Here is a 72,089-nt window from a genome sequence, read left to right as displayed (position 1 = left end):
GCATGGGTTAGCAAGGGCAATGCATGAATTGCCTGCCATAGAAATAAATGCCCATATTATCTTTTAGGGTAGAAATACCAAATTTTTCATAAGGATAAAATAGACTTCTCATAATTAATTAGATTTGCAAAATAACTCACGAATCCTGAAAAAGAGTTGCAAATAGGAAGCGAAACCCTAAGAATAAGGTGGGATTTTAAAAGAGAAACCCTAGATTTGGGTGGGGTTCCTTCCTATGCTATAAACACTTGCTTCTGTTTCTTTTTTATTTGTACACACATTTATGGTTACATAGGAAAGATTGATTGTGCTTCCAAGAGGTCCATCTGATTGTAAATATATAATCAGGATAATAATGGGAAAGATTGTGCTATGCCTCCCCCACGGCTAGAAAGGGAGAACTCATTGTAAATAACTTTGTGAAATAATAAATAAATATATTTTGCCGAAAGTCTATTTTCTATGTCTTTGTGTTGTGCCGTAAAATTACATGAAGGAATATATGATAATGAATTAGTTAACAAAGGTGCTTTTATATGCCATAACTTAATGTGATAGGTAATTAGAAAACTAAAGAAAACCACTTGTGGAAAGCAGGTAGGCAAGATCCCTGAGAGATTCGTCCTATGGATGGGTGGTCCCGGTAAGCTGGGAGTTTCTCTCAAGAGATTGAACGAAATGTTAGTTAGGCAAAATTTGTTGAGATATCGAGCTCCACTCGTGATACGCCAGTGTGACCGTTGTGTATTTATGTCACCGACTTGTCAGTTGCAGATGCGGTTGGTACACCGCCCCTGAATAATAGCTACATGATAGCTATCCTTATCTACTCTAGTTCGTGGCTCAGTTAGTATGCCACCTTAGTTAGTTGAGTTTGGTTTGAGACCCATATATAGGGTTCTTCTATTTCTTTGTACTTGAGTTCTTTTGGCTTACACAACTAAGAAGAGAAAAACTGTTTTCAGCCTCCACCCTTATGTGTCTTCCCCCATTGTGCAAGCAAGAAAGCTTCAAGCGAGACTTCTTCCTTCTCTCCCACAATCTTGACATGGTATCAGAGCCTTGTTCGTGGTAAGGAGCTCAAGAAAGCAAGCCAAGCTCGCGGTGTTCTGGTAAGAGGAGCAGTGTTGCTTTCATTTTCTGTTTCGGGAGCAGATCTCTGTAGGTAGCACAGCCGGAAAGTGCAGGAGTGCATTGTCTCAGGTTGAGACGCCCTTCGCAGTGAAGCAAGAGGGCAGTATATGCTGCGGGCATGGGCTTTAGCCCTCGGCGACCTTGTTTTTTTGATTTGAGGCCATTTCGGGGCCTGTTTTGAAGGCGGAAGTTTTCTGCACGCACTCAGGAAAAGGCCCAGTTTTATGCTGTGCAGCCACTGTTCTACAGGTCGGTGAATAGTTACTCTAAAAATTGCATTGTATGCTTGTGCGCAGAGACATTGGGAGTTACAGAATCATCCCTGTTGCCTGTTGATGCAAAATCGTCACTAGGAAGTGACTGTGTGGTCAAATACCACTTTCGCCAGTTTTGCAGATTTTCCCTTGTGAGGGTGAAGCTGTGGTTTTTGCAGTGATAGAATTTTTTGCAGTCTTCTGTAATGGCATCTGATTCTCTTTCACAGATTGTCACTGAAAAGCTTGACAAGAACAACTTCCAAGCATGGAAGTTTAGAATGACGAATTTCCTTATGGGAAAAGGATATTGGGAATTTGTTGCAGGAAATGAAGAAGAACCAGTTCTTCCTGATGTTCCCAATCAACAGCAAATGCAGGCATTTAAAGCATGGCATGAGAGAGCCAGGAAAGTTATGTATTGGCTGTCTATCAGCATTTCAGACTCTATGATTGTGCATATTCAAGATGCAAGTATGCCAAAGGAGGCATGGGATACTTTGTCAAAAATGTATAGCACAAATACGCAAGCCAGGAAAATGCAGCTCAAGCAAGAGTTGCACAATGTGCAAAGAGAAAATATGAGCATCAACGACTACCACATGAAGGTGAAGAAGATTGCAGATGCACTTGCTTCCATTGGGTCACCAGTGGAAGATGATGATTTAGTTTCTGTGACCTTGAATGGTCTAGGAAAGGATTATGCACAGTTTCGGACATCCATTTCAGTTCGTGAAAGATTTCCTGATTTTGAGGAGTTGATTGCTCTTCTAATTTCTGAGGAACAGAGAAATGGTGGTGCATCTTCTTCAGGAGGAACTTCAAAAGAAGCTGTCTTCTACTCAAATGCTGGAAGAGGTAGAGGCAGAGGTAGAGGAGGCCGATTTGGAGGCCGTGGTAGAAATCAGAATATGCAGCAAACTCAAGAAAACCAGTCCTATGGAGGAGGACATGGTAACTCTAGAGGCAGGGGGAGCCAAAGAGGTCGTGGTGGATGGCAAAGAGGCCAAAATGCAAACAGTAATGTTGAATGCTACTATTGTGGTAAAATGGGTCATATGGCTAAAGACTGCTATAAAAAGCAGAATGACATCATGAATGGAAAACTGCAACAAGGAAATTATGCATCCTCTAGTAGACAGGGTGATGACAGAAATGAGCATCTGTTTATGGTGCAGCACATGAACAATTCTGTGACAAGTGCAGAAGAAAGCAACGATGTATGGTATGTTGACTCAGGTGCATCAAACCACATGACAGGTCATGCAGAATGGATGGAAAATGCAAGGAAAATGGAAAAACCAGGATTTGTGGAGACTGGTGATGATACTGCACATCCTATTGTGCAGATTGGAAAAATTCCCTTGTCTATGCAGGATGGGAAAAAGAAATACCTGTCCGATGTATTTCATGTCCCGAATATCACCAAGAATCTGGTTTCTGTTGGTCAAATGGTTGAACAGGGCTTGCAGGTCAGATTTAATCCTCATGGATGCTTTGTTGAGGATATGAAAAATAAAGGTCGCTTGATAGCAAAAGGAAAGAAGAAGGGCAGAATGTTTACATTGGATGCAGACATGTCTGAATTGAGTGCAGCAATGTTTGCACATGGGACCGGTGTAGTTGCAGATATTGATATCTGGCATAAACGCATTGGTCATGTTAATGTACAACGACTTAAATCAATGCAGGCCCAAAATATTGTTGCAGGATTGCCAAAATTCAAGGTTGCAGAAATGCATAAGGTATGTGAAGCCTGTCAGTTTGGAAAACAGGCAAGGAAACCATTTCCTAGACATGTTCAAGAGAGTAAGAAGCCATTGGAATTAATCCACTCTGATGTGTGGACAACTAAAGCTGCATGTCTTGGAGGTTGTCATTATTTTGTCAGTTTTATTGATGACTATAGCAGAAAAGTTTGGGTGTATTTTATGAAAAAGAAAAGTGAAGTTTTTGGGCATTTCAAAACTCTTAAAGCGATGGTTGAAAAAGAAACAGGCCTGCAGATAAAATGCCTAAGGTCAGATGGAGGGGGAGAGTACCTCTCAAATGAGTTTGCAAGGTTCCTACAGGAGCATGGCATAAAGCAGCAATACTCATGCAGTAATACCCCACAACAAAATGGAATTGCAGAAAGGAAAAACAGGCATATTGGAGAGGTATCTCGTGCCATGCTCAATGAAAAAGACTTGCCAGATTTTTATTGGGCTGAAGCAGTTGCTACAGCAGTCTACATAATGAACAGGACTCCCACTGCAGCAATACATGGAATGACTCCAGAGGAGAGGTATACTGGTAGGAAACCAGATATTTCTCATTTGAAAATTTTTGGTTGCATTGCCTATGTACATGTGCCAGATGAGCTGAGATCCAAGTTGGATCCAAAAGCTGAGAAGTGCATCTTTATTGGTTACTCTCTGCAGCAAAAAGGGTATAGATGCTATAACCCTTCTACTCGTAAGTTTACAGTGAGCAGAGATGTTGTTTTTGATGAGATGAGTAGCTGGTATAAACCAGTAAATGTGATTGATGATGTAGATGCACAAAATGGTAATGCTGCACAGAATTCACAGCAGCAGTCACAAAATATTAGTGGACCTGGAGCGTCCTCTAGCAGTGGTTCACATTCTTCGCCATGGACAGGCAGATTGAGATCAGGAGAATCTTCTCAAAGTAATGTAGATAGTGGTATGCATGTATCACGAAAAGGAAAAGAGAAGGTTGATCAGCCCATGTTTGATGTGAATGTAGGTCACTCTTATGTGGATGGTGAATCCAGTGGCTCAGAACAGAGCATTGATGATGAGTTGGGTATTCCTTCTATTGTTACACCTGGAGTAAGGAAGACTAGGGATGTTTTGAGAGCACCTGGGAGTGAACCTACTTTGCGCAGGTTTACGAGAGTTAGGTATCCTGTGGATAGGCTGAAATATGATGGATTTACAGCCATTCACTATGCATATATGGTCAAAGTGATACAGGAACCAGAACCCACTTCTTTTGAGGAAGCCATGGGAAAAGAAAAATGGGAGAAAGCCATGGATGAAGAAATGGATGCCTTGGAAGCTAATGCTACATGGGAATTGGTACCTTTGCGTAAAGGTAAAAATGCAATTGGCTGTAAGTGGGTTTATAAGGTGAAGCACAATGCAGATGGTTTTGTGAACAGATACAAGGCAAGATTAGTAGTCAAGGGGTATGCACAAACATATAGTATTGACTATGAAGAAACATTCAGTCCTGTTGCAAGGATGGCAACCGTAAGAGCGATCATTGCTATGGCTGCATCAAAGGGATGGTCTTTACATCAGATGGATGTAAAGAATGCCTTCTTGCATGGTGATTTGCAAGAAGAGGTCTATATGGAGCAGCCACCAGGTTATGTGCATGCTGTTCATCCTGAGTTTGTTTGCAGGTTGAAGAAAGCCTTGTATGGCTTGAAGCAAGCACCTAGAGCATGGTCTGACAAGATAGGACAGTATCTTGTCACTATTGGCTTTCAAATTTCCAAGGCAGATTTCTCACTTTATGTGAGAAAAACAGAGAAAGGTATTATGCTACTTGTCATTTATGTTGATGATTTGATTATGACAGGTGACAGTGATGAAGATATCCTTCATGTGAAAATGCTATTGAAGCAGAAGTTTGAGATGAAGGATTTGGGAGAGCTGCGTTATTTCTTGGGCATTGAGGTGATTAGATCACCAACTGGGATACAGCTCTTGCAGAGGCAGTATGGATTGGACATGCTGTCCAAATATGGGATGACAGGCTGTAAGCCTATTTCAGTTCCTTTGGAGGAGAATGTGAAGCTGAGCACAGATGCAAGTGAGCTTCTAGAAGACCCTACTATGTACAGACGCATAGTAGGAAGTTTGATTTATATGACTATTACCAGGCCAGATTTGAGCTATGCTGTTGGATTGGTAAGTCAGTTTATGCAGGCTCCAAGGAAACCACATTTGGATGCGGCTAGACGCATACTCAGGTATGTGAAGTCCACATTGCAGTATGGACTATTTTATAAGACTGGGGTTCAGATACAGTTGCATGGATACACTGATGCTGATTGGGCTGGTAGTATTTCTGATAGAAGATCTACCAGTGGATATGTGTTCTCTTTTGGGAGTGCTGCAGTCACTTGGAGCAGCAAGAAACAGCCTACAGTTGCCTTGTCGAGCACAGAGGCTGAGTACAGGGGTGCAGCAATGGCTGCATGTGAGGTAGCTTGGTTGCATAAGCTACTTTATGATATGCATCAGTCTACAGATGGGCCAGTTGTCATTTATTGTGACAACATGAGTAGTATACACTTGGCAAATAACCCAGTCTATCATGCTAGAACAAAGCACATTGAGGTGCATTATCACTATGTGCGAGAGAGGGTTTTACTAGGTCTTATTGATCTAGTTTATGTCAGCACAGAGGATCAGGTAGCTGACATATTCACGAAGGCATTGGGCGCAGAGAAGCTGCGCAAGTTCAGAGACCTGCTTGGTGTGCAGGAATTGGGATTGAGCTCGAGGGGGAGTGTTGAGATATCGAGCTCCACTCGTGATACGCCAGGGTGACCGTTGTGTATTTATGTCACTGACTTGTCAGTTGCAGATGCGGTTGGTACACCGCCCCTGAATAATAGCTACATGATAGCTATCCTTATCTACTCTAGTTCGTGGCTCAGTTAGTATGCCACCTTAGTTAGTTGAGTTTGGTTTGAGTCCCATATATAGGGTTCTTCTATTTCTTTGTACTTGAGTTCTTTTGGCTTACACAACTAAGAAGAGAAAAACTATTTTCAGCCTCCACCCTTGTGTGTCTTCCCCCATTGTGCAAGCAAGAAAGCTTCAAGCGAGACTCCTTCCTTCTCTCCCACAAACTTGACAAAATTAGGCAGAGCCAAGTGTTGAATTGCCTAGGGCCATGTCTGAAAACCGTGATCACAAATCATCTTAGGGTAAAGGTGCGGTGGTTGTGCCACAACACTGTTAAGGTTCCCTAAATCCTAACCAATTATATTGGAAAAAAGCATTGCACTCCATGAACCAAGGGTAACTATTACGATCGCTCCAATCGGAGGAGAATCCCTCGGGTAAGTTACTCATGAATATATGTGTGCATTATGTGGGTTCAAAATAAGGTATTTTTAAAAATACCATTTTCATGCATTTTTTACATATAGAAGGGTGTATATAAATTGATTATTTACAGATTGAAGAAAAAATGGTTATGTTTTATTCAGGAAAAATTCACAAATGAGGATATTTATAAATAGGCCTTGAATGCACATGATGTAGAGGATATACATATAGTAACCTCCCCAAGAAGAAGCCCTTGTGGGACACCTCTCTGATGGAGCTAGGTGATGTATAGAGACGTCCATTGTCAAATTTGGACCTGGAGGTTGTAGGTTGATCCTTGTGGGGATGTCTGGTATGTTGCATTACGGGTGGACTTTGGGAAACCTAGAACATAGACCTCATGCATTCTCACGAGTGCTAGGAAAAGCCATCTGGGATAGTTCCATGATGAACCACTAAAACATGCTGTCAGAGAATTGTTGGGAGGCACATGACATGTTGATATGGTTTGTTATCGCTTGATGGTGACATGCGTGCACTATGAGTCCCACATGAGTCACTAGCAAGAGAGAGGGCTCCATCTTAGTAGTGGAGTACCCTCCTACTACTTGGTGGTGACCCTCATGGGTGGTGAGGGTAAGAACCACAAGTGCCAAGTGTGATGTGATGTTGCAGGTGGCTATACATGGTGATCTCTAGGCTTTTAAAAATGTCAACGTTGACTATAGTATCTTGAGGAATTATGTTGAGGAGGTAACCATCATGTTGATATAACCCATTATCTCTAACTAGTGACCTTCCTATGCTATGAATCCCACATGGGTCACTGCTAAGCAAGAGAGCTCCATTAGAATAGTGGAATTCCCTTCTACCACTTGGTGGTAACCCTCATGGGTGGTGAGGGTGAGAACCGCAAGTTCCAAGTGTGATATGATGTTACATGTGGTGATAGGTAGTGATCTATGGGATTTTAAAAATATCAATGTTGACTATGGTATCTTGAAAAATTATGTTAAGGAGGTCACCATGGTGTGTGGAGGGCTCCGAATGGATCACCACTATGCAAAGAAGGCACCTTTTAGGGGAGTTATGGCCCATTATTACTTAGTGGTGTCATGCATGTGGTGTGAACCTTGCATGGGCCACCACCAAGTGAGAGAGCCCCATCCAACTGGTGGAGTTCCGTCCTATCACTTGGCTATGACCCTGCTGGGTGGCTATTGTGAACCTTGCATGGGCCACCACAAGGTGAGAGAGACCCATCACAGTGGCAGAGTTCCCTCCTATCACTTGGCTATGACCATACTGGGTGGCTAGTGTGAGAATGATAGAATGCCTAGTATGGTTATAACAATATTCTATCCTGGTATTAGGCAATAGCCCTCTGTTATAAAACCCAACATAGCTTTGGTACTATATTCTAAAACTGAATATCTATTACAAGATCAAGAAGAGTGCACAAGGCAAATAGGATCCAATGTCTAGGTGTTAAATAAAAAGAAGGTGATGAAAGGAGATTTAAAAACCCCATATGTATTATATCAATGATAGCATTGCTACACTAGTTATAGTTTGCAAGCATGGGACTTGTTACAATGGCCATGAGGGTGTTTCCTCCCTACCTCAGAAAAGAACTCCTTCAGTATCACCATCTAGGTTATCAACTACATCCTTGGCTATCCCTATGTTCGTTCTTACTCCCTTAGCAGTCTGTTCACAGACCTCTGACTCTACAGTCTTGTCCACCAACTTTTTGCTATCAAAACCCTTGCCCTCCATAGCATATTTTGCCTTCTTGTTAGCCCCCCTACTTCCCCTTTTCCGCCCATCAACAGCCCCCTTCCCACTTTTGGTATCAATAGCATCCGGATCCCCCTCGACCCCAAACACATGTAGCATCGCCTTATCAATCCAAAAGTCTTTCTCGACCCTAGTGTGCTCCACATCTTGCATGTCATCCTCAATGTTCTTAGGTTCAGTAGCAGCACTAACACTTGGGTTAAGGTTCCATGGAACATCTCTCACCTTCTCTGTACTGTATGACTCCCCAAATATGGGATTGGGAGGAGATTTTACCGGCCCTAGCCTGTCATATTTCACATATCCTATAATCTTTCCAAATTTGATGACCTCAGCTACATGTTCATTGTCTACATAGTAGTAACCATAGGCAATCCCAAACACATAAACATACCAAATTAGCATTGTAATCTACATGTAAAATAACCATGATGGATAATTGTGCCAACTTACTCTTCACACTGTAGTGCCTAGTGATCCATGCCTTTACTATCACAAGTTCTTCAACATTGCACCCTTCTTTCACACAAAACCCATCTCTATGTAGAATTGCACTGAAGCAAATGAGGTGGTATTAATGTTGACATTCGAGCATGAAGCTACCCATGACATGTGCCAAATCCAATGACTCATCACATGTAGCACAATTGTCAAACACATAGATGGTCTTATGTGTCTACAATATGTGGCCCAAGGAAGAGGGTGAACCTCTTCCCCTTCTTCATCATCTAATAGACAAAGTCCATGTGGACCTACCCTTCCTTGCAAGAGGCCTGTAGCTTGTCATAATATGACTATCAAGTGAAAGAAATAAATAAGATTAAACTTACAAAAACAAGACCATTGATGATGAACCACCTAGCTAGATGGGTCCGCACGTCTATACTTAGAACATTGGTGGTCATTATAATCCTCACATGGCCACTGACTTATCACTTATTATATTTAGTTTTTTGCATCTACCTCTACAGCTAGCATAGTTGTAGCGCCAATTAATTAGTATAGTCAGTTATACACTGGTTGACTTAGTAGGCCACTTTTCTTTATGTTAGATCTTATATATACTTTGTGTACCTTGTATTTTGTGTGGAAGAAGAAGAAGAAACCAGCAAGAAATGATTTTTGTTCTCTATCTCTCTTCTTGTGTTCTTGGGTGAGCACCCTCTTTTGTGTATGGTGTATGTTTGGCACAACAACCCAAGTAAGTCCCCCTACCATGTGAATTCTTGAGATCGTATTAGAGTGGTGTCACTGAGAGAGGCTGGTTTTGAAGGCTGAAGTGAAGAAGAAGAAGAAAGGAGTCAAACAAGCAAGCAATAGGTAAGAAGCTCTCCCATTCTTCCACTCTTTCTCTTGGATAGTGCCTGTGAAGGCACCAGAAGCAGGGTAGAGTAAAAGTATCAAATTTCTTTGAGATTCGGTGTGCAAGCAGAGCACTATACATTTTGCAAATGAACCCTTTAGGGCTTTTCCACAAATTTTTAGCCATCTAAGGCCATTTTCAGGCCTCATTTTAGACACTCAAGATTGTGGATAACAGTTTCAGGACATACTAGAATTTCAGCTATGTTGACCAAAAGTGGGTGCACATGTTACAAATTTTAAAAGTATAAGTTTGAGGTGGTTTCAAGAAGAAAACATAAGTTTTATCTATAAACAAGTTGCAGATTACATGTACTATTGAGGAGTCAATGAAAAAGGTTGGTGGGTGTATTGTTGTGTACTTATTGTGAAAGGTTGTTGAAGACTTGTTTACTTTTTTGTATCATTTTTGTGTGATAATAGCAGATAACAATGGAAATCCCATCATTGAGAAGCTAGATGACAAAAACTATCCATCATGGAAATTTTGTGTGACAAACTTCCTTATTGGAAAAGGCCTTTATTAGTTCGTTTCACATGAAGAAAAGGAGCGAGAGAACAGAGTAACCCTACGAGACTATAGATGAATTAAAGATGTGGAAATAATGAAATGCAAAGGACAAAAAGTGATGTATTGGCTATCTCCAAGTCATTAATAATACTATGCTGGGGCATATTAGGAATGTAGAAACTTCACATGTAGCTTGGATAATTTTTGATAGCATGTTTTCAGTAAATACAAATGCACGAAAGAATCAACTAGAGTGAGAGTTGAATAATTTAAAGAAAGGAAAAATGTATGTTAATGAGTATGTTTTGAAGGTGAGGAGCATTGCAGATGCTTTGGAAGAGATTGATGGAATCTTGATGATGATGATTTCATTTCATCTACTTTGGGTGGCCTTAATAATGAGAAGGCTTAAAAATCATTTGTCACTTCTATATATGTACGGAAGCCATTTTCAGATTTTGATGAGTTGGCCTTTCTCATGATTACCAAAAAAATCAATATGCATGGTGACTCATTGAAAGAAATGGTGAACATGTCCAAGAATTTTAATCAAGTTCAAGAAGGGGAGGTAACAGATCCTTTTCAAAAGGCCGTGGTATGGGACATACTGGTGATAACTGGTAACACAGGTTAAATCAACAATTCGATGAAATATAGTTTTCAAGAGACCATGGAAACTTTAGAGGCTAGGGGAGCTCCAAAGGAAGAATTGGATGATGGCAAAACTTGCTTTTGGAAATTCTACTATTTTTTGCCATTATTATGGCAAAACAAGTCATATTATAGCCCATTGTTATGCTAAGAAGGATGATATGCGCAGTAATAAATTGCAACAAGGAAACTATGCATTGTTTTCACAATAGAATGAAGAGAAAAATGAGTATATGTTTGTAATGCAGCATATGATGTGAGTGCTGTTAAAGGAAAGGGGACACATGATGATGTATATTATGTTGATTCAAGTGCATCTAATCATATGACTAGTCATATTGAATGGTTTGGACAGATGTAGGATTTACGAAATATAGGTTATGTGCATATGGTTGATGATTCATGCCACCCAATTTCACACATTGGAAAGGTTCCCTTATCCTTGCATGATGGCTAGACAAAGAGTCTATAAGATGTATTACATGTACTATCAATCCCAAAAATTTAGTTCTATCGACCAAATGGTAGAGCAAGGGTTACAGGTTTAATTATGTATTGAAAAATGTTATTTTGTAGAAGAAATTAATGATAAGTGTAGATTGGTCATAAAAGGAATTAGAGTTGGTCGCATGTTCACTTTAGATAATGGAATTCCTACTATGAATGCTGCTATGTCTATGTATGCGAAAGGGAAAGGAGTGATCACAAACATTGAGATATGACATAAACCTATTGGACATGCAAATGTGCAAAAGCTGAAATTAATGTAGTTTAAAGGATTGGTTACAGGGTTTCTTGCTTTTAGAGTCGCAAAATTTCATAAAGTGTGTGAAGCATATCAGTTTGGTAAGCAAGCAAGAAAACCTTTTTTTTCATGATAGAGATGTGAGAAAAAATAAACTTGATGTTATGCATATAGATGTGTGGGGGCCTACATGGAATGTATCTCTTGGTGGAAATAAATACTTTGTTACGTTTATTGATGATTATTCAAGGAAGTTGTGGGTATATTTCATGAAGGAAAAGAGTAATATATTTGAGGACTTCAAAACTTTCAAGGTTACTATTGAAACAAAACATGCATGAAAGTTAAGTGCTTGAGATCGGATGGAGGGGGAGAGTACCTCTCTAATGATTTTAGTGGCTTCTTTAGGTCTCATGGGATAAAGAGACAATTTACTTGTAGGTATACCCCACAGCAAAATGGGGTCGTAGAACCAACAATAGGCATATTGCAGAAGTTGCATGGGCACTGATGGGAAAAGAATATGGAAAAATATTTTTGGTCTGAAGCAGTTCATATTACTGTCTATATTATGAATAGAACTCCCATAGCTAGAGTTAATGAGATGACCCTCAAAGAATGCTTTACAAGCAAGAAGGCCGATGTGTCACACTTGAAAGTGTTTGGTTGTATCATATATGTTCATATTCTAGATGAGCTGCGAAAGAAGCTTCCAGTCCAAGATTTCTTGCCTTCCACCTCTCTTGCACTGCCACTTCCAAGCTTAGGGAAAAAATTTGACTCTCAATCTTGGGACAAATAATTTAATTGCCATAATTGCATCGGTACCATAAGTCAATTTAAAGAGGGCTTGGCCACTCGCGGTTTTGAAAGCTATGCAATAGGCCCAAAGTGCTACCATCAACTTATTGTCCCAATCACTTTAAGAGGTGGAGACGGTTTTAGTCTCAAGACATTAATCAAGATTCTGTTTGTAGCTTTAGCATGAGTGCTTGCTTTTGTGGGTGATATGGGGAGGATTTTTTTTGTATGATCATGAATGTGGACAAAAGTGTGAAATTGCTTCATTAATGAATTGCGTATCTTGATTGCTCATGATTTTATGGGGTAATTGAATTGTGATATTACTTGCTCCCATAAGAACTTTGCTATCATTTTTGCATCATTTTTCCTTCTAGCCCTAACCTTAATAGTGCAACAAGCCCAAACAATAGTGCAACAAGCCCAAGTCTATCATTTCAAACTCAGAGCTCAAAGCCTTTCGAGTCTGATGGATCATATCTTCATAGTCACCAGTAATAAGAAGGTCGTCCACATATAGGACAATACCTATAGACATTTTACCATCCCTATAAACATACAAGTTAGCATCTAAGGCACATCTTTTGAAATTCAAGCCTAAAAAGAGTTTATCTATCTGATGGTACCATGCTCTAGGGGCTTGTTTCAGACCATACAATGTCTTCTTTAGCCTACAAACTTTGTTCTTAGAATGGGGCCTCAAACCCTGGTGGGCTGAGCCATGTTCATTGCCTCCTTGATGTCACCATTTAGGAACATTGATCTAAAATCCATTTTGTAAATTGGACACTTCTTCTGAGTGGCCACTGCAAGTATTGTGCGAATAGTGGTCATTCTAGCAATTGGACCAAATGATTCTTAAAAATCCCTTCCTTCAACTTGTGAAAATCCTTGTGCAACTAATTTGGATTTGTACTTTTCTAAGCTACCACTTTACCTTCCAGACCCACTTGGTGTGAATAATCTTCATTTTTTCTAGCCAATCCACTAGCTCCCAAGTGTCATTCTTCATTATGTTGTCATACTTAGCTTGCATAACTACTCTCCATGTTGGATCGGCAGGTGCTTCTTCCAAGTTTGCTGGCTCCTTTACTTCTCTCCTAATCTTAGCCATCAAGGCCATATTGATTAGGTGAGCAGAAGTCTTTCTTTTCTCCTCTATTCTCACAGACCTCCTTGGTCTATCTACCTTTACTTCAACTGTAATAGGCACACGCTTACTATGATCATAGGCTTGCTTCACCCATCGTGGCAATGGATTTTTCGGTGACATGATTGCAGGTTGGTGGACTTTGTCCTCGTTATCTGAGGAAGATGTTTTCTCCTCCTTGAGAGTAGGAATAACTCTTGGGATAGGTTCATAGTGGACTACTTCTTCACTGGATGATAAAGGGGAATAAATAATATTCTCCTCCACTGTATGTCGCTACTTCTTGAACACCACATCATGCCTCACTATGATCTTTCTTTGCCTCTTGGTCATACAATTTGTAAGCCTTTTGTTCATCACTATAATCCAAGAAGATGAATTTTGTGCCTTTTGGATTTAACTTATTTCTCTTATCCTTTGGAACATGTGCATAACATTCACATCCAAAAGTTCTAAAATGTGAGATAGATGGTTTCTTACTAGAATAGGCCTCATGAGGAGTTTTGCTCTTAAGAGCCTTTGTATAACTTCGATTGAGAAAGTAGAGTGTAGTATTAACAACTTTTGCCCAAAATTGGTTAGGTAATCCCTTGCCCTTAAGCATGCACCCCCTTTCCATTTCCACAATGGTGTGATTTTGGTGTTCAACAATGCCATTCTGCTAAGGTGTATAAGGCATTGTCAATTGATGCTTAATCCCTTGCTCTTGCAAAAGTCTTCAAACTTCTTTGAGTTGAACTCACCACCACCATATGTTATAAACTTCTTCACACTTTACTCTATTTCATTCTCAACAAGTTTAGCCATTCTTTAAACTAGTAACAAAATCTTGAGCCTTATCACAAAGGAAGTACGCCCACATCTTCCTACTATAGTCGTTGACAATCAAAATAAAATAAGAAGATCCTCCTAAGGCTTTTGTAGGCATTTTATTGCACAAGTCAACATATACCAACTATAGAGGAGTCTTCACTCTATTCTTGCTTTCTTATGGAAATGCCTTTCTTTCTTACTTGCCCGTCATACAAGTTCACATGGTTCCTTCATTTCAATTATTGTAGATAGGTGAGTAACCATGCCCTACTTATGTACCTCGTTTTAACAATGTAAAACCAATGTGACCAAATCATTCATGCCAATGTTTACTTGTGCCCACACCAGCAATGGTTATAAGAGCACTTAGCTCACGCAAGTTATTCCTCCTTTCTCCCATTTCAAACAACTTTGTCAGCATTGTCAATAATTTCTACATGGTATGAGAGCCCAAGGGGCTTTGAAGAGTGAAGACTACATGAGAGGAAAGGGATTCAATAGCGAAGAGAAGACATATCGTATGCTGCATCAAGTAGCGGCGTTGGCACATTAGGTAGTGGTGTTTTTGTACCAACAATTTAAACACTAAGGATTCATCCACCAACCTTCAGCAAAGTTAAGTTAGATGATACAAACTATACTTTGTGGAAGTTTAAAATCACAACTATCCTTGATTCTTATGAGCTTCTAGAGATGGTGCAAGGGACTGACCTAGAACCACAACCCACCCCCAACCCATCAAATTTGAGTATTTAGATTCCTCCAAATTTAGATCTTCTGCTAGCTTGGAAACAAAGAAACACAGATGCACTCTGTGCCTTAGTTACAAGCTATTCTAATAGCATTTTGACTATGATTTAGCATATAACCAAGGAATCAGAGGATTGGAATGTACTAAGGAGTCAGTACAAAACATGAAATAAAACAAGGATTTAGAACTTAAAGAATAAACTAGTAGCAGAGAAGTTTGCTAAAGGAGAGATAGCTGATAGCTGAATCATTCATCACCAGGATCAAGATTCTATGCAACCAAACAGTTGGTGCTAGGATTCAAAAGACTAGTGAGAAGTTAGCTTGCAGGTGTCTTCGTATTTGTCCACCAAATTTTGATGGATTGGTAATTGTCTTAAACACTTTGGTATCCAATTATAGAAATCTTCCTCCATTTGACCTAGGATTGAAACCTAGTCTCAACACATTGTCATTGTACCAATAGTGAGCTAGTTTTTCTTTAGCAAATGTGGATTGCATTTCCAACACCAAGGTCCTCATGCAACTTCTCTTTAATAAGTCTAGGATCTTCATCAAGACCAACTTCCTTGTAGGCACATTGTAGGATGACATGCCAGAGGCTACCTTAGCATATGGTGCCATAATGCAAATCAGAACTGAAGGTAGTGTTTGATCTAAGTCATTCTTCATTTCTCCTTGTTTCTCCACACTACTAGTTGTATCAACTACTTCCTTATAATCATCCTCATCATCCAAGAAGGCAAAATCAATTGTTGCAAGGATATGTATCCAATGCTCTCATTGTCAGGACAAGGGATGTACTTCTTAAGCATTAGTGTGGATTTGGTATCACCCTTCAGCAAGGTGGCAAAGATGGCATCAAGGTCAATAGATGAGGTCTTCCAAGTGTCCAAATCTCAATCCCAACAGTTTTTGTGCAATTTTCAAATAATATAAGCCTGTTTTCCTAATCCTTAATCACTCGAGCACTTCTCATCCATGGCCAACCCAATAGAATGTCATGGTCGACTCCCTTCATAACAATAAATTTTACTAAAAATATGACATCTGCAGTTTTTATAGACCAGTCCTTCAACACATCAAATGGCCTGACCTTTATTCCATTGGTGAATGTAATGTCAAATCGTGTGGTTATTACAGGTGGGGTGCCCAAGCTTGCAGTACTGCATGGCTAAGGATGCCAACTCCCACTCATGCATCTACAATTCCCTTTCTCGCAGATTCTCCCATGTGATAATAGGAAGTACTATGTGCATCTCTATTTCTACCTAGAAGGCATTTACTTGTAGGTTTCCTATTATGGAATTTAAAGTTAGATTAGGTATGTGTATGCCAACAATGTTACCTTGGGTGAATGATGTTTTTGACTCCTTTGGTCAATCAATCCACTTTTCTAATGCATTCCAAAGTGAAGGGCTTTGCTTCATTATCAGTCGTCCTGACTATAGGGACACTGGTGTTAATACCATATTAGAGAATTTGGGAAACTCAAAAGTTCTACTTTCAAATACGAAGTAAAGATTTGGCCAAGTGGCTACATCCTAAACACATATTTGAGAGTGGGACTTGGAGAGAGTGCTTATGTAGTATCTAGGGATAATATTTGACCATATGTCCAAATATAATCACATTAGGAATTCCCAAAATTTATGAAAGTTTCCAAATTCTTGAATATGTGTTTTGTTGATGTCAAATAAGCTAGCATCTAATCTCTCATGCGCACATTTGTTGACGTCTTGCTTCTAGTGGTCATTCTACGATTGACATTGAACCTTGATCCTACTTGCATGGGAGGAGTTGCATCGGGGTTGTGGTTTTCCTCTATTCCTATGTAGGTAGGAGAAATGAGTGGACTCATTGTCGACATGTTGTGTGCCCTTCGTTCAGGATGGGCTCAATGCCCTAGAGGTGCACTTAAGCCTCTTTCACCTAGCTTGTCACTTTATCAATAGCATCCAATTGCCGCTTGTAAAAATTACAGGGCGCAACGAATAGAATCTGAGAAAGAGATAGAGAGTACACAATAGATAAGAGGAAAAATAAAAAATTATTTAGCTCCAAACAACTGATACAAAGATGGCTCTATTCACCCATATGCTTCCACTATGAAGCTTATATGGCGATCTAGACAGAAGATAGGTGAAGAGCTTAAGGCTAGATGGAACAAATCTGACTGGGTTAAAGATAGATGATAGATATTTGTGAAGGGGGGCAATGGTGATGCAACTCTAATTGTCACATCTCAGCACAGTCGGTTCTTCATACTGCACTCCCATATGCCATAGGATCCTTCTCAACCATATTGCTTCACATACACCAAAATACTCTTCCTTGTACTCTGCTTCGATAGAAGACAATGCCACTGTTGGTTGCTTCTTACTAATCCAAGAGAAATTTCTTGAACCCAAAGAAAAATAATAACCAAAAATTGACTTCCTGGAATCATTATCTCCTGCCCAATCCGAGTCACAGTTTTCCACAAGAGAAGTTCCAAAACTATATATGATACCATAGTTAAGAGTTTCCTTCAAGTATCTAAGCACCCGCATCCCACCTTTCCAATAACCCTCATGAGGTTTGTTTGAGAACCTGCTCAAAACACCAACAACAAAAATGATATATGTGGTCTAGTGTTACACAAGTAGATCACAAACTACTGACCAACCTCCTGTACCTCCTAATGTCTACTAGTGCTCATGTATCCTCAACAGATAACTTTGCATTCACCTCCATAGGTGTAGCTATCTCCTTGCCCTCAGTCATACCAAATGCCTTCAAGATCTCCCATGCATACTTTGTAGAGACGAGATCTCACACTCAACTCCCAAGACCCACGGACCGCCTATTGTTTAAGCATTTCAAGCGAGCACTAATGGCTACCTCTCACATAGCCAATGCGCTATCCCTCTCTACGAGTGTAGTGATCTTACCTCGATGCTTGAATGAGTTGCCTCCTCCCCCAAGCACATTGGTAGCTCCATGATTCTTGATGCAAGCTCAAGCATCTTCAAGCCTCCACATCCAAGCTCCATCCTCCATAGCTGCATGGCACGACACAAGAGAAGAGAAGAGAAGAGAAGAAGAAGAGAGGAGATGGTGGAGAGCTTCACCTCCTCGATCCCTCACCCTCACACACTCACTCCCTCAAACTGTCACACTCCCTCTCTGAAACACACACAAGAAAAAAAGAGGAGAGAAGAAGAAAATAGAAGAGTTTCTTGTTGCCACACAGCAAAGAATAAGCTTTCATTAACTTTTTGAACTTTATATACATGCCCTAAAATCCCATGGACGGTCATCCCCTTTTTACATGACCAGCCATAGTGGCATGTCCCTCTTTTCCATTCCCTTCTACTTGGCCTATTTCTTTAGCCTATGCCCATCTACTCTTTTTTATAATTTACACAAGAGCAAGCCTTGTACTCTTTTACAAAAATTTTGAGGTGCCTTTCACTTAAAAATGAACTTTTTCTTTTAGCTTAATTTTAGAGGCCATCCTTGCACCTTTGCTTGTTCTCCAACTTGCTTCTTCCGTCTCGAGCTGGGGTTAACATTATCCCCCTCCTAGTTTAGTGCAATCCCATGGCACTGATGTGGAGTGGTTGGTAGGAGGGATATGTGTAAGCGGGTGGCTTTTTTTGAGTTAGTATACAAGCCCTTGCGAGGGTGGACCGGTCCTTGAAATTGGAGATGAAGTTGGGGTGGGTCCTTCTTTAATGCTGCTGTTGAGGGGATTTGTCCTTTGAAATTGAATATCGTATTGGAGGGATCCCTGCATGGAGAGAGGCTGATGGGCAGATCCATTTTTAAAATTGAAGATGGTTTTAGACAGATCCATCTTTTGAAATTGAAGATAGTTTTAGATGGATCCATCTTTTGGTCCTTTGCAATTGCCTTCTCCTACATTGTTCAAAATGAGCTTCTTCATTCACTTTTTCAGAACTGATAGCAGGCCTGTTGTATGGCTTATTGGGGCAAGATGGATTGATGCGTAGATGTGTGTGTGAGCATGAGATGCATAACGTGCTCTCAGAGGCACACAGTGGGATTGCGGGAGGACACTTTTGCGGAGACACAACAGCCCGCAAGGTGCTGTAATCTCAACTATGGTGGCCGACGATGTTCCATGATGCCGCGCGATTTGTTAAGCATTGTGACGAATGTCAGCGGAAAAAGGTCCTGATTCACAAGGATCACATGGAGTTGACCCCAGTCATTGCACGACAACCCTTCGAAAAATGGGGAATCGACTTCATAGGACCCATCAATCCTATTGCGCAGTATTCTTAGGCCAAATACATCATTGTGGCCATAGACTACCTAGCAAAGTGGGTAGAAGCGAGAGTGACCCGAAAGAACGATGCTCGAATGACTGCTAAGTTCTTATGGGAGTAGGTGATCTCATGATTTGGATGCCCCATCGAACTAATCAGTGACTAGGGGACACACTTCATCAATGAAGTGATAACTCATCTCCTATCCACCTTCCTGATTATCCATTGGAAATCCTCCCCATAATACCCTCAAGAAAATGACCAGGCGGAACCCACAAATAATATTCTTTTCAACATCCTAACCAAGGTAGTCTCAGCCTCACGTAGTGACTGGGATAACAAGCTAATGGTGGCCTTGTGGGCTTACCACACAGCTTACAAAACAGTCATCGGACAGACCCCCTTTACGCTCACCTACGGAACCGAAGCAATTCTCCCCGTAGATTTCTTCATGCTTAGCCTACGAATTGTGCTTCAGGAGTGATGGGAAGGAAATGAAGCATGGACGCAACGACTAGTAGAACTCAAACGCCTCTCAGAGACCCGCCTTCTAGCCACTCACGCACTCATATGATGCGAGAAGGCACAATGCAAGATCTCATTTGACAAACATGTCAAGCAACACGACTTCAAACAAGGCGACCTAGTTCTTCTATACTCAGTCAAGGGGCACAAGCAAAAAATGAAGTTTTGGGGTCTTGGACCTTTCAGGGTCCGTGCAATCAGTCGAACAGGCAACGTCGAGCTTGAAACTCTAGCCGGCAAGACGAAATTGGCTTCTTCAATGGCAGCCGTGTCAAGAAGTACTATCCCCCCGTGCATCCTTTGCATGAACCACCAATGTTGGAACCACCAGTCAACATCCGTGCAGCCACCATCACCGAAATAGATGACGTAGAGGAGGAAGTCATAGAACCTGCGTACCTACACATCACGGTCACTACCAAGCGGACATGCATCCTCAATGCCAGAGGGAGCGAACTTCAATGTCCTAACTCATGATCATTTGACCCAACTTTGCAAACCACCACTACAACCCACTAACGCCAAGTTGAACCCATATGGAAACCACTCCTATGTACTCCTCGGTAAGTGTAGGGCCGCCGTCTCCATCGAGACCGAAACTGTACCCATGATCTTCTATGTGCTGCCAAACACCAAGGATCCAGGCACGGAGACGTTGCTAGGGCAAACCTTCAAGAAGAAAACTCGTTGCCATGTCGATTATGAGTTGCAACGCATTCACCTCACCATAGGCAACATCCGTATTGATGCACCTTTCAACAAGGGTGGCGCGATGGAACAGTCCACACGACCACCAGTAAAACTATTTGCATCTGAATTTAAGGAGAGGGGTAGTGACCGGCCCCCACCACTACTCAAGAACCACTACTCATGGTGACAAAAGCTAAAGCTCAACAACATAGTTTCCAATGGAGGCCTAAGCAACCACAACTGTTGCCTAGGAGTCACCACGCACGATCGCATAAGACCCATGGCACTAAAACTAGGACACCAAGGCACAGTTACAGAAATCAGGGCATGATTGGCGCAGGTGGGTCCCCAAAGATCTCCTACTCTCACGGAAGGCTACTATGAGGGAAACACTTGTTTGTATATCCCTAAAACCCACCTGGCCAAGACCACCATTCGTATGCTACCCCCGAGCTTGATCACCCCCAGCCCCATCAAACCTCAACACAACGAGCCGCAGTGCTCCCTAGGACCACGTCCAACAAGCCCATCTACACATATGCCCGAGAGACTCGAACAAGCCTACCGTCCCAAACGACAAACACCATCGCATAACCCATCACGCACTAGAGTCCATCCGATGACAATGATCCATGCTGAAGGCAGCAATCCATCCGAAGTAGCTGCCACTCCACTAGCCCTAAGCCAGGACGCCCAACCGCAACCTCTGGCACACCCGCAACCACAACTATCCACTGTCAAAGGCTCTTGGGCCATCAAACCCCAATCACCGACAGGTCTTAAGCCCTCCTACGAGCGAAAGTCATTTTTTACACTGGCCTCAGATCTAGCTGTAGATACAGGGGATGATGTGGTTGATTGCATTAGACGGCTCGATGCCACCTTCAGAGACCTGGCTCTAAGCTATGACTGCTTGGACTTAGGCTTGTTGCCGAAACCTTTTGCAACGGAAATTCACACGATGCCTTGTTCTTGAGAGACGTTTGAACTTGCCTTTGCAAAGGTAGCAAACTCCACGGCTGTATCACTCGACAGTGAGGTCTCCAAAGAGCAAGCACTCAAACAGCGTCTCATAACATCATACTATCAGTGAACTACTTCTGTCATCACCGACCAAGAAATCGCAGAATTATCCCAACTTGCTAGGACGGAATCCCCATTTTTACAGCATTGGTACACTCTTAGGTCGCAATGGGAAGTAGAGGGCTTCCGAGTTATGACCAACGCGGAGCAGTGTCGCGTAATCAAAACAACGGAGTACGACCCCACTTATATCGTGCCAACCTCGTATAGAGTGTTGATCACTCTTCGCAATCGCCCCCTGGAGGAGCACATCAAGGGACATCCTTACCTTGATTGCCTACTGACTGAGGAGGAGCTACACATTGCTAGCCGCAATGCCTGCGGTGACTTCCTAACAGATGTTCTCACTTACATAATGCACTTGGGCACTTGCCCGGCTGATCTTGATCTCACAGCTCAGTTAGAGTACAATCCCAACTTTTACACTTGGTTCCTACACTGATGACTCCTAAGACCCATTCCAAAGTCCTCAACCCCCCACACCTTCAATCCTAGTAAGGATTCTTCTCAAACTGGGAGGGAAAGGGGAGTAAGGAGCATCAAGAGATCAATTAAAATTCACAGAAGTCAAGAAAAACGCTAAGCACATAGGCAACATGCAAAGTAGAAAAATGACAAGAGAACTTTAATATAAGGCAATCTCGTGCTCCTTCCTTCCAAGGTGTACTTCATCGGTCATGGACTCAATCTCTTTTCGTTGTTGCTCCTTCTCTTGTCTTCTCTCCTCTTCTTTGGCGTTTAGTTCCTCCGTCATCTGCTCAATGTTGGCGGTTTTCGCCTCCAGTTTCCCATGTTGCAGCAAGAGGAGCTTGTATTTTTGCTGCATCTGCACAAGTTCTTAATTCTCGTTCTCAAGCTGCTATTTGTAGCTTTCTTCCATGTCTTCTTTTGCTTTCAATTCTTGCTTGAGGTCAAGTATTTGATGTTGTTGCATGGCTATGATGCAGGTTTTCTCCAGTTGGAAGGCGCCCACTGACTCTTTCTCAGCGACCAACTCAGCCACCTCCATTCTCTTTTCCTCCTTCGCCCTCTCCAATTGGGAGAGCAGCTCGGCGACATATTCGTCGTAACTGGATGGTGGCGTCATTATTGCGTGGATGGGGGTGGTTGAGGTCTTCACATGCGGGCACTTCTGGTCCTTACTCGATTTTGCATCCACGGCTGGTCTTTTTTGCCCCATGGCCATGGTTTCTGTGCTCTTCGCTTGGGCCATTTCTTTATTGATGAAGTATTGCATCCAGGCTACAAAGTTTGAAACCTCCATGATGGTGGGGATGCTAGGGGTGATCATAGCAGCTTCAATGGAGGGTGCCATGAGGGTGGGGATAGGATGGAGGGGTGCTTTGCCTTTGCCTTCCGGGACTGCAGGCGGCACGGCTTTTGGTGCCTATGCGCTAGAGCTAGGCCCTTCTCCGCGCAGCTAGCTCCAGGCTTCTGGATCATTCGCCCTGCATTGTTGCTCGATGGACCGGGCGGTGGTCTCAGCCAAGTTCTCCTCTTCCTTTCTTCTTAATTCCTCTTCTTCCTCTGCAACTCTTCTTTGCCTCTCTTTTTTGGACTTTCTATATTCTTCCTCCAGTTTCTCATTTTCTTCCTACTCCTCTCTTTTTCTATTTTCAGCCTCCTGCTTCGACGCCTTTTTACCCCGCTTGACTTGCTCTATTGCTTCTTCTTCTTCTTCCTGCTTTCTCTTCTTCTCCCTCTCCTCGGCCTTGTTGAGGGATTGTCTTTTTGCTTTTTCCAAATCTTCCTTTTCCTTCCTGTGGCCTTCATTAGGTTTCTTTTTCTTCTGCATTGTCTTCTTCTTGGTTTCCTTGACCTGTTTTTTGCCTGATCGCTCTTCTTGCCCCTGTCCTTCCTTATCGGTCTCAATCCTATGCTGGACCTCTCCTGCTACTATTGAGGGGGTGACCTGTTGGGTGTTTCCCCTTCCCCCTCTTCTGCATCCTGCATCTCTTTCACAGTCTCCTAGATGAAGGGTATTAAGATGCTTCCATAGGCGATGAATGAGGCCTTGGATGAAGCCTTTTTTCTTTATGCGGCCTTAGATGACGGAGACTCTCCCCCTGCGGGCATGCTCCCTAAAGCCAGTGCCTTAGCCTCTTGGTCGATAGATTTACATGCATAGCCATTCCAATCGACTTCATGCATGGTATGAGCCGCCACGTTCTCCAGTATCGGCACACTGATTCGGTACATCAATGCATTGTAGTGCTAGGGCTGGAAAAGAGTACGTGTACCAGTTTTGCCTGCAATCTAGTTTCTGCATCAGGGATATCTTGAATGCTGATGTCGTTGTTTGTCAGCACGTCCTCCTTTCTCATCCCCATCATGGCGTACACATCTCTCTTCTGCTTCTTTTCTATTTTGGGTTCTAGTCCCAGTGCCTTTTCCACTAAGGCGGGGGTTAAGCGAACCAGTACTACTTGCTTGGCGTTTTGTCCCCTTCCCATTGTGACGGTGCCGCATTCTTTGTCGGGGTCGTAAGACGTGAGAAATTCCATGCACCTTGTGTGGTCGGGTTCTTGTGCGAATCTTTCCAGGTACCTGGTGAAGTTGCAATTTTCAACGACTCTCTTGGCCGCCTCTTCCTTGGCCACCAATCATTCTATGTTGTGAATAGTTTGGAATTTTAGTTGGTTGTACGCGCGGCTCTCTAGGGTGATGCTGTACTGCGCTCTCCTCCTCCGTGAATGGAAGCCGATGGGCATGGTCTTGTTGCAACATTTTTCGTTCCTGTCATGAACCCCAGTTTCCATTAGTTCTTCCAAATCGATAATACAAAAACATCCTAGACTGAAAAGGAAAGATGTTTATGGCATGAGTCGAGACTGTTTCTCTACCATTTGATAGCTCTACCATCAGTTTTCTAACCCGGTTAGGATGTGCCTAGTTGCTTGATTCCAAGTCTCGACAACAACGGAACCAAAAGGTCGTCGCTCTCATGAGCTAGACCACCGAGCTTATGGACCACTTATTGTTTCAAACGTTTCAAGAAATGTGGCTATAACTATCTCTCATCTAACCATTACAACTCTCCAAACAAGTATAGGAACTCACAGATTTACCTTCTCATATTTTAGTCTATCTGTGGAAGGCTCGTTGATGGCTCCACAATCCTTGCAATGCATTGCAAGCCAGCTCTACCTTCCTTGCTTTGATTGCCATACAAGCTTTGTTTTACCTGTTAATCAACTAGTTTGGCAGAGAGTAATTGATACAATTTGCATGGGAGCAAGCTTGTCTTGTACAAAAATAATTCCAAATAGATAATACCTGTTAATCAACTACCTATTCGATGTTTTAGGTCGATAGGAAGAGCTTGCATATTTGATTGTTGAGGGTGCCATTGAGACACGGCCTATGGGCTTCATGCGAAGAACAAGACGTGCAGAGGGGGGGGGGGATTTTTGGATTGAACCCTCTTAACAACTACTAGGAGAGAAGAGTTCAAGGACAAAGCGAACGATATCAATAATTCAAATACACAAATTTGTGCAAGGAGAGAGTATAAGATATATACTTGTGACCTCTTTGAGAGGGATTGAGTGAAGTCGACCTTGGCAGAAATCCAATTCTCTTTCTTCTCCTTCACTCTCCTCCATGACGATGTGTCCAATATGGTCTCTTCTCCCTCACAATCTCCTCTCCCTCTTACATAGCGTCCTAATCCACTCTTCCATGACTAGGTGGTGCCCTTACCTCATTCACTTTGTGACAGAAGGGAGTTTGGCACAGTATAGAAGCTGCCATACCGAATTTCCTTCGTCATAAATTTGTGCCCCCGCTGAGGACATTCTCATCCACAATTCTCTACCTCCTTATGCAGGATGATACAACACATAGTGGTGCATCCTCTACAACAAGTGCTCCAAGTGGCTCTTCTCCAATGCCTTCACCAACTCTATACTTCAAAGTGGTCTATGTATCAACTTGTGGCAAGCTACTTAAAGCTTGGAGCTATCAAAAGAATCAAAGAAAAACATTCAAAACAAAACATTCCAGCACAATTTCTCTTTTTCATAGAGGCTATTGATCAATAGGCAAACTGCCTTAATTAGTAAAATACTTTATACATTCTTGAGATGACTTCTTTCATAGTTGGACATTGAGGATTTGAATACCCTTAAGCACCTAAGAATAAGTAGATATTTAGTCCAACTTATAGCAACCATTTGGAGAAGTACTTGAGGCAAGAGAAGTGTGGATTTATGGAGCAAATTTCATGGACAAATATGTTTTTATTTGGGGTACTTCTCCTTGAGAATATGACATGTAAGATAGCACAAGATTGCAAGGTAGAATGTCATCATGCTACTAAAGATGGCATGAGTTGGTGATAGTGCTTCTATGAATACTTTTTGGCTTTGGAGTAGTTTGCAAGTTAATAGAGATTCAACTAAGATATTTTGAACAACTCATACTCTCCACGGAAGCTCTACTCTTGAGGATTCTAGTAAACCAAAATGATTTTCCTTGTAGCAAGGTGAGGGCTTGACATTGTCTTGCAGCAATAGGTAGGCTATTGTATGTAGGTGCAAAATGGGATTCACTCAATTCAACTTTCTGATGCTTCATTAGCTTTTCAAATGGAAAAGATAGAGTGACAAGAGATGCTTTTTTGGTAAGAGGGTTAGCTTTTCTCTTTCACAGGAGGGGTTTTATAGAATGCAACAAAAGCATTTACAGTCTGAGAGAGATGTCATGATCATGCTAAACAATCTCGATACCAAGAAATTAATGCAGAAACCCCCCAAATAAGTGCTCCCAAAAGTACTCCTAGTAACTGATGCATGGTACTAGGATCCTCAGTATTCATGCACACAAATATGAACCTCTTACTATGCATGTTAGTCAACTTCATATCAGGGAAAAGCCTTGCATTAAAAAGGAGTTTGTAATTCCGCTTTTCCCACATCAAAAGCCTTGGTCTATCATTTTTATCTTCAAACACATTCATCTTTAATTCGCCCTTTCCTTGCTCCTTTCATACTCCACTTGCAAATTCATATAGAGTGGCATCTGATGCATAAACTGCATTTTCATGCTCTTCTCATGTTTGGAAAGGAATTTGCAGGAACTGTAAAGTTGTCATGGATTGAGATGCCAATATAGCTTTAGTTGAGTTATCGAAAGTTGCATTTAGAGAGAAAAGAAGACCCATTGGTGTTCACCAAAGCTATTAAGGAGCTCAAAAAGTTGCCATTACTATAGCTACTTTGAAGGCAAAGGGAGGCCCTAAATTTGTACTAGAAGGAGAACCAGACCAAAATTGCTAAAGGAAGTAAAGCCTGAGACTGAGGCATAGGAGAAGATGTTCCAGCAAAAAGGAAAATAGAACTAGAATGTGTTGAGAGTTAAGCTCATAGTCTTCGGTTAAGTTTTCTACCTTAGTTGAATAAGGTTTCGTCATACTGACTTAACTATGGTCAGATCTAGGTTACTTGATCTTTGTATGTGTGTGTAGTACTATAGTTGACTTAATTGTGTGGAAGAAAATGGATTGAACAGGGAGCGTGATTGCTACCCTTATGGCTTGGCCTTTTCTCATCTCTCTCCCTGGTTCCTTACATGGTATCAGAGCTTCAATTCTTTTAGGCTTTTGGTGATAGTAGGCAAGACCGTGGCCTCGGGGTACGAATTGGTGAATTGGAGCTTAGAGGTGATAAAGAGGTCATGTCTCTTCATGAGGCCTAATGCATAGCCTCTTCCAGGGCCTCTCCAAGGAAGCCCTCGCTATTGTAGACGGCTGCCATATCAAAATGGCAGTAGCAAACCTCAATGGCATCCCGCGTGGTGGCCTTCTTCTCTGCATGGCTCAACATGTCAACGGAGCCCATCCCCATGCCTATTAGGGGAATCGATACTCCATTATTGAGCTTGGCCACCTACACTGATCCAACAGTCATAGCTAATAGCTATATTAGAACACAGAAGATCCAAGATGAATAATCAATTATTAAAACGTGCAAGTTTTTCTTAAGGAACTCGTGTGCAACAATTGCACACAACAACATTTGAGATGAAGTTCTATTGAAGGAAGAGTCCTAGAGGTCCAAGAACTCTTGTGTAGTCATATCTCTACAGGGGCTAACCACTCTATTAGTATTCTGTTTTGTGAATGTAATGAAATCGATACCCAATGTAGAGCATGCTAGTGACATTACTAAGACTAGTTGCTGGCATGAAATGGTGGAGAAATGTATCCATTCCATCCAACTACTATTTTGATTACCTGTGCTACAATCAAGAATCACCAAAAGATAGAGGGAAAATTTTTGGGAAACCCTAAAGCAATTCTTGAAATGAGGATGATGTGCATCAGATCGGGAGTGTCTTCCTCATCCTAATCTCTAGTGATTCATTTATGAGTTACTATAATCCTAGTATATATTTAGTCATCTGGAACCATCTATGAAAAAGAACATGTATATATGCTTTCCTTCCATATGAGATGTTTTTGGATCAGGACTCTCCTCTAACAGGTTCTATAGTTTCAGTTTCACACTTTCCATTGTCCTGATCAGTGTCATTATGTTTTATTGGTCCCAAGTTGGATTATCATCTCATTGTAGCTGACATTGTATGATCACACTAGTTTATTTCAAGGAATGCAAAGTTTTTTGGAAATTGTGAAAATTCATTGTTAAAGATAGCGCATCAATAGCAAGTTCAAAATTCCACATCTCCATTTTCTATTGTATCTAACTCTAGTTGAGTTTGTTAGCACTATCTATGCATGTTCCATGCTGGAAAGCTGAACTTTAAAGGGAGATTGGCAAATATAAATCTTTTGTGAATTGCAAGGGTCACTGAAGTACATTACCTGCTGGCATTTTGGGAAATTGACTCTCTACATTAAAACTTGCTTTGCAAAGCTGAACACTTTGGAATGGCAAACACATGAGAGAAGGATACTATCACCCAGATAGTAGATGAGAAGCTGGACTACAACAATTTTGTTCTATGGAAATTCAGGATGTCTAATTTCTTAATTAGAAGAGTCTATTGGGACCTAGTCATAGGTCTTGAAGATGAGCTCGAGCTACCAGAGGATAGACTTCCAACACAAGATCAATTAAAGGCACATAGGACACGGTTGGAAAAGGCTAGCAAGGTCTTGCATTGGTTGTCCTTATGTGTCTCAGACACAAAGTCTATGCAAATTGCAAACTGCACTTCACCAAAAGCTGCTTGGGACTTATTGATGAAGAATTATGGGCATGTCACTCATGCAAGAAAGACACAATTGAAGCAAAAATTCAGCCACATATCCAAGAATGGAAGGTCTATTGAAGACTATGTGAGTGAGATTAGAACCGTTACAAACCCTAGTGGAAGTTATGGCTGTTTTTCTCCAGCCATACCATCTGGGACTGCACACTAGAAATTCCTGGTCAGCCCTTTATTTTGTAGCGATTTTGGTCCTGACCTAATTGCAGCCCCGCCGCAGCCACATGGGCTAAAAGTACATCTCATGGGCTCCGTAATGACACCTCAATTGTCCCATTCGGAGTTGCCCACACAAAGTTATGGCTGATTTCCTACAGCACACTCTTACAGTCCATGACTACATCCCTTGTTTTTTAGGACAAAAACTTTATTAGACGGGATGTTTTGTAATGAACGGGGATCACAAGAATATGGCATGGGAACATACCAGTCACACTGACGGTATATAAGGTGTAAGAGGGTATTTTGAGGCATCACAGAAATGATCAAGAAACTGTCTTTTCACCTTCTCAAGCTCCCATGGCTTCCTCTTCCTCTTCCTCTTTCCCTCTTTCTCTCTCTTCTTCTTGCCTTTCTCTCTGCTCTCCCTCTTCTTCTGTAGTCCTTCTCTCTCTCCTTCCCCTTAGTTAGGACACTTAGGTCTCCCTCATTACAGTGTCAGAGTTGAAGTTGAGGATGGTGATTTGATGGCCACTACCCTCCATGGTCTTGGAGAGGAGTATAAGAAGTTTGACACTTCCATATCAGTAAGTCATGAGCAGCTTGACTTTGATGAGCTTGTTGCACTTCTTTTGCATGAAGAAGTGAAGCTTGGACTGAATACAAGTTCCAGTGGGTCTAAAAATAGTAGGGACAATGTCTTCTACTCAAATCAAAGGGATAGAGGTGGAACAGGAAGATCAAGTTGAAATCATGGCATGAGAAGAAGACCATCTTGATGGATGATGATGTTTGTCAAGAGACTTATGTACATGCAGGTACAAATGAGAGTGCAAAATTTCTAGGCCTTCTAAAGATGCTACTACATCAGACAAGTAGATTGAGGCCTTCAGCATCTTTGTCCATTGACATGGGTATGTCAGTGAGGGGGAGAAATGTGGATAAAGGAAAAGGCAAACTTGATGATGTTACAAGGCCACTCACTTGCGGTTATGATTCGCCTGGCACTGAGAACTTGGGTAGTGAGTTTGGTATTCCATCAGTTGTGACTCCTGGTGTGAGACATAGATACGTACCACCTCATGAGAGAGGAGAGTCTCATACTGCACCTCAGTTAAGGAGATTAGAAAGAGTTAGGAAGCTTGTGGATAGGCTTACATACAGTGGCTACACAGTGAGGCAGTATGCATATATGGCAAAAGTCACTAGGTTCAAGGAGCCCATAAAGTTTTCTAAAGCTATTTTGGATGATCATTGGTGTAAGGCAATGGATGAGGAATATTCAGAATTGGTTGAAAATGACACTTGGGATTTGGTTGATTTTCCTGAAGGAAAAATGCCTATTGGTTGAAAATGGGTTTACAATGTGAAGTGCAAATCAGATGGCACATTGGAAAGATACAAGGCAAAACTTGTGGAAAAAGGGTATGCACAACAATATGGTCTTGATAGTGAGGAGACATTCAGCCCCGTTGCTAAAATGGCAACCGTGAGAACAGTGATTGCATTGGCAGCATATAGAGGATGCAGTATATATCAGATGGATGTGAAGAATGCCTTTCTCAATGGTGATTTGGTTGAGGAAGTATACATGGATCGGCCCAAGGGCTATGTACATCCAGATTTTCCTACACGTGTGTGTAGATTGAAGAAAACATTGTATGGGTTGAAGCAAGCACCTAGAGCTTGGAATGCAGAGATAAGTGCATGCATACAGAAACTTGGTTTCACTATGGGCAAGGCTGATCATAGCCTATTTACAAAGAAGACAAGGGTTGGTTATGTGTGATATTAGTCATCTATATGGATGAGTTGATCATTACAGGTGATGATGTCACGAGAATTGGAGAGATCAAGCAAATGTTACATGCTGAATTTCATGTCAAACATTTGGGTGAACTGAAGTATTTCCTTGGGATTGAGGTTGTCTCTACACCTCATGGTACTTGGTTGCTGCAAAAGTAGTATGCACAAGACATGTTTACCAACTATGGTATGTTGGATTGCAAGTCTTTGAGCACTCCATTGGAGCAAAATGTTAAGCTACTTGCAGATGTTGGACGTGAGATTGAGAATGTCACTATGTATAGACAAATGGTGGGTAGCCTGATTTACCTTACAATTACTAGACCAGACCTTAGCTATTCAATTGGACTAATTAGCCAATTCATGTAGAAGCCTATGAAGCCTCACCAAGCAGCCACTTGACATTCCACATATGAAATGGGAGTTCATCAGTATGGATTTCGTAGTTGGCTTATCTTCTATTCAAGCAGGTATAATTCAATCATAGTGATTATGGATATGCTAACAAAGGCAACTCATCTTATCCTAATCAAGACCAACTACAAAGCTTCAGATATTGCACAACTATTTATGAAAGAAATCTTTAGGCTTCATGGATTGCCTAAACAGACCGTTAGTGATCACGACTCTCTATTTACATCACATTTCTAGAGAAGCCTATTTGAAGTAATTGGAACCCAGCTTTGCTTTAGAACAACTTACCATCCCCAAACTAATGGTCAAATAGAGTGGGTTAATCAAGTCATTGAAGATATACTGAGAGCTTACTGTTCCAGAGAGCCAACAAGGTGGATATAGTATTTGCCCTTAGTAGAATTTTCCTACAAAGCCTCATATCACCAAAGTATTCAAATGACTCCATTTCAAGCATTGTATGGGCAATATTATTTGGCGCCATTGAATTTATTTGATCCAACCCTAAATGTTGAGGCTTCTAAGAAAATGCTAGAAGAAATGGATGATCAGGTCAAAACGATCAGACAAGACATCCAACTGCCAAAGACCGCCAGAAAGCTTATCTTGATCTAGGACGGCAAGAGCGTATCTTCCAAGAGGGAGACATGGTTTTCATTTGTGTACACCCAAAGAAGAGTTATTTGTCATTAGGAAAGTTCAAAAATTTGAGTCCAAGGTATTATGGACCATACAAGGTTCTCAAATGCTTAGGAGCTAATGCGTACAAACTGCAACTTCTTGATCATGTGAAAGTCCACAATGTATTTCACGTTAGTCTTTTGAAAGCTTATGTGGCAAATCAAGATCATATTCTTGATGACCAACAAATTGTAATGCATAGTCAAGGAGCCCTTGAACTCCAACCTGATAAGATTCTAGATATAAAAGAGAAATCTCTAAGAAATAGAACCATTAGAGAGTATCTTATCTAGTGGAAAGACTATCCTAAGGAGGATGCCACCTGGATGCCAACAAAAAGCAAAGATGCCTCGTAAATAATATTACGACATCTTGATCATATAAAATTTTCCACACTATATTTGATTTGGCATTCCCGATTCCATTTAATGCATCGAGGATTGCATTGATTTCGTAACCACCGCCACAAGACAATTTGCAAAACCCTCCATTGATAGATGAAGAATGAGCACAATATTGAGTAAGTTAAGTATCAAAGAGTATAACATGAATTTATAGACTAGATAAGTCATGAGGTAACTAGGCCAAAAACCACCAGAAGAAGTCGTTTTGAAAAGAAAACGATGTTTTTGACATTTTTGATGCCTGGAGAGAGAGAAAGGATTAAATAATAATCCCCATGCCACCATCCAACAAGTAATGAAAATGAATATTTAATAAAGATCAATTGGCTCTTGACAAGTAATCAAATGAATCAGTCGACTGTATATCCCTCTCATGCCTATAAATACACCCCCTCTCTTTCACCAAAAAAAGCAAGAATGAAGACCTCCTGATGATGGAGAAATTTCTTTACTTCTCTTATCCATTGAAACTTTGAGACCTGCATTTTAGTAGTTGACTTTAATCAGATCTAGAAGCGGTTCGGGCTCTTTTTAAAGCAGAAACATGGCCAGGACAAGTCAATGAGCCAATTTTTCATGAAAAATCAAATGGACGCATATGGATGAGCTAGTGTTTATCTAGATGCATTTCAACATTAGGAATCCAACGCAAGTCTCGGTTTGTCAATCAGAGGTCATTTGACCTCCCATTTAATCCCCGCAAGGTTCGGTATTATAAAGCAGCTATTGGATTGGGAAGCCGTAAAGTGCATGGGGGAGGCTAGGTTGATGGAGTTCAATGCCACGAAGCCGCCTATCCAGTCAGATTGCAAATTGGAGTTTGTTTGGGCCTTCAAAATTGAAAAATCCACTTGTGGGACAGTGTGAACACAAAAAGATGAACCAGTTATTTTAATATTTTAAACCTTAGGCTTAATAAAAGCCTTGAACTAATGCAAAAATTGTCGAACAAAGGGAAGCATCAATGCGCCTCCTCATTTTTGCCCAATGCCTCTCCGATTCAAATCAGTTTGGAGAGAGAGAAGAAGATTCTCGATCAGGGCAAAGAGAGGAATGAGATGGTTGCAAGCTTGCCCATTTTAATGGAGAATTTAAATTTATGATTTTCTAGTCTTTCTCTCTTCTCCCTCTCTCCCCCTCTCTCCCCCCTCTATGGGTTGTTCATGTGCATTATCTTGAAGGAAGAATCGGGAAGGAGATTAAAGAAAATGATGATGAAGATTAATGGAGATGCTGAAGCTTGATGTGCAGCATGGAATTGAGAGCAATGGAGACTCCGTCCGCTGGTCATGCAGTCATTCAATGCATCTCTGGTTTCGTAGAAACACGGTATGACTATTTTTAATGAAGGAAATAAAGTTTTTTTGACATTTTATGATGGAAACAATGTTCTTATGCGATGAAAATTTGCTTGAGTGTTGGTTGCATCATGTTTAACTGCTTTCTATCAAAAAATTCTGATTTTATAATGATTTACATGCGCTATTTAAATACCGTAAAATCTGAAATGCGGTTTTTAAGGGTAAAATGATAGTTTTATCATTTCGGATGGGTGAAATGTGTTCCTATAGGAGAAAATGGAACATAAAATTGAATTTCAATATGTTGAAATGATTAGTATAAGGAAAATTAGAAACTAATAGTGATTATTGTCAAATAAATGCTAAAAAATAAGAGAAAATAGGAAAAAAAAGGAATACGCTTCATAAAAATAAGGAAAAATATAATGAGTGTTTGTGAATGTATGGTAGTGGCAAATTATGAGGTTTAGCCTCAGTTTTGTCTATCTCTTTGTCAAAGTTTGTGATTTATCACTTTTCATACATCAAAACATGACAAAATGAACCCCTACACCTATGCAATAGAAGCACTACCTAAAAGTAGGTGGTGGGATGTTTGAATAATGCGATTTGGTATTGTTTAGTGCTAATTTTTCTAATGCATATCATGATATAGAGTTTGTAGTATTTTAATTAAGAGGATAGTAGCATGAGCGTTGTCTCGGTGTTATCCTTACATCGCCACAACAAGTTAGTGAATGAGCCGGGAATGAGCATTGGAAAGCCTAGTTGTGCATGACACGTTTCTAATTGAAAATTATGTTTGAGCACTTTAGGATCATCCACTTTTACATGTGCATATTAACCATGGTATCGGAATATGAAGAACTAGATGCATACCACCTATTTTTCGTTATGATGACCTACACATAAGTGTGTGAGACAACCTAATCTATAGGCTAGTCGATCGGTTTTTGGAAATTGTTTGGTAAGGACACATGGTATCTCCTGGAATATGTTCAAAATTAAAGAGTGGAGCTTATCTCGTGTATACTTTATGTTGAAGCGACACATCTTGGGGCCAATCCCCAAGGTGTAAGAGAGTCGCAGTGGAGCCGTGGCAGACAGTCGAGAGGTACTTCCCTATGTCCGTGCTACGAGGTATTATGCCTATATGTTATGGGATCTCTCTGTGAGGATAAGGGATGGTAAACATTGGACTATGACCTAATACAAACGCAGAATCGACATTAGAATTTAGTGTAGAGTGAGTCTTAGACGCTCCTAGCTGCGAGGCCATGTGGTGGGGTTTTTTGTTGTGTGCATGAGATTCGACTAGTGCCATAGCTAGTGCTGGCCCATGTTAGGTCCTATCAAGCTTTGAGACTTGAAAGAGAGAAATACCCCCCCTCCCCCTTCATGTCGACTGAGAGAGAGAGAGAGAGAGAGAGAGAGAGAGAGAGAGAGAGAGAGAGAGAGAGAGAGAGAGAGAGAGAGAGAGAGAGTCATAGGCCATCACATTGTGGAAATTGAAGAGTGAGAGAGTGTGGCCTTCTCAAATATCAAGGGCAAAGGCCATTTTGATCCCCTCTTCCTAAACTTCTACCTCATTTTCATTTTCTCTACCCCTTACTATGCCTTCATCTCATACAACCATATCACTAAGGGAAATACTGGCAAAATTTCTATCGACGACCACCAACTCTCTCTGAACTACCATGTCAATTTCGCCTAACATTCGATGGCTCCATGAGGTCACAGAAATTCAAAAAGCACATTTGAAGCAAGAGAAGCAAGGAACACAGTCGATGGAGAAAATGACGTAGTGGGAATTGGTGAAACCCGCGGTCACAGCAAACTTGAGAGAGGTAACATCTCATCGGTTTGGAAAAAATAAATATTTTATAAGATTATGGTTGTATTTGGCTTTAAATGATTATAAACGCATTCTAATAAAAATATATATGAACTATTGCTTAGGAAAAATAACCTAATTAATATAATAAATAACTATTCAATGAAAAAACTCTTTCACTTGAAAAATAATTATATGTTTATAGTTAAGAAAATATATTAATTATGCTTTATTTCATGATATTCATTGTTATTTCATTAATGATGCATTTAACAAAAAAATGGTAGATGTTGTTAGGGAAGGAAATATTTTATAACTTTTTCCTAAAAGCAATTATCTCTATTTCATTTTCTACTGATAAATAGAGGCATATGAGTTTTATAATAATTTATGAAAAATCATTTAGATAATATCGTAAAATAATCAATACATTAAATCAATGAAAAATTGTATAGAAAAATATATACTAGATGCGCATAAATTAGGTGTGTGAAAATATAATTCGATGTTTGAAAGATGAAAGAAAATTTGCACGTATGATTTTTGCCTTACCTGGGATAAAATATTCAGAAAAACAATTACCATCTCACTTAGGACATAGATAAACGAAAATTGATATTTCTAGATAACATTGAAAGTTTAAAAAATGGTCAGACATCGTCGATTAAACCATAGAATATGAGTAGAATAAAATGAAATTATTTTCTTACAGAAAACACACTCAATGTTAATATTAATGATTATATTAGCGAGAGCGTTAATATCATGAGTTGACCCATGTATGAATCAGCGAGAAAACCTAACCTAAAATATCAAGAATGTTGAATGAAAAATAACTATGAAATACTCAAGAACCGTGAAACTATCAATATCACAAAATTAAATAAATATCAAAAGTTTGTAGGACTTGTTAGACATTGATAAGAATTTGTTGATACAAATTCTAAAATCTAAAGAGACTTGGAATAGCATTTTAAATCTTGCTAAGCATGGGTTAGCAAGGGCAATGCATGAATTGCCTGCCATAGGAATAAATGCCCATATTATCTTTTAGGGTAGAAATACCAAATTTTTCATAAGGATAAAATAGACTTCTCATAATTAATTAGATTTGCAAAATAACTCGCGAATCCTGAAAAAGAGTTGCAAATAGGAAGCGAAACCCTAAGAATAAGGTGGAATTTTAAAAGAGAAACCCTAGATTTGGGTGGGGTTCCTTCCTATGCTATAAACACTTGCTTCTGTTTCTTTTTTATTTGTACACACATTTATGGTTACATAGGAAAGGTTGATTGTGCTTCCAAGAGTTCGATTTGATTGTAAATATATAATCAGGATAATAATGGGAAAGATTGTGCTATGCCTCCCCCACGGCTAGATGTGGAACCCTACTCCAAGGGGAATTATTTTGTAGTGCCGCAAGGAGCTTTGGACCGGCCTCGATAGCGAGAGGTCACTCGGTGAGGAATCCATTAGGCACGAGGAGGCAGGAGTGCCAAAAGGGCTCTGTTTATAAATCTCTCGATCACTCCTAGGAACTGCCTGACCATCACATGAATCATGATGGGATCTTGGAGTCCTCAATAGTACTAGTAAAGGGACGGAAATCTTGGAGGGTTTCTTTTGTTCTTACGCAAACAGAAGGGATTTTCCAGTGAACGGAGGTTTGTCTTCTGCGTAGGCAAAAGGGAGAACTCATTGTAAATAACTTTGTGAAATAATATATAAATATATTTTGCCGAAAGTCTATTTTCTCTGTCTTTGTGTTGTGCCGTAAAATTACATGAAGGAATATGTGATAACGAATTAGTTAACAAAGGTGCTTTTATATGCCATAACTTAATGTGATAGGTAATTAGAAAACTAAAGAAAACCACTTGTGGAAAGCGGGTAGGCAAGATCCCTGACAGATTCGTCCTATGGATGGGTGGTCCCGGTAAGCTGGGAGTTTCTCTCAAGAGATTGAACAAAATGTTAGTTAGGCAAAATTAGGCAGAGCCAAGTGTTGAATTGCCTAGGGCCATGTTTGAAAACCGTGATCGCAAATCATCTTAGGGTAAAGGTGCGGTGGTTATGCCACAACACTGTTAAGGTTCCCTAAATCCTAACCAATTATATTGGAAAAAAGCATTGCACTCCATGAACCAAGGGTAACTATTACGATCGCTCCAATCGGAGGAGAATCCCTCGGGTAAGTTACTCATGAATATATGTGTGCATTATGTGGGTTCAAAATAAGGTATTTTTAAAATACCATTTTCATGCATTTTTTACATATAGAAGGGTGTATATAAATTGATTATTTACAGATTGAAGAAAAATGGTTATGTTTTATTCAGGAAAAAATCACAAATGAGGATATTTATAAATAGGCCTTGAACACACATGATGTAGAGGATATACATATAGTAACCTCCCCAAGAAGAAGCCCTTGTGGGACACCTCTCTGATGGAGCTAGGTGATGTATAGAGATGTCCATTGTCGAATTTGGACCTGGAGGTTGCAGGTTGATCCTTGTGGGGATGTCTAGTATATTGCATTACGGGTGGACTTTGGGAAACCTAGACCATAGACCTCATGCATTCTCACGAGTGCTAGGAAAAGCCATCTGGGATAATTCCATGATGAACCACTAAAACATGCTGTCAAGGAATTGTTGGGAGGCACATGACATGTTGATATGGTTTGTTATTGCTTGATGGTGACATGCGTGCACTATGAATCCCACATGAGTCACTAGCAAGAGAGAGGGCTCCATCTTAGTAGTGGAGTTCCCTCCTACTACTTGGTGGTGACCCTCATGGGTGGTGAGGGTAAGAACCACAAGTGCCAAGTGTGATGTGATGTTGCAGGTGGCTATACATGGTGATCTCTAGGCTTTTAAAAATGTCAACGTTGACTATAGTATCTTGAGGAATTATGTTGAGGAGGTAACCATCATGTTGATATAACCCATTATTTCTAACTAGTGACATTCCTATGCTATGAATCCCACATGGGTCACTGCTAAGCAAGAGAGCTCCATTAGAATAGTGGAATTCCCTTCTACCACTTGGTGGTAACCCTCATGGGTGGTGAGGGTGAGAACCACAAGTGCCAAGTGTGATATGATGTTGCATGTGGCGATAGGTAGTGATCTATGGGATTTTAAAAATATCAATGTTGACCACGGTGTGGCAATAGGTCACCATGCTGTGTGGAGGGCTCCGAATGGGTCACCACTATGCAAAGAAGGCACCTTTTAGGGGAGTTATGGACCATTATTACTTAGTGGTGTCATGCATGTGGTGTGAACCTTGCATGGGCCACCACCAAGTGAGAGAGCCCCATCCAACTGGTGGAGTTCCGTCCTATCACTTGGATATGACCCTGCTGGGTGGCTATTGTGAACCTTGCATGGGCCACCACGAGGTGAGAGAGACCCATCACAGTGGCGGAGTTCCCTCCTATCGCTTGGCTATGACCATACTGGGTGGCTAGTGTGAGAATGATAGAATGCCTAGTATGGTTATAACAATATTCCATCCTGGTATTAGGCAATAGCCCTCTATTATAAAACCCAGCATAGCTTTGGTACTATATTCTAAAACTGAATATCTATTACAAGATCAAGAAGAGTGCACAAGGCAAATAGGATCCAATGTCTAGGTGTTAAATAAAAAGAAGGTGATGAAAGGAGATTTAAAAACCCCATATGTATTATATCAATGATAGCATTGCTACACTAGTTATAGTTTGCAAGCATGGGACTTGTTACAATGGCCATGAGGGTGTTTCCTCCCTACCTCAGAAAATAGCTTCAACAAGGTACAAATGCCTATTTTACCACTATACAAGCCATATCTAGATTAGCATCCACCTTGGTAACTCCTTCAGTATCACCATCTAGGTTATCAACTACATCCTTGGCTATCCCTATGTTCGTTCTTACTCCCTTAGCAGTCTATTCACAGACCTCTGACTTTGCAGTCTTGTCCACCAACTTTTTGCTATCAAAACCCCTGCCTCCATAGCATATTTTGCCTTCTTGTTAGCCCCCTACTTCCCCTTTTCTGCCCATCAACAGCCCCCTTCCCACTTTTGGTATCAATAGCATCTGGATCCCCCTCGACCCCAAACACATGTGGCATCGCCTTATCAATCCAAGAGTCTTTCTCGACCCTAGTGTGCTCCACATCTTGCATGTCATCCTCAATGTTCTTAGGTTCAGTAGCAGCACTAACACTCGGGTTAAGGTTCCATGGAACATCTCTCACCTTCTTTGTACTGTATGACTCCCCAAATATGGGATTGGGAGCAGATTTTACCGGCCCTAGCCTGTCATATTTCACATATCCTATAATCTTTCCAAATTTGATGACCTCAGTTACATGTTCATTGTCTACATAGTAGTAACCATAGGCAATCCCAAACACATAAACATACCAAATTAGCATTGTAATCTACATGTAAAATAACCATGATGGATAACTGTGCCAACTTACTCTTCACACTCTAGTGCCCAGTGATCCATGCCTTTACTATCACAGGTTCTTCAACGTTGCACTCTTCTTTCACACAAAACCCATCTCTATGTAGAATTGCACTGAAGCAAATGAGGTGGTATTAATGTCGACATTCGAGCATGAAGCTACCCATGACATGTGCCACTTCCAATGACTCCTCACATGTAGCACAATTGTCAAACACATAGATGGTCTTATGTGTCTACAGTATGTGGCCCAAGGAAGACGGTGAACCTCTTCCCCTTCTTCATCATCTAATAGACAAAGTCCATGTGGACCTACCCTTCCTTGCAAGAGGCCTGTAGCTTGTCATAATATGACTATCAAGTGAAAGAAATAAATAAGATTAAACTTACAAAAAGAAGACCATTGATGATGAACCACCTAGCTAGATGGGTCCGCACGTCTATACTTAGAACATTGGTGGTCATTATAATCCTCACATGGCCATTGACTTATCACTTAATATATTTAGTTTTTTGCATCTACCTCTACAGCTAGCATAGTTGTAGGGCCAATTAATTAGTATAGTCAGTTATGCACTGGCTGACTTAGTAGGCCACTTTGCTTTATGTTAGATCTTATATATACTTTGTGTACGTTGTATTTTGTGTGGAAGAAGAAGAAGAAACCAGCAAGAAATGATTTTTGTTTTCTATCTCTCTTCTTTTGTTCTTGGGTGAGCACCCTCTTTTGTGTATGGTGTATGTTTGGCACAACAACCCAAGTAAGTCCCCCTACCATGTGAATTCTTGAGATCGTATTAGAGTGGTGTCACTGAGAGAGGCTGGTTTTGAAGCCTGAAGTGAAGAAGAAGAAGAAAGGAGTCAAACAAGCAAGCAATAGGTAAGAAGCTCTCCCATTCTTCCACTCTTTCTCTTGGATAGTGCCTATGAAGGCACCAGAAGCAGGGTAGAGTAAAAGTATCAAATTTCTTTGAGATTCGGTGTGCAAGCAGAGCACTATACATTTTGCAAATGAACCCTTTAGGGCTTTTCCACAAATTTTTAGCCATCTAAGGCCATTTCGGGCCTCATTTTAGACACTCAAGATTGTGGATAATAGTTTCAGGACATACTAGAATTTCAGCTATGTTGACCAAAAGTGGGTGCACATGTTACAAATTTTAAACCTATAAGTTTGAGGTGCTTTCAAGAAGAAAACATAAGTTTTATCTATAAACAAGTTGCAGATTACATGTACTATTGAGCAGTCAATGAAAAAGGTTGGTGGGTGTATTGTTGTGTACTTATTGTGAAAGGTTGTTGAAGACTTGTTTGCTTTTTTGTATCATTTTTGTGTGATAATAGCATAGAACAATGGAAATCCCATCATTGAGAAGCTAGATGACAAAAACTATCCATCATGGAAATTTTGTGTGACAAACTTCCTTATTGGAAAAGGCCTTTATTAGTTCGTTTCACATGAAGAAAAGGAGCGAGAGAGCAGAGTAACCCTACGAGACTATAGATGAATTAAAGATGTGGAAATAATGAAACGCAAAGGACAAAAAGTGATGTATTGGCTATCTCCAAGTCATTAATAATACTATGCTGGGGCATATTAGGAATGTAGAAACTTCACATGTAGCTTGGATAATTTTTGATAGCATGTTTTCAGTAAATACAAAGGCACGAAAGATTCAACTCGAGTGAGAGTTGAATAATTTAAAGAAAGGGAAAATGTATGTTAATGAGTATGTTTTGAAGGTGAGGAGCATTGCAAATGCTTTGGAAGAGATTGATGGAATCTTGATGATGATGATTTCATTTCATCTACTTTGGGTGGCCTTAATAATGAGAAGGCTTAAAAATCATTTGTCACTTCTATATATGTACGAAAGCCATTTTCAGATTTTGATGAGTTGGCCTTTCTCATGATTACCAAAAAAATCAATATGCATGGTGACTCATTGAAAGAAATGGTGAACATGTCCAAGAATTTTAATCAAGTTCAAGAAGGGGAGGTGACAGATCCTTTTCAAAAGGCCGTGGTATAGGACATACTGGTGATAACTGGTAACACAAGTTAAATCAACAATTCGGTGAAATATAGGTTTCAAGAGACCGTGGAAACTTTAGAGGCTAGGGGAGCTCCAAAGGAAGAAGTGGATGATGGCAAAACTTGCTTTTGGAAATTCTACTATGTTTTGCCATTATTATGGCAAAACAAGTCATATTATAGCCCATTGTTATGCTAAGAAGGATGATATGCGCAGTAATAAATTGCAACAAGGAAACTATGCATTGTCTTCACGATAGAATGAAGAGAAAAATGAGTATATGTTTGTAATGCAGCATATGATGTGAGTGTTGTTAAAGGAAAGGGGACACATGATGATGTATATTATGTTGATTCAAGTGCATCTAATCATATGACTAGTCATAGTGAATGGTTTGGAGAGATGTAGGATTTACGAAATATAGGTTATGTGCATATGGTTGATGATTCATGCCACCCAATTTCACACATTGGAAAGGTTCCCTTATCCTTGCATGATGGCTAGACAAAGAGTCTATAAGATGTATTACATGTACTATCAATCCCAAAAATTTAATGTCTATCGACCAAATGGTAGAGCAAGGGTTACAAGTTTAATTATGTATTGAAAAATGTTATTTTGTAGAAGAAATTAATGATAAGTGTAGATTGATCATAAAAGGAATTAGAGTTGGTGGCATGTTCACTTTAGATAATGGAATTCCTACTATGAATGCTGCTATGTCTATGTATGCGAAAGGGAAAGGAGTGATCACAAACATTGAAATATGGCATAAACCTATTGGACATGCAAATGTGCAAAAGCTGAAATTAATGTAGTTTAAAGGATTGGTTACAGGGTTGCTTGCTTTTAGAGTCGCAAAATTTCATAAAGTGTGTAACACATGTCAGTTTGGTAAGCAAGCAAGAAAACCTTTTTTTTCATGATAGAGATGTGAGAAAAAATAAACTTGATGTTATGCATATAGATGTGTGGGGGCCTACATGGAATGTATCTCTTGGTGGAAATAAATACTTTGTTACGTTTATTGATGATTATTCAAGGAAGTTGTGGGTATATTTCATGAAGGAAAAGAGTAATGTATTTGAGGACTTCAAAACTTTCAAGGTTACTATTGAAACAAAACATTCATGAAAGTTAAGTGCTTGAGATCGGATGGAGGGGGAGAGTACCTCTCTAATGATTTTAGTGGCTTCTTTAGGTCTCATGGGATAAAGAGACAATTTACTTGTAGGTATACCCCACAGCAAAATGGGGTCGTAGAACCAACAATAGGCATATTGCAAAAGTTGCATGGGCACTAATGGGAAAAGAATATGGAAAAATATTTTTGGTCTGAAGCAGTTCATATTACTGTCTATATTATGAATAGAACTCCCATAGCTAGAGTTAATGAGATGACCCTCAAAGAATGCTTTACAAGCAAGAAGGCCGATGTGTCACACTTGAAAGTGTTTGGTTGTATCATATATGTTCGTATTCCAGATGAGCTACGAAAGAAGCTTCCAGTCCAATATTTCTTGCCTTCCACCTCTCTTGCACTGCCACTTCCAAGCTTGGGGCAAAAATTTGACTCTCAAGCTTGGGACAAAGAATTTAATTGCCATAATTGCATCGTACCATAAGTCAATTTAAAGAGGGCTTGGCCACTCGCGGTCTTGAAAGCTATGCAATAGGCCCAAAGTGCTACCATCAACTTATTGTCCCAATCACTTTAAGAGGTGGAGACGGTTTTAGTCTCAAGACATTAATCAAGATTCTGTTTGTAGCTTTAGCATGAGTGCTTGCTTTTGTGGGTGATATGGGGAGGATTTTTTTTGTATGATCATGAATGTGGACAAAAGTGTGAAATTGCTTCATTAATGAATTGCGTATCTTGATTGCTCATGATTTTATGGGATAATTGAATACACACGCCGGTAGCTCCACGATTCTAGATGCTAGCTCAAGTATCCTCAAGCCTCCTCCACCTCCAAGCTCCATCCTCCATAGCCATGCGCGCAAGAAAAGAGAAGAGAAGAGAAGAAGAGAAGAGGATATGGTGAAGAGCTTCACCCTCTTGATCCCTCACTCTCACACACTCACTCCCTCACACTCTCACACTCCCTCTCTCAAGAGCACACACAAGCAAGAAGATGAAAAGGAGAGAAGAAGAAGAAGACTCTTGTTGCCACACTACAAAGAATGATCTCTTATTCACTTTTTGAACTTATTACTTGCTCCCATAAGAACTTTGCTATCATTCTTGCATCATTTTTCCTTCTAGCCCTAACCTTAATCCACTGGTGAAGTAATTAATTGCTATAATGATGTATCTAGCATGAGAACATTGAGGTATAGGGCTTATAGGTCCTATGAAGTCTATCACCACCTTTTCAAAGGGTTATCGTGCAATCACTTGTGAGCTCCATCTTGCCATTCCTAAATGGAAATTTCGTGCATCGGCATTAATGATAATGCTTGACAAATCTTATAGCATTGCAGAATAGAGTAGGCCACCATAGCTAAGACTGCAATATTTTTTAAGTTGTGGAATTTCCATCAAAGTGACACCCCATTCAATTCTAGTGCACACTTCAACCAAAACATTACGAATCTCATGCTCACAAACACAAGCCATCTAGTTCCCCAAAACCTTAAGGTGATGTATGACTTTAAGCTTTTTAATGACTTTCTCAGGGTTTTTTTGAGAACCTACTCAAAACACCAACACCAAAACTGGTGTTACACAATTAGATGAGGCTACTAACCAACCTTTTGTATCTCCTAATGTCTACTAGTGCTAATGTATCCTTGATGGATAACTTTGCATTGACCTCCATAGGTGTAGCTATCTCCTTACACTCAGTCATGCCCAATTCTTTCAAGATCTCCCATGCATACTTCTTTCAAGAGATGAAGATTTTTCCAAGATTTTGCTAGGCACTTTCCACGAGACTTCTAACCCGACAATAGTGCAACAAAACCAAGTCTGTCATTTCAAACTCAGAGCTCAAAGCCTTTCGAGTCTGATGGATCATATCTTCATAGTCACCAGTAATAAAAAGGTCGTCCACATATAGGACAATACCTATAGACATTTTACCATCCCTATAAACATACAAGTTAGCATCTAAGGCACATCTTTTGAAATTCAAGCCTAAAAAGAGTTTATCTATCTGATGGTACCATGCTCTAGGGGCTTGTTTCAAACCATACAATGTCTTCTTTAGCCTGCAAACTTTGTTCTTAGAATGGGGACTCAAACCCTGGTGGGCTGAGCCATGTTCATTGCCTCCTTGATGTCACCATTTAGGAACGTTGATCTAAAATCCATTTGGTAAATTGAACACTTCTTCTGAGTGGCCACTGCAAGTATTGTGCGAATAGTGGTCATTCTAGCAGTTGGACCAAATGATTCTTAAAAATCCCTTCCTTCAACTTGTGAAAATCCTTGTGCAACTAATTTGGATTTGTACTTTTCTAAGCTACCACTTTACCTTCCAGACCCACTTGGTGTGAATAATCTTCCTTTTTTCTAGCCAATCCACTAGCTCCCAAGTATCATTCTTCATTATGTTGTCATACTTAGCTTGCATAACTACTCTCCATGTTGGATCGGCAGGTGCTTCTTCCAAGTTTGCTGGCTCCTTTACTTCTCTCCTAATCTTAGCCATCAAGGCCATATTGATTAGGTGAGCAGAAGTCTTTCTTTTCTCCTCTATTCTCACAGACCTCCTTGGTCTATCTACCTTTACTTCAACTGTAATAGGCACACGATTTAGTTTTGCTTTTGTTCTCTTTTTCCTTTTCATTCGGTTCTTTTTGCCTATAGACAAGGCATCCAAATTGTTGGGTCCCAACACTACAATGTCAACATGTTTAGTTTGAGCTCCAGTCTCATGACAATTACTAGGATTAGTGTGGCCTTATCATTAGGTGTTTTGACATTGAAGAGCCCAAGTGGCATAGATGATATGATTTTTTATCTAGTGGAGGGTTTTTGCCGCGAGCAATTAATGTATATGTGGGTGATACCGCACTTTGAACACCTCAAATTTGCCTTGTCCTTTTTTCTTGTTCCCTTTCTAGCCATCTAGATGATATATGCCTAGGGTGGAGCCATATATCCAACAAGTCAACAGTTCTTGTTTTGGGTTTCCTCCCATACCTCTCCCCATTCCCTACCTAAGGCCATGACTGGAACTTCTAAAAAATCTATCAAAATAGGATATACTTCTTTGTCATAAGTGGCATAGGGATTTACATATGGTTCCTCTTTTGTTGGTTCTTCCATGAAGTGTGCTAGTGCATCACTTGGGTAGTGCATGACTATGGGTCCAGCTGATCTTAGTATTCATGTCATGTTGATGTTAGCCCTAGAGGCTATGGGTTGTTAGTTGTTCGGTGTAGAAAATGCAAGTGACAATCCTCTTCCATGGTCAAACTACCTATTCAACAAATAATATAGTGGTGGATAAGGTTGAGGATATGACATCCTTCTCAGTAGGCGACAATGCATGGACTCATGGCCCATTCTTCTAATATATTGTGCAGGTACATGGTCGTGGACCCGTATGCTCTAAAGAAAGATGATTGTCACCATAATGGATGCATTTGACATGCAATCTTATGGGTCGTCACAAAGCATCCTAAATTCGTGCCATGAGAGGTTGCTCACTTTGGATTGTGGGTCTCTCACTATGGATGGTAAGGTTGATAGCAAGCTGTAGAGCTTTGGCATTTCTCTCGTTTAGTACATATGAATTACCTCTTCAAGAACCCTAGCCAGTGTGTCTCCTTGCAACCCCCGATCTAGGTACCCTCCAAATGCCAAGATGCATTGCATTTGATTAAGCTTAACCTCTTTCCTTTACCTACTGACCTATTGATATTGTGTGAATCTTGTGACATGCTACAATAGGTCCTTCCCTACCTTCTTTCTTCCTCTATCTTAGTGATGATTTCATGTGCTAGTTCTATCTACCTGCACTACTCATGCCTTTTTCTCACATTGTTCTAGGAGTTGTTGGATTTTAGCTAGAAACTCTCGAGTGTCGGAGTGGCAATCCCTAGGTCACTAGTATTTGTTCCTGATGCTGACATGGTCAATTTTTGTTCTTATGCAACTAAGGTTTAAATGATGCTAATGAGGTTTGGTAGAGCAATAGATTTTCCATTGAAAGACACTTCATTTAGGCACTTGTCTCTCATGAGGGTTCACTTGACTTATGTACTCCGTGGGTTTGTTTTGTCACCTTTTCCCCCTTGGCTAATATTGTCGTGATTCAATTCTCCTATGAACTCTAAGTTCCATTTTCTTGTTTTGTTTCTAGTGATTGGTTGATTCTTCCCCCCTTTTTGGATGACTTAACATGTATACATGCTTCTTATCATAACAAACAATCTCTTTCTTGCCAAATATAAGTAACTATGGATAGTGCACAAACAAAATTTCAATTCTTTCTCAAGAAAAGAAAATGAATTCAATGTATTTTTTAATCATGTCATGGATGCTCAATCAAACTTTTCAATCAATTTTTGTGCAATTTCATATTTATTCAAAACTTAGCACAAGAACTACAACATAACACTTTGAAACTAATGTTGACTTTCCAAATTAAAATCTTTGAGCCTATTATCAGTGTAGTCTTGAGGTTATGGTTACACACAACTACCACTAAAATACTAGCATACGTGAATGAATCAATTGCCTCTTGATCCGTTTGTCCTATGCTAATCCATGCAGTGATTGAGCATGAGCTCCTATTCCATTGCATGGCATAGAGAGTATGTGCCTAGTTGCTTGATTCCAAGTCTCGACAACAACGGAACCAAAAGGTGGTCACTCTCATGAGCTAGACCATCGAGCTTATGAACCACTATTGTTTCAAGTGTTTCAAGAAGTTGCCTCTTGATCCATCTGTCCTATGCTAATCCATGCGGTGTTTTGGAGTAGGAGCTCCTATTCCATTGCATGGCATAGAGAGTATGTGCCTAGTTGCTTGATTCCAAGTCTCAACAACAACGGAACCAAAAGGTCGTCGCTCTCATGAGCTAGACCACCGAGCTTATGGACCACTTATTGTTTCAAACGTTTCAAGAAATGTGGCTATAACTATCGCTATGTTGGGGGTAAAGGCGCCTCCGCCGTGCCGCCCCGTGTATTACTACACTGATAGTACCCGCCACTGCACACTGCAGGTGGCGGGCGCCCATCACGTCACTTTATTCTTTATTCTTTTAGTGACAGTTTGAATAAAGGAAGGCCCGGTCACACATTGTGACTGTTGGAGTTCCCATTTCTTGTCTCTCTCTTTCTTGCTCTTGCTCTCCCGCCATAGCTCGCGTGCAAGCTTCGATCCTTCTCACCTTTCAACTGGTATCAGAGCTTGGCATTCTCTTGCTCGAGCTCGACTCGGTGCTTCCCGACCTTCGCATCGACTCGCTTCACGCATTGGGTCTCCATCCCGGTAGCCATAGCTGACCTCTTGAGCTCCCGACTCTCCCCGGCTTCCCGAGCTCCATCCTGGCCTTCTTGAGCTTCATCAGGGCCTTGCCCTTGAGGTATTGCTTCAGCATTTGCAGGCATTTGAGTGTATTCTCAGATTGAAACAGGGCAGGAACAAAGGGCAGCCACTCTTCTTGAGCTCCATAGCTCATATCTTCCCTCCCCTTTGCATTGGGCCTTCATGGCTTGGTATGTGCCTACCTTGGGCCATCATTGAGCCCCCCATTACCCCCTTTTCAGCCCATGTGGAGCAACAGCAAGTTCAGCACCAACAGGGCAGATTGCATCATTTTTTTCCAGGCTGTGAGCACTCATCTACTTCAGCTCCACACTTGGCCATTGCTTCTTGCTCTCTACCTTGATCAAGAGGGCTATAGACTTCATGTTTGATGTCATTCAAGCTTTGGGTATTGGTCTTGATCTTTCGGGGCTGATTTCTTCAGATTTGGGACTGTCATAAACTGTCATAACAGGCTGAAAACAGGGCAGCACCATTGGCATTAGCATTTGTTGCTTATACTCCATTCCGGTTGTGCTATTTGATGCCCGTATGCGGTCTACATGATGCCTAGTGCCTTGGGAATGTATGCACATGATTATGCCATGATTTTGGCTTGAAATATTGGCTGATTTGGGACTGTTATTTACTGTTATACAGTGCTGGAAACAGGGCAGCCACACTTGGCATTGGCATTTAATGCTTATACTCTACTCCGGTTACCTTGTTTGATGCCCGTATGCGGTCTACTTCCTACCCGGATGTATTGGGGATGTATGCATTTGGTTTGACCATGATTTTGGCTTGAATTTGGGGTTGAAATCTACTGTTTAGAACAGTAAATACATGCTGGAATAACAGTGGGCTGAAGGTACTTTACATGCTTTGGCACTTACCTACCGATACCGGATGTATGCTTTGAGCTTTGGCATGATATCTCTGACATTTGGGGACGACTTGGAGCATATGTATGAGATTATGGGATGCTTTTGAGCTTCGCATTAGCTCCATCTTCACTGGCATTTGGACCGACTCGGCATGCTCGTGGACCGCCTATGCCTCATGTCTCTGCTTGACAGTTAGGCTTTTGCATTACATGCTTTGGTTCGTGACATATGCTATTTGGTTCGTGTATGCGATACCGACATTTGGAGCTTGGATTTGGATGTATTTGAGCATTCCCAGCTTACTTGATCACTGATCTTGGTTGCTATTTGGATGTCATTGAGTTGACCGAGAGCTTATTTGGGCTTATGTATTGCTTCATGGTTAATACGACCGGTGCTTCATGTATGTCATGCTCTCTCGGATGCGCTTGATGCATTGACATGGTCACTTATCACTGGTGCTTTCTCTTGGGTTGTTTGAGCTTCTGAGCTCGCTTTGTACGCCTTTTGTGCTAGTGGGAGCATTTTACATGCTTTCTTGACCTTTGACAGTTGCATGCTATTGGAGCACTTACATGTATTTGGAGCAGTTTATGTCTTGAGCAGCTACATACACATTGAGACTTTGGGATCATACTCCGATCTTTATGGATATGCATTGATGTACTCTTGGTTCACAGGATGCTTATGAGCTGAGTCTCATATTTGGATCTTTCTCTTTGAGCAGATACCTATTTGTGTCAGGTTTTGGCAGTTACAGGAACACTTTGCCTAGAGTGTCTGGGGGTGTGCCTTTCACTGGCAGATGTTATTTTGACATGCTTGGTGTTGAGCTCATGTTCTTTTCACTGTCATTGGCCTTGCTTATGTCCGTTTCATGCCGGCTTTGGACCTAGCATTGTTTGCTTGACATTGGATCCTATTTTGGGACAGTTTGCTCTCTAGACTGCATACCTGCAATTTATTACAGCAAGCAGTTATTGGTGGACTGAGGTGTACTTTTCATGCTGAAATATCCTGATTTGGTGTACCGCACCTAGTACTAAGTGGGCAGCAACTTTTGGCACACTTTGCTCACCCTTTGGACCCCGTTTTGGTCATTTTTGGGCAGTTTCTGTAGTAAAACAGCAAACAGTTTTGGACTGTTTGGGCATTTCCAGCCTGCATAATGGCGTCATCTTCGCATGATAGTGCCATCTTTAACATTACAAAGTTGGATGGTACCAACTACTCTTACTGGAAGAGTCAAATATGGCAGGTTTTGGTGCAGAAATCTCAGATTAAGCCACTTCGGTTGAGTGGGGAGCAGCCTGAAACTATGGACATTGACGACTGGCTTGAACTTGATGAGCTATGCAAGTCCACGATTGTATTGTCTCTCACTGAACAGGTACATTATAATGTATTTGAGGAAGCACAGAGTGCATGGGATCTATGGAATAAGATCAAGAATCTTTATGATAAGAAAAGTCCGGCGAGTCAGATGTACTGGTTGAAGCAGCTTATGGATCTGCGCATGAAGGATAATGCGACTATGTCTGCTCACTTGAGCCAGTTCCATGCTATACTGAAGAACCTGACTTCGCAAGATATCACCTTTGGAGAGGAAGTAACTCCTCTTTTCTTGCTTGGAACTCTGAATGAGTCATGGGATGTATTCCGCACTGCTCTTTGTGCCTCTAGTGCTACTCTAAAATTGGCAGATGTTGAGAGTGCTCTTCTTCAGGAAGAGGTGAATCGCAAAAACTTGGATGCCTCTCATGGTAGTCATGCTTTGACAGTTAGAGGCAGGAATGACAGGTATGACCGTGGTAATGGCCGAGGCCGTGACTCGTAGAAGGGTTGGTCTAAATCTCGTGGTGGCAAGTCGCGTAGTAAGTCGCGTGGACGCAATGCAAATGTCACTTGTCATCATTGTGGGAAAAAGGGCCATATTAGACCACAGTGTCATGAGTTGCGCAATGAGAAGCGCAAGGATAAGGGGAAAGATAAAGTGCAGGAGAAGTCCTCTGATCGCAGCATAGTACCTGCGAAGTCCAATGTCAAGATTGAGGAAATTAATGTCACGCAGACTGAAGAGTCCGATGGTGGTGATGAGTTTATACTTGCAGCTAGTTCTTCTGATGCTTCACACTTGACTGAGACATCTAGTATGTATGCACAGTGCTGGTTATTGGATTCAGGTGCGTCCTTCCATGTGACGCCTTACCGTGAGTGGTTTCACTCTTACCGTACTGTATTTGGATCAGTCAAACTTGGAGATGACAGGTCTCTTGATATTGTGGGCTGTGGAGATATTCAGTTGCAGTTTTCCACTGGCAGTTCCTTTTTGCTCAGGGATGTACGTCATGTACCTGTGCTTACGCGTAGTCTTATGTCTGCAGGACAGTTGGATGACGCAGGATTTCATGTCTGTTTTGGGGATTCTACCTGGAAGATTACCAAAGGCAGACTTGTGCTTGCTAGAGGCGCCAAGGCTGGCAGCCTCTATCCTCTTGTTGTATCTGGGTCTTCTGTAGACCATGTTTTGGCAGTGGGCTCTATCCCACATGTATCACTTTGGCATGCCCGTTTGGGGCATATGTCTTTGAAAGGAATGAAAATGTTATCTGGTTTGCAGTATCTTCCGCCTTTGGATTATGCATGTTTTGACTCGTGTGATCATTGTCTTTATGGTAAGCAGAATAGGTCTACGCATAAGAAATCGGGTAGGCCACGCATGAGTGAGCCCTTGGCATTGGTGCATTCCGATGTTTGTGGACCTATGCCTTGCATGTCTATGGGTGGCGCGAAGTACTTCGTTACCTTCATTGATGATTTTTCTAGGAAAGTGTGGGCTTATCCCATAAAGCAGAAGTCCGATGTCTTGGCAGTTTTTCAGAGATGGCTTGCTCTTGTTGAGAACCAGACTGGGTATAGGCTGAAATGCCTTAGGACAGATAATGGGGGAGAATATGTCTCGCATGCTTTTGAGCAGTTTTGTGATGACAGGGGTATTAAGCGTCAGTTGACTGCCCCTTACACCCCACCCCAGAATGGTTTGGCTGAGCGCATGAACAGGACTATTCAGGAGCGTGTGCGCTCTATGCTTAGCCATGCAGGCCTACCCCCGAGTTTTTGGGCTGAGGCAGTTAGTACGTCAGTGCATGTCATAAACCGATCGCCTTCCAGTGGATTGGATTTCCAGGTTGCAGAGGAAGTTTGGGCTGGTAAGCCACCCTCTTATGCGCATCTCCGTGTCTTTGGATGTGAGGCATTCTGCCATGTGCCCAAGGACAAGAGGAGTAAATTGGATCCAAAGAGCATTAAATGCATATTCCTTGGCTATGGTGAGTCAGGAGAGATGGGCTATCGCCTATGGGATCCGCAGGCGCAGAAAATAGTACGCAGCCATGATGTCGTCTTCCATGAAGACAAGATGCACAGGCAGCCTGAGAAGGTGGTTGAGATCCGCAGAGTGATCTTTCAGGAGGAGCCTAAAGCTCCAGCACAGCCAGTAGTACAGCCTGCAGCAGTTCCTCCACAGGGCCAGGATGTTGGACAGGTAGTTAGACAGGCAGCAGAGCCTGCGGTGAGACGGTCTGCTAGAGATAGACGTCCACCTGACAGATTTCAGCCCTCTATGCATTATGTTTTGGTTACAGATGCAGGAGAGCCTTTCACTTATGATGAGGCTATGCGCAGGGGTGACAGTCACTCCTGGGAGAGGGCTATGCAGTCTGAGATAGACTCCCTGCATAAGAATGAGACTTGGGATTTGGTTGCCTTGCCTAAGGGCAAGAAGGCTTTGCCATGCAAGTGGGTGTACAAGCTGAAAAGTACCCCTGGACACCCCAAGCCGGCATACAAGGCTAGATTGGTAGCAAAGGGTTTTAAGCAGGAACATGGTGTGGACTTTGATGAGGTCTTCTCTCCTGTGGTTAAGATGACCACCCTGCGCTTAGTCTTGGCTTTGGTTGCACAGCTTGACTTAGATCTATATCAGATGGATGTCAAGATGGCTTTTCTACATGGGGACTTGCATGATGAGATCTATATGGATTAGCCTAAGGGCTTTGCAGAACCTGACAGGGAGCACCTAGTGTGCAAGTTGAAGAAGAGCTTGTATGGCTTGAAGCAGGCACCTAGGGAATGGTATCATAAGTTTGATGCCTTTATGCAGTCACAGGGCTACAGCAGGAGTGCTATGGATCCGTGTCTTTACCCGAAGAAAGCCCGTGATGGCAGTTTGCTTATCTTGGTACTCTATGTTGATGATATGCTGATAGTAGGGAAAGCTCATGATGAGCTAGATGCTCTTAAATCTCAGCTGAAGAAGAGCTTTGAGATGAAGGATTTGGGACAGGCCTCACATATACTTGGGATGCGCATTAAGCGCGATAGGCATCAGGGACTTTTGTATCTCTCACAGCGGGAGTACATTCATAAAGTCCTTGAGCGCTTCCGCATGCAGGACGTAAAGCCTATTGGCTGTCCATTACCTTCTTATGTGAAGGTATCACAGGCCGATTGTCCGCAGATAGATGAGCAGAGGGCCGAGATGGCCAAGATCCCTTATGCATCAGCCGTGGGCAGTTTGATGTATGCCATGATAGCCACTCGTCCAGATATTGCACATGCAGTTGGTGTTGTGGCACGCTATATGGCTACACCTGGCAGCAGACATTGGGATGCCGTGAAAGGTATCATGAGGTACCTGAAGGGCACAGCAGATATGTGTATTTGCTATGGCAGCCAGGATACAGGGGTCGTGGGGTACACTGACTCCGATTATGCAGGACATGCAGATAGTAGGAAGTCCACTTCTGGCTATGTATTCACCTATGCTGGAGGGGCTATCTCTTGGATGTCCAGGGTTCAGAAGTGTACGGCTTTGTCTACCACTGAGGCCGAGTATGTTGCAGCCACTGAGGCTTGCAAGGAGGCCATATGGTTAGGCCGTCTAGTTGCTGACCTTGGGATTGATGCTACACCTACACTGCATTCGGATTCTATGAGTGCCATTCAGTTGGCTAAGAATCCGGTCTTCCATGCGAAGACAAAACACATTGAGGTGAGGTATCACTTCATACGTGGTGTCGTGGAGGACAGGTCTGTTGACCTTGTCAAGATCTCCACTGACGAGAATCCTGCAGATTTGCTCACGAAGAGCCTCACTACTGAGCGCTTTGCCTTCCTCAGGAGGTTGATGGGCGTTGGATGAGATGTCACCTTTCCTCATCCCTTGTACCTATGTACATTTGTACTGTCTTTTCTTTTTCTTTTCTCTCTCACTAGGGCAGATTCACCTTTAAGTGGGAGGTTGTTGGGGGTAAAGGCGCCTCCGCCGTGCCGCCCCGTGTATTACTACACTGACAGTACCCGCCACTGCACACTGCAGGTGGCGGGCGCCCGTCACGTCACTTTATTCTTTATTCTTTTAGTGATAGTTTGAATAAAGGAAGGCCCGGTCACACATTGTGACTGTTGGAGTTCCCATTTCTTGTCTCTCTCTTTCTTGCTCTTGCTCTCCCGCCATAGCTCGCGTGCAAGCTTCGATCCTTCTCACCTTTCATGCTTATCTAACCATCACAACTCTCCAAACAAGTATAGCAAACTCACAAATTTACCTTCTCATATTGTAGTCTATCTGTGGAAGGCTCGTTGATGGCTCCGCAATCCTTGCAATGCGTTGCAAGCCAGCTCTACCTTCCTTGCTTTGATTGCCATACAAGCTTTGTTTTACTTGTTAATCAACTAGTTTGGCAGAGAGTAATTGATACAATTTGCATGGGAGCAAGCTTGTCTTGTACAAAAATAATTCCAAATAGATAATACCTGTTAATCAACTACCTATTCGATGTTTTAGGTCGATAGGAAGAGCTTGCATATTTGATTGTTGAGGGTGCCATTGAGACACGGTCTATGGGCTTCATGCGAAGAACAATATGTGCAGAGGGGGGGGGGGATTTTTGGATTGAACCCTCTTAACAACTACTAGGAGAGAAGAGTTCAAGGACAAAGCGAACGATATCAATAATTCAAATACACAAATTTGTGCAAGGAGAGAGTATAAGATATATACTTGTGACCTCTTTGTGAGAGATGGAGTGAAGCCGACCTTGGCAGAAATCCAATTCTCTTTCTTCTCCTTCACTCTCCTCCATGACGATGTGTCCAATATGGTCTCTTCTCCCTCACAATCTCCTCTCCCTCTTGCATAGCATCCTAATCCACTCTTCCATGACTAGGTGGTGCCCTTACCTCATTCACTTTGTGACAGAAGGGAGTTTGGCATAGTATAGAAGCTGCCATACCGAATTTCCTTCGTCATAAATTTGTGCCCCCGCTGAGGACATTCTCATCCACAATTCTCTACCTCCTTATGCGGGACGATACAACACATAGTGGTGCATCCTCTACAACAAGTGCTCCAAGTGGCTCTTCTCCAATGCCTTCACCAACTCTATATTTGAGAGTGGTCTATGTATCAGCTTGTGGCAAGCTACTTAAAACTTGGAGCTATCAAAAGAATCAAAGAAAAACATTCAAAACAAAACATTCCAGCACGATTTCTCTTTTGTATAGAGGCTATTGATCAATAGGCAAACTGCCTTAATTAGTAAAATACTTTATACATTCTTGAGATGACTTCTTTCATAGTTGGACATTGAGGATTTGAATACCCTTAAGCACCTAAGAAAAAGTAGATATTCAGTCCAACTTATAGCAACCATTTGGAGAAGTACTTGAGGCAAGAGAAGTGTGGATTTATGGAGCAAATTTCATGGATAAATATGTTTTTCTTTGGGGTACTTCTGCTTGAGAATATGACATGTAAGATAGCACAAGATTGCAAGGTAGAATGTCATCATGCTAGTAAAGATGGCATGAGTTGGTGATAGTGCTTCTATGAATACTTTTTGACTTCGGAGTAGTTTGCAAGTTAATAGAGATTCAACTAAGATATTTTGAACAACTCATACTCTCCACGGAAGCTCTACTCTTGAGGATTCTAGTAAACCAAAATGATTTGCCTTGTAGCAAGGTGAGGGCTTGACATTGTCTTGCAGCAATAGGTAGGCTATTGTATGTAGGTGCAAAATGGGATTCACTCAATTCAACTTTCTGATGCTTCATTAGCTTTTCAAATGGAAAAGATAGAGTAACAAGAGATGCTTTTTTGGTAAGAGGGTCAGCTTTTCTCTTTGACAGGAGGGGTTTTATAGAATGCAACAAAAGCATTTACTGTCTGAGAGAGATGTCATGATCATGCTAAACAATCTCCATACCAAGAAATTAATGCAGAAACCCCCCAAATCAGTGCTCCCAAAAGTACTCCTAGTAACTGATGCATGGTACTAGGATCCTCAGTATTCATGCACACAAATATGAACCTCTTACTATGCATGTTAGTCAACTTCATATCAAGGAAAAGCCTTGCATTAAAAAGGAGTTTGTAATTCCACTTTGCCCACATCAAAAGCCTTGGTCTATCATTGTTATCTTCAAACACATTCATCTTTAATTCGCCCTTTCCTTGCTCCTTTCATACTCCACTTGCAAATTCATATAGAGTGGCATCTGATGCATAAACTGCATTTTCATGCTCTTCTCATGTTTGGAAAGGAATTTGCAGGAACTGTAAAGTTGTCATGGATTGAGATGCCAATATAGCTTTAGTTGAGTTATCGAAAGTTGCATTTAGAGAGAAAAGAAGACCCATTGGTGTTCACCAAAGCTGTTAAGGAGCTCAAAAAGTTGCCATTACTATAGCTACTTTGAAGGCCAAGGGAGGCCCTAAATTTGTACTAGAAGGAGAACCAGACCAAAATTGCTAAAGGAAGTAAAGCCTAAGACTGAGGCATAGGAAAAGATGTTCCAGCAAAAAGGAAAATAGAACTAGAATGTGTTGAGAGTTAAGCTCATAGTCTTCGGTTAAGTTTTCTACCTTAGTTGAATAAGGTTTAGTCATACTGACTTAACTATGGTCAGATCTAGGTTACTTGATCTTTGTATGTGTGTGTAGTACTACAGTTGACTTAATTGTGTGGAAGAAAATGGATTGAACAAGGAGCGTGATTGCTACCCTTATGGCTTGGCCTTTTCCCATCTCTCTCCCTAGTTCCTTACATGGTATCAGAGCTTCAATTGTTTTAGGCTTTTGGTGATAGTAGGCAAGACCGTGGCCTTGGGGTACGAATTGGTGAATTTGAGCTGAGAGGTGATAAAGACGTCTTGTCTCTTCACGAGGCCTAATGCCATAGCCTCTTCCAGGGCCTCTCCAAGGAAGCGCTCGCTATTGTAGATGGTTGCCATATCAAAATGGCAGTAGCCAACCTCGATGGCATCCCGCGTGGTGGCCTTCTTCTCTGCATGTCTCAACATGTCAATGGAGCCCATCCCCATGCCTAGTAGGGGAATCGATACTCCATTATTGAGCTTGGCCACCTACATTGATCCAACATTCATAGCTAATAGCTATATTAGAACACAGAAGATCCAAGATGAATAATCAATTATTAACACTTGCAGGTTTTTCTTAAGGAACTCGTGTGCAACAGTTGCACACAACAACATTTGAGATGAAGTTCTATTGAAGGAAGAGTCCTAGAGGTCCAAGAACTCTTGTGTAGTCGTATCTCTACAGGGGCTAACCACTCTATTAGTATTCTGTTTTGTGAATGTAATGAAATCGATACCCAATGTAGAGCATGCTACTGACATTACTAAGACTAGTTGCTGGCATGAAATGGTGGAGAAATGTATCCATTCCATCCAACTACTATTTTGATTACCTGTGCTACAATCAAGAATCACCAAAAGATAGAGGGAAAATTTTTGGGAAACCCTAAAGTAATTCTTGAAATGAGGATGATGTGCATCAGATCGGGAGTGTCTTCCTCATCCTAATCTCTAGTGATTCATTTATGAGTTGCTATAATCCTAGTATATATTTAGTCATCTGGAACCATCTATGAAAAAGAACATGTATATATGCTTTCCTTCCATATGAGATGTTTTTGGATCAGGACTCTCCTCTAACAGGTTCTACAGTTTCAGTTTCACACTTTCCATTGTCCTGATCAGTGTCATTATGTTTTATTGGTCCCAAGTTGGATTATCATCTCATTGTAGCTGACATTGTATGATCACACTAGTTTATTTCAAGGAATGCAAAGTTTTTTGGAAATTGTGAAAATTCATTGTTAAAGATAGCGCATCAATAGCAAGTTCAAAATTCCACATCTCCATTTTCTATTGTATCTAACTCTAGTTGAGTTTGTTAGCACTATCTATGCATGTTCCATGCTGGAAAGCTGAACTTTAAAGGGAGATTGGCAAATATAAATCTTTTGTGAATTGCAAGGGTCACTGAAGTACATTACCTGCTGGCATTTTGGGAAATTGACTCTCTACATTAAAACTTGCTTTGCAAAGCTGAACACTTTGGAATGGCAAACACATGAGAGAAGGATACTATCACCCAGATAGTAGATGAGAAGCTGGACTACAACAATTTTGTTCTATGGAAATTCAGGATGTCTAATTTCTTAATTAGAAGAGTCTATTGGGACCTAGTCACAGGTCTTGAAGATGAGCTCGAGCTACCAGAGGATAGACTTCCAACACAGGATCAATTAAAGGCACATAGGACACGGTTGGAAAAGGCTAGCAAGGTCTTGCATTGGTTGTCCTTATGTGTCTCAGACACAAAGTCTATGCAAATTGCAAACTGCACTTCACCAAAAGCTGCTTGGGACTTATTGATGAAGAATTATGGGCATGTCACTCATGCAAGAAAGACACAATTGAAGCAAAAATTCAGCCACATATCCAAGAATGGAAGGTCTATTGAAGACTATGTGAGTGAGATTAGAACCGTTACAAACCCTAGTGGAAGATATGGCTATTTTTCTCCAGCCATACCATCTGGGACTGCACACTAGAAATTCATGGTCAGCCCTTTATTTTGTACCAGTTTTGGTCTTGACCTGATTGCAGCCCCGCCCCAGCCACATGGGTTGAAAGTACATCTCATGGGCTCCGTAACGACACCTCAATTGTCCCATTCGGAGTTGCCCACACAAAGTTATGGCTGATTTCCTACAGCACACTCTTACAGTCCATGACTACATCCCTTGTTTTTTAGGACATGGAAACATACCAGTCACACTGACAGTATATAAGGTGTAAGAGGGTATTTTGAGGCATCACAGAAATTATCAAGAAACTCTCTTTTCACCTTCTCAAGCTCCCATGGCTTCCTCTTCCTCTTCCTCTTTCCCTCTTTCTCTCTCTTCTTCTTGCCTTTCTCTCTCATCTCCCTCTTCTTCTGTAGTCCTTCTCTCTCTCCTTCCCCTTAGTTAGGACAGTTAGGTCTCCCTCATTACAGTATCGGATGTTGAAGTTGAGGATGGTGATTTGATGGCCACTACCCTCCATGGTCTTGGAGAGGAGTATAAGAAGTTTGACACTTCCATATCAGTAAGTCATGAGTAGCTTGACTTTGATGAGCTTGTTGCACTTCTTTTGCATGAAGAAGTGAAGCTTGGACTCAATACAAGTTCCAGTGGGTCTAAAAATAGTAGGGACAATGTCTTCTACTCAAATCAAAGGGATAGAGGTGGAAGAGGAAGATCAAGTTGAAATCGTGGCATGAGAAGAAGACCATCTTGATGGATGATGATGTTTCTCAGGAGACTTATGTACATGCAGGTACAAATGAGAGTGCAAAATTTCTAGGCCTTCTAAAGATGCTACTACATCAGACAAGTAGATTGAGGCCTTCAACATCTTTGTCCATTGACATGGGTATGTCAGTGAGGGGGAGAAATGTGGATAAAGGAAAAGGCAAACTTGATGACGTTACAAGGCCACTCACTTGCGGTTATGATTCGCCTGGCACTGAGAGCTTGGGTAGTGAGTTTGGTATTCCATCAGTTGTGACTCCTGGTGTGAGACATAGATACGTACCACCTCATGAGAGAGGAGAGTCTCATACTGCACCTCAGTTAAGGAGATTAGAAAGAGTTAGGAAGCTTGTGGATAGGCTTACATACAGTGGCTACACAGTGAGGCAGTATGCATATATGGCAAAAGTCACTAGGTTCAAGGAGCCCATAAAGTTTTCTAAAGCTATTTTGGATGATCATTGGTGTAAGGCAATGGATGAGGAATATTCAGAATTGGCTGAAAATGACACTTGGGATTTGGTTGATTTTCCTGAAGGAAAAATGCCTATTGGTTGAAAATGGGTTTACAAAGTGAAGTGCAAATCAGATGGCACATTGGAAAGATACAAGGCAAGACTTGTGGAAAAAGGGTATGCACAACAATATGGTCTTGATTGTGAAGAGACATTCAGCCCCATTGCTAAAATGGCAACCGTGAGAACAGTGATTGCATTGGCAACATATAGAGGATGCAATATATATCAGATGGATGTAAAGAATGCCTTTCTCAATGGTGATTTGGTTGAGGATGTATACATGGATCGGCCCAAGGGCTATGTACATCCAGATTTTCCTACACGTGTGTGTAGATTGAAGAAAACATTGTATGGGTTGAAGCAAGCACCTAGAGCTTGGAACGTTGAGATAAGTGCATGCATACAGAAACTTGGTTTCACTATGGGCAAGGCTAATCATAGCCTATTTACAAAGAAGACAAGGGTTGGTTATGTGTGATATTAGTCATCTATATGGATGAGTTGATCATTACAGGTGATGATGTCACGAGAATTGGAGAGATCAAGGAAATGTTACATGCTGAATTTCATGTCAAACATTTGGGTGAACTGAAGTATTTCCTTGGGATTGAGGTTGTCTCTACACCTCATGGTGCTTGGTTGTTGCAAAAGCAGTATGCACAAGACATGTATGGTATGTTGGATTGCAAGTCTTTGAGAACTCCATTGGAGCAAAATGTTAAGCTACTTGCAGATGTTGGACATGAGATTGAGAATGTCACTATGTATAGACAAATGGTGGGTAGCCTGATTTACCTTACAATTACTAGATCAGACCTTAGCTATTCAATTGGACTAATTAGCTAATTCATGTAGAAGCCTATGAAGCCTCACCAAGCAGCCACTTGACATTCCGCATATGAAATGGGAGTTCATCAGTATGGATTTCGTAGTTGGCTTATCTCCTATTCAAGCAGGTATAATTGAATCATAGTGATTATGGATATGCTAACAAAGGCAACTCATCTTACCCTAATCAAGACCAACTACAAAGCTTCAGATATTGCACAACTATTTATGAAAGAAATCTTTAGGCTTCATGGATTGCCTAAACTGACTGTTAGTGATCACGACTCTCTATTTACATCACATATCTAGAGAAGCCTATTTGAAGTAATTGGAACCCAGCTTTGCTTTAGAACAACTTACCATCCCCAAAGTAATGGTCAAATAGAGTGGGTTAATCAAATCTTTGAAGATATATTGAAAGCTTACTGTTTCAGAGAGCCAACAAGGTGGATATAGTATTTGCCCTTAGTAGAATTTTCCTACAAAGCCTCATATCACCAAAGTATTCAAATGACTCCATTTCAAGCATTGTATGGGCAATATTATTTGGCGCCATTGAATTTATTTGATCCAACCCTAAATGTTGAGGCTTCTAAGAAAATGCTAGAAGAAATGGATGATCAAGTCAAAACGGTTAGACAAGACATCCAACTGCCAAAGACCGCCAGAAAGCTTATCTTGATCTAGGACGGCAAGAGCGTATCTTCCAAGAGGGAGACATGGTTTTCATTTGTGTACACCCAAAGAAGAGTTATTTGTCATTAGGAAAGTTCAAAAATTTGAGTCCAAGGTATTATGGACCATACAAGGTTCTCAAATGCCTAGGAGCTAATGCGTACAAACCGCAACTTCTTGATCATGTGAAAGTCCACAATGTATTTCACGTTAGTCTTTTGAAAGCTTATGTGGCAAATCAAGATCATATTCTTGATGACCAACAAATCGTAATGCATAGTCAAGGAGCCCTTGAACTCCAACCTGATAAGATTCTAGATATAAAAGAGAAACCTCTAAGAAATAGAACCATTAGAGAGTATCTTATCTAGTGGAAAGACTATCCTAAGGAGGATGCCACCTGGATGCCAACAAAAAGCAAAGATGCCTCGTAAATAATATTACGACATCTTGATCATATAAATTTTTCCGCACTATATTTGATTTGGCATTCCCGATTCCATTTAATGCATCGAGGATTGCATTGATTTCGTAACCACTGCCACAAGACAATTTGCAAAAGCCTCCATTGATAGACGAAGAATGGGCACAATATTGACTAAGTTAATTATCAAAGAGTATGACATGAATTTATATACTAGATAAGTCATGAAGTAACTAGGCCAAAAACCACCAGAAGAAGTCGTTTTGAAAAGAAAACGATGTTTTTGACGTTTTTCATGCCTGGAGAGAGAGAAAGGATTAAATAATAATCCCCATGCCACCATCCAACAAGTAATCAAAATGAATATTTAATAAAGCTCAATTGGCTCTTGAGAAGTAATCAAATGAATCAGTCGACTGTATATCCCTCTCATGCCTATAAATACACCCCCTCTCTTTCACCAAAAAAAGCAAGAATGAAAACCTCCTGATGATGGAGAAATTTCTTTACTTCTCTTATCCATTGAAACTTTGAGACCTGCATTTCAGTAGCTGACTTTAATCAGATCTAGAAGCGGTTCAGGCTCTTTTTAAAGCAGAAACATGGCCAGGACAAGTCAATGAGCCAAATTTTCATGAAAAATCAAATGGAGGCTTATGGATGAGCTAGTGTTTATCTAGATGCATTTCGACATTAGGAATCCAACGCAAGTCTCAGTTTGTCAATCGGAGGTCGTTTGACTCCCCATTTAATCCCCGCAAGGTTCGGTATTATAAAGCAGCTATTGGATTGGAAAGCCGTAAAGTGCATGGGGGAGGCTAGGCTGATGGAGTTCGATGCTACGAAGCCGCCTGTCCAGTCAGATTGCAAATTGGAGTTCGTTTGGGCCTTCAAAATTGAAAAATCCACTTGTGGGACAGTGTGAATACAAAAAGATGAACCAGTTATTCTAATGTTTTAAACCTTAGGCTTAATAAAAGCCTTGAACTAATGCAAAAATTGTCTAACAAAGGGAAGCATCAATGTGCCTCCTCATTTTTGCTCAATGCCTCTCCGATTCAAATCCGTTTGGAGAGAGAGAAGAAGATTCTCGATCAGGGCAAAGAGAGGAATGAGATGGTTGCAAGCTTGCCCATTTTAATGGAGAATTTAAATTTATGATTTTCTAGTCTTTCTCTCTTCTCCCTCTCTCCCCCCTCTATGGGTTGTTCATGCGCATTATCTTGAAGGAAGAATCGGGAAGGAGATTAAAGCAAATGATGATGAAGATTAATGGAGATGCTGAAGCTTGATGTGCAGCATGGAATTGAGAGCAATGGAGACTCCGTCCGCTGGTCATGTAGTCATTCAATGCATCTCGGGTTTCGTAGAAACACGGTATGACTATTTTTTATGAAGGAAATGAAGTTTTTTTGACATTTTATGATGGAAACAATGTTCTTATGCGATGAAAATTTGCTTGAGTGTTGGTTGCATCATGTTTAACTGCTTTCTATCAAAAAATTCTGATTTTATAATGATTTACATGCGCTATTTAAATACCGCAAAATTCGAAATGCGGTTTTTAAGGGTAAAATGATAGTTTTGTCATTTCAGATGGGTGAAATGTGTTCCTATAGGGGAAATGGAACATAAAATTGAATTTCAGTATGTTGAAATGATTAGTATAAGGAAAATTGGAAAATAATAGTGATTATTGTCAAATAAATGCTAAAAAATAAGAGAAAATAGAAAAAAAATAGAATACGCTTCATAAAAATAAGAAAAAATATAATGAGTGTTTGTGAATGTATGGTAGTGGCAAACCATGAGGTTTAGCCTCAGTTTTGTCTATCTCTTTGTCAAAGTTTGTGATTTATCACTTTTCATACATCAAAACATGACAAAATGAACCCCTACACCTATGCAACAGAAGCACTACCTAAAAGTAGGTGGTGGGATGTTTGAATGATGCGATTTGTTACTATTTAGTGCTAATTTTTCTGATGCATTTCATGATATAGAGTTTGTAGTATTTTAATTAAGATGATAGTAGCATGAGCGTTGTCTCGGTGTTATCCTTACATCACCACAACAAGTTAGTGAATGAGCTCAGGTAGTTCACTATATGTATACCCTCTATATCACGTGCGTTCAAGGCCTATTTATAAATATCCTTATCTGTGAATTTTTTTCTTAATAAAAAATAACCCTTTTCTATTTAATCTGTAAGTAACCCCTTTATGTGTGACCCTTTTGTATGTAACAAATGTGTAAAAAATGTATTTTAAAAATCCCTTATGTTGAACTCACGTGATACATACATACATTTATGACCGATCTCCCTGGGGAATGAGCATTGGAAAGCCTAGTTGTGCATGACACGTTTCTGATTGAAAATTATGTTTGAGCACTTTAGGATCATCCACTTTTACATGTGCATAGTAACCATGGTATCGGAATATGAAAAACTAGATGCATACCACCTATTTTTCATTATGATGACCTACACATAAGTGTGTGAGACAACCTAATCTATAGGCTAGTCGATCGGTTTTTGGAAATTGTTTGGTAAGGACACATGGTATCTCCTAGAATATGTTCAAAATTAAAGAGTGGAGCTTATCTCGTGTATACTTTATGTTGAAGCGACACATCTTGGGGCCAATCCCCAAGGTGTAAGAGAGTCGCAGTGGAGCCGTGGTAGACAGTCGAGAGGTACTTCCCTATGTCCGTGCTACGAGGTATTATGCCTATATGTTATGGGATCTCTTTGTGAGGATAAGGGATGGTAAACATTGGACTATGACCTAATACAAACGCAGAATCGACATTAGAATTTAGTGTAGAGTGAGTCTTAGATGCTCCTAGCTGCGAGGCTGTGTGGTGGGGTTTTTTGTTATGTGCATGAGATTGGACTAGTGCCATAGCTAGTGCTGGCCCATGTTAGGTCCTATCAAGCTTTGAGACTTGAAAGAGAGAAATACCCCCCCTCCCCCTTCATGTCGACTAAGAGAGAGAGAGAGAGAGAGAGAGAGAGAGAGTCATAAGCCATCACATTGTGGAAATTGAAGAGTGAGAGATTGTGGCCTTCTCAAATATCAGGGGCAAAGGCCATTTTGATCCCCTCTTCCTAAACTTCTACCTCATTTTCATTTTCTCTACCCCCTATTATGCCTTCATCTCATACAACCATATCACTAAGGGAAATACTGGCAAAATTTCTATCGACGACCACTAACTCTCTCTGAACTACCATGTCAATTTTGCCTAACATCCGATGGCTCCATGAGGTCACAGAAATTCAAAAAGCACATTTGAAGCAAGAGAAGCAAGGAACACGGCCGATGGAGAAAATGACATGGTGGAAATTGGTGAAACCCCCAGTCACAGAAACTTGAGAGAGGTAACATCTCATCGGTTTGGAAAAAATTAATATTTTATAAGGTTATTGTTGTATTTGGCTTTAAACAATTATAAATGCATTCTAATAAAAATACATATGAACTATTACTTAGGAAAAATAACCTAATTAATATAATAATTAACTATTCAATGAAAAAACTCTTTCACTTGAAAAATAATTATATGTTTATAGTTAAGAAAATATATTAATTATGCTTTATTTCATGATATTCATTGTTATTTCATTAATGATGCATTTGACAAAAAAATGGTAGATGTTGTTAGGAAAGGAAATATTTTATAACTTTTTCCTAAAAGCAATTATCTCTATTTCATTTTCTACTGATAAATAGAGGCATATGAATTTTATAATAATTTATGAAAAATAATTTAGATAATATCATAAAATAATCAATGCATTAAATCAATGAAAAATTGTATAGAAAAATATATACTAGATACGCATAAATTAGGTGTGTGAAAATATAATTCGATGTTTGAAAGATGAAAGAAAAATTGCACGTATGATTTTTGCCTTACTTGGGATAAAATATTCAGAAAAACAATTAGCATCTCACTTAGAACATAGATAAACGAAAATTGATATTTCTAGATAACATTGAAAGTTTAAAAAATGGTCAGACATCGTTGATTAAACCATAGAATATGAGTAGAATAAAATAAAATTATTTTCTTGCGGAAAACACACTCATATTATTGATTATATTAGCAAGAGCGTTAATATCATGAGTTGACCCATGCATGAATCAGCGAGAAAACCTTACCTAAAATATTAAAAATGTTAAATAAAAAATAACTATGAAATACTCAAGAACCCTGAAACTATCAATATCACAAAATTAAATAAAGATCAAAAGTTTGTAGGACTTGTTGCACATTGATAAGAATTTGTTGATACAATTTCTAAAATCTAAAGAGACTTGGAATAGCATTTTAAATCTTGCTAAGCATGGGTTAGCAAGGGCAATGCATGAATTGCCTGTCATAGGAATAAATGCCCATATTATCTTTTAGGGTAGAAATACCAAATTTTTCATAAGGATAAAATAGACTTCTCATAATTAATTAGATTTGCAAAATAACTCACGAATCCTGAAAAAGAGTTGCAAATAGGAAGCGAAACCCTAAGAATAAGGTGGGATTTTAAAAGAGAAACCCTAGATTTGGGTGGGGTTCCTTCCTATGCTATAAACACTTGCTTCTGTTTCTTTTTTATTTGTACACACATTTATGGTTACATAGGAAAGATTGATTGTGCTTCCAAGAGGTCGATCTGATTGTAAATATATAATCAGGATAATAATGGGAAAGATTGTGCTATGCCTCCCCCACGGCTAGATGTGGAACCCTACTCCAAGGGGAATTATTTTGTAGTGCCGCGAGGAGCTTTGGACCAACCTCGATAGCAAGAGGTCACTCGGTGAGGAATCCATTAGGCACGAGGAGGCAGGAGTGCCAGAAGGGCTCTGGTTATAAATCTCTCGATCACTCCTAGGAACTGCCTGACCATCACATGAATCATGATGGGATCTTGGAGTCCTCAATAGTACTAGTAAAGGGACGGAAATCTTGGAGGGTTTCTTTTGTTCTTACGCAAATAGAAGGGATTTTCCAATGAACGGAGGTTTGTCTTCTGCGTAGGCAAAAGGGAGAACTCATTGTAAATAACTTTATGAAATAATAAATAAATATATTTTTCCGAAAGTCTATTTTCTATGTCTTTGTGTTGTGCCGTAAAATTACATGAAGGAATATATGATAACGAATTAGTTAAGAAAGGTGCTTTTATATGCCATAACTTAATGTGATAGGTAATTAGAAAACTAAAGAAAACCACTTGTGGAAAGCAGGTAGGCAAGATCCCTGAGAGATTCGTCCTATGGATGGGTGGTCCCGGTAAGCTGGGAGTTTCTCTCAAGAGATTGAACGAAATGTTAGTTAGGCAAAATTAGGCAGAGCCAAGTGTTGAATTGCCTAGGGCCATGTCTGAAAACCATGATCACAAATCATCTTAGGGTAAAGGTGCGGTGGTTGTGCCACAACACTATTAAGGTTCCCTAAATCCTAACCAATTATATTGGAAAAAAGCATTGCACTCCATGAACCAAGGGTAACTATTACGATCGCTCCAATCGGAGGAGAATCCCTCGGGTAAGTTACTCATGAATATATGTGTGCATTATGTGGGTTCAAAATAAGGTATTTTTAAAATACCATTTTCATGCATTTTTTACATATAGAAGGGTGTATATAAATTGATTATTTACAGATTGAAGAAAAAATGGTTATGTTTTATTCAGGAAAAATTCACAAATGAGGATATTTATAAATAGGCCTTGAACGCACATGATGTAGAGGATATACATATAGTAACCTCCCCAAGAAGAAGCCCTTGTGGGACACCTCTCTGATGGAGCTAGGTGATGTATAGAGATGTCCATTGTCAAATTTGGACCTGGAGGTTGCAGGTTGATCCTTGTGGGGATGTCTGGTATATTGCATTACGGGTGGACTTTGGGAAACCTAGAACATAGACCTCATGCATTCTCACGAGTGCTAGGAAAAGCCATCTGGGATAGTTCCATGATGAACCACTAAAACATGCTGTCAGGGAATTGTTGGGAGGCACATGACATGTTGATATGGTTTGTTATTGCTTGATGGTGACATGCGTGCACTATGAGTCCCACATGAGTCACTAGCAAGAGAGAGGGCTCCATCTTAGTAGTGGAGTACCCTCCTACTACTTGGTGGTGACCCTCATGGGTAGTGAGGGTAAGAACCACAAGTGCCAAGTGTGATGTGATGTTGCAGGTGGCTATACATGGTGATCTCTAGGCTTTTAAAAATGTCAACGTTGACTATAGTATCTTGAGGAATTATGTTGAGGAGGTAACCATCATGTTGATATAACCCATTATCTCTAACTAGTGACCTTCCTATGCTATGAATCCCACATGGGTCACTGCTAAGCAAGAGAGCTCCATTAGAATAGTGGAATTCCCTTCTACCACTTGGTGGTAACCCTCATGGGTGGTGAGGGTGAGAACCGCAAGTTCCAAGTGTGATATGATGTTGCATGTGGCGATAGGTAGTGATCTATGGGATTTTAAAAATATCAATGTTGACTATGGTATCTTGAAAAATTATGTTAAGGAGGTCACCATGGTGTGTGGAGGGCTCCGAATGGATCACCACTATGCAAAGAAGGAACCTTTTAGGGGAGTTATCACTTGGCTATGACTCTGCTGGGTGGCTATTGGGAACCTTGCATGGGCCACCACAAGGTGAGAGAGACCCATCACAGTGGCGGAGTTCCCTCCTATCGCTTGGCTATGACCATACTGGGTGGCTAGTGTGAGAATGATAGAATGCCTAGTATGGTTATAACAATATTCCATCCTGGTATTAGGCAATAGCCTTCTGTTATAAAACCCAGCATAGCTTTGGTACTATATTCTAAAACTGAATATCTATTACAAGATCAAGAAGAGTGCACAAGGCAAATAGGATCCAATGTCTAGGTGTTAAATAAAAAGAAGGTGATGAAAGGAGATTTAAAAACCCCATATGTATTATATCAATGATAGCATTGCTACACTAGTTATAGTTTGCAAGCATGGGACTTGTTACAATGGCCATGAGGGTGTTTCCTCCCTACCTCAGAAAAGAACTCCTTCAGTATCACCATCTAGGTTATCAACTACATCCTTGGCTATCCCTATGTTCGTTCTTACTCCCTTAGCAGTCTGTTCACAGACCTCTGACTCTACAGTCTTGTCCACCAACTTTCTGCTATCAAAACCCTTGCCCTCCATAGCATATTTTGCCTTCTTGTTAGCCCCCTACTTCCCCTTTTCCACCCATCAACAGCCCCCTTCCCACTTTTGGTATCAATAGCATCCGGATCCCCCTCGACCCCAAACACATGTAGCATCGCCTTATCAATCCAAGAGTCTTTCTCGACCCTAGTGTGCTCCACATCTTGCATGTAATCCTCAATGTTCTTAGGTTCAGTAGCAGCACTAACACCTGGGTTAAGGTTCCATGGAACATCTCTCACCTTCTCTGTACTGTATGACTCCCCAAATATGGGATTGGGAGTAGATTTTACCGGCCCTAGCCTGTCATATTTCACATATCCTATAATCTTTCCAAATTTGATGACCTCAGCTACATGTTCATTGTCTACATAGTAGTAACCATAGGCAATCCCAAACACATAAACATACCAAATTAGCATTGTAATCTACATGTAAAATAACCATGATGGATAACTATGCCAACTTACTCTTCACACTGTAGTGCCCAGTGATCCATGCCTTTACTATCACAAGTTCTTCAACGTTGCACCCTTCTTTCACACAAAACCCATCTCTATGTAGAATTGCACTGAAACAATTGAGGTGGTATTAATGTTGACATTCGAGCATGAAGCTACCCATGACATGTGCCAAATCCAATGACTCATCACATGTAGCACAATTGTCAAACACATAGATGGTCTTATGTGTCTACAATATGTGGCCCAAGGAAGACGGTGAACCTCTTCCCCTTCTTCATCATCTAATAGACAAAGTCCATGTGGACCTACCCTTCCTTGCAAGAGACCTGTAGCTTGTCATAATATGACTATCAAGTGAAAGAAATAAATAAGATTAAACTTACAAAAACAAGACCATTGATGATGAACCACCTAGCTAGATGGGTCCGCACGTCTATACTTAGAACATTGGTGGTCATTATAATCCTCACATGGCCACTGACTTATCACTTATTATATTTAGTTTTTTGCATCTACCTCTACAGCTAGCATAGTTGTAGCGCCAATTAATTAGTATAGTCAGTTATACACTGGTTGACTTAGTAGGCCACTTTTCTTTATGTTAGATCTTATATATACTTTGTGTACCTTGTATTTTGTGTGGAAGAAGAAGAAGAAACCAGCAAGAAATGATTTTTGTTCTCTATCTCTCTTCTTGTGTTCTTGGGTGAGCACCCTCTTTTGTGTATGGTGTATGTTTGGCACAACAACCCAAGTAAGTCCCCCTACCATGTGAATTCTTGAGATCGTATTAGAGTGGTGTCACTGAGAGAGGCTGGTTTTGAAGGCTGAAGTGAAGAAGAAGAAGAAAGGAGTCAAACAAGCAAGCAATAGGTAAGAAGCTCTCCCATTCTTCCACTCTTTCTCTTGGATAGTGCCTGTCAAGGCACCAGAAGCAGGGTAGAGTAAAAGTATCAAATTTCTTTGAGATTCGGTGTGCAAGCAGAGCACTATACATTTTGCAAATGAACCCTTTAGGGCTTTTCCACAAATTTTTAGCCATCTAAGGCCATTTCGGGCCTCATTTTAGACACTCAAGATTGTGGATAACAGTTTCAGGACATACTAGAATTTCAGCTATGTTGATCAAAAGTGGGTGCACATGTTACAAATTTTAAACCTATAAGTTTGAGGTGCTTTCAAGAAGAAAACATAAGTTTTATCTATAAACAAGTTGCAGATTACATGTACTATTGAGGAGTCAATGAAAAAGGTTGGTGGGTGTATTGTTGTGTACTTATTGTGAAAGGTTGTAGAAGACTTGCTTACTTTTTTGTATCATTTTTGTGTGATAATAGCAGAGAACAATGGAAATCCCATCATTGAGAAGCTAGATGACAAAAACTATCCATCATGGAAATTTTGTGTGACAAACTTCCTTATTGGAAAAGGCCTTTATTAGCTCGTTTCACATGAAGAAAAGGAGCGACAGAGCAAAGTAACCCTACGAGACTATAGATGAATTAAAGATGTGGAAATAATGAAATGCAAAGGACAAAAAGTGATGTATTGGCTATCTCCAAGTCATTAATAATACTATGCTGGGGCATATTAGGAATGTAGAAACTTCACATGTAGCTTGGATAATTTTTGATAGCATGTTTTCAATAAATACAAATGCACGAAAGATTCAACCAGAGTGAGAGTTGAATAATTTAAAGAAAGGGAAAATGTATGTCAATGAGTATGTTTTGAAGGTGAGGAGCATTGCAGATGCTTTGGAAGAGATTGATGGAATCTTGATGATGATGATTTCATTTCATCTACTTTGGGTGGCCTTAATAATGAGAAGGCTTAAAAATCATTTGTCACTTCTATATATGTACGGAAGCCATTTTCAAATTTTGATGAATTGGCCTTTCTCATGATTACCAAAAAAATCAATATGCATGGTGACTCATTG

This window comes from Lygodium microphyllum, unplaced genomic scaffold, assembly GCF_053477565.2.
Source record: "Lygodium microphyllum isolate KBCC unplaced genomic scaffold, Lygodium_microphyllum_v1.1.10 scaffold_34, whole genome shotgun sequence".
Taxonomy (NCBI): Eukaryota; Viridiplantae; Streptophyta; class Polypodiopsida; order Schizaeales; family Lygodiaceae; genus Lygodium; species Lygodium microphyllum.
The sequence above is the reverse complement of the archived record's forward strand: the minus strand, read 5'-3'. Positions refer to the sequence as shown.